The sequence below is a fragment of the Myotis nattereri genome (genome assembly GCF_964212035.1).
Source record: "Myotis nattereri genome assembly, chromosome: 9".
Classification (NCBI taxonomy): Eukaryota; Metazoa; Chordata; class Mammalia; order Chiroptera; family Vespertilionidae; genus Myotis; species Myotis nattereri.
In genome coordinates this window covers 77,373,947-77,446,035 of record NC_138084.1, presented here as the reverse complement: position 1 = coordinate 77,446,035, position 72,089 = coordinate 77,373,947, and the positions used below count along the sequence as shown (strand labels likewise).

Below are 72,089 nucleotides of genomic sequence, written 5' to 3'. Positions count from 1 at the left end.
GCTTCCTGGAATGACCTGGAATGGATCATTATCCAGAGTAGTGGTTCTCAAAGTGGGTCTCCTGGACTACAGCAGCATCACCTGGGTGGCCTCAGGGGTTAGAAATGCAAATTCTCAGGCCCCACCCAGACATACTGAATGAGGAACGCAGGGCCAGGGCTCAGCACTGTGTTCCAGTAGCTCTCCAGGTGACCACGATGTGCACTAACATTTGAGAAGCACCAGGTCACAAACTTGAGAAATTAAACGTGGGAGGAATATGCTGGTGGGACATCTCATAGCAACCCACTGCCCCCAGGTGGCGTGCAGAGCTGTGAGGATGATTTCCCCTTTAAGTCCAGAAGAGAGAAGCCGAGTTTTAAGTTAACAAGGTGATTAATAACAGCTGAAGATTAGTGCAATGGCATCTAACTATATCATTGTATTTTAACTTATTTTACTATAATGACAATTATAGGTATTATAGATTAGTTTTTATTATGTTTACTAGTATAAACAAAGACAATATTTTATTAGGGACATAATCTACACTAATAAAAGAGAAAGGTGCAAATTGACTGTACCTTTGTAATGCCCACCAGCCAATCAGGAGTGAGTATGCAAATTAACACAACAAAGATGGCAGGTTAATTTGCATACACAGGCGCTGAACTGCCGGGGGCGAGGCAGGATGCTTGTGTTGTCACCATGGTGATGATGCAGGCATTCTGCATTGCCCCAGCCATTCTGGGTCACTGGGCAGCATGGGAAGGTGGAAAGGCGGCTCCAGGCTGGAGTGAAGGTGGTGCCAGCAGCCAGGGGAAGGAAGGCCCATTTTTGCATGAATCTTTGTGCATCAGGCCTCTAGTATTTTATAATTGGGACAGGCATTCCTTTAGATAAGCACAGGTGGCACATTTCAGGACTGAAAGAATATGTTAGGACTTAAAATCTCAAAAATAATGAACTAATCCTTAATATGCAAATGAACCCTGGCACTTTCAGTTAGTTACTCCATCTGTCAGATGAACACATCTCACTGGCTTCCCTAGAGGGAAAGGGAAATTTCACAAGGCCAGGGTTTAGCAGTGGAGCCCTCATCCATGTAGTCCCATCACTGTGTTGCTATGTACTGCAGTTTACATGTGCCCGCATAAGTGGAATTTTGGACCTTATCTAGTTTTACCTAAAGTCACCACACCCTAAATAGACAGGCAACTTTCAAATATCCTTGAAAATAAAGTGTAGACTGAAGTTTAATTCTCATAGTGAAAAAATAAGAACAGCAAAAAAATGGGAGAGGCAGCTTAGTTCAGTAGATAAGAACAAGAATTTTGGAGCTAGCAGCTGTGTGGCTTTGGGCCAGTTACCTAACCTCTCTGCTATAGGTTTCAAATGTTTAAAGAGGGGATAATCACAGTACCCATCCCACAGGGCTTTTATAAAAATTAAGTAAGTTAATCCTTTTGAAATACTTAGGACAGTGCCTAGAACAGAGCAAACAATGAGTTTGTTAAAATAAAAAATATTTTGAGCCCTAGCTGGTTTGGTCAGTAGATAGAGTATCAGCCTGCGGACTAAAAGGTCCCAAGTTCGATTCCAGGCAAGGGCACAAGCCCAAATTCCCCAGTAGTGTGTCCAGGAGGCAGCTGATCAATGATTTTCTCTCATCATTGATGTTTCTCTCTCTCTCTCCCTCTCCCTTTCTCTCTGAAATCAATACAAATATATTTTTAAAAAATATTTGAATTCTTTGCCAGCAATATTACAAAATAAAAACAAAGATCTATTTATGGTTAATCTTTGTCCGAGGATATTTTTCTGTTTATTTTTTAGAGAAAGTGGGAGAGGGAAAGGCAGAGAGAAACATCGAGGTGAGAGAAACACATCCATTGGTTGCCTCCTGCACGAGCCCCAACCAGGCCTGGGCTGGGAAGGAGCCGGCAACCAAGGTACATGCCCTTGACGAGAATCGAATTCAGGACCCTTCAGTTCAAAGGCCGATGCTCTATCCACTGAGCAAAACCGGCTAGGGCAACAAAGGTTTATTTACGTTATAATAAAAGTTAGTCAGAAAATTGTTTAATTATCAAGACTATTTGAATAATGGATTTAAATCCACTGTCACTAAATGTGAGCCTATTCCCTCAGTATATTTTGTACTTTAGACCTTGGGTAATGACAGTATGAAGGCATCACAATTAAAATTATACTTGAAAGCATTATTGAATCCATATCTCATTTAAAAGTATATTTTTATTGATTTCAGAGAGGAAGGGAGAGGGAGAGAGAAAGATATGTATCAGTGATGAGAGAGAATCATTGATCAGCTGCCTCCTGTACACCCCACACTGGGGATCAAGCCCAAAACCTGGGCATGTGCCCTGACAGGGAATCAAACCAGCGACCTCCTGGTGCTCCAGAGGATGCTCCAACCAACTGAGCCACACTGTCCAGTGCTGTGCTTTGTTTTGTTTAAACTGACAGCATACACAATAAAAAAAGTTAGAGACAACTCCTGTGGATCAGATGTTGGCAAACTATGTCTCATGGGTCAAATCCAGCCCACAGCTTATTTTTGTAAGTAAAATTAATTGTGACACAACTACACGCATGCGTAGTCTATAGCCATTTTTGCACTCCACTGACAGAATTAGAGGTTGTGACAGAGACAGTAGGTCCCACAAAACTGAAAAATTTGCCAACTCCTGGTTTAGGCCGCTCCTTGCTTGCCGGCAGCTTAGGTGAATTATGGACATAAAAATCTGGCTCGAATCAGATAACCTCCAAAAATCAAGCCTCGTAAGGACAAACCTGCAGACTTGTGGTAGACCTCACACCCACCAAAGGTCAAGGCTGTGACATGGTGGCAGAGAGTGCAGACATCCCTTGTCCCCAACCACCAGCTTCTCCACGGGGAGGAGAGCTCTCCGGAAATTGCAGACAGCGGTCTGCAGGCCCCGGGCTTCTCCCTGGGATGGGAAGGCTCTCCCTGGAGACTGCTTTCATATTGGCCCGCAGGCTGTCAGCCCCAGTGCAGGCTGTCAGCCCCAGTGCAGGCTGTCAGTCCAGTGCAGGCTGTCAGCCCCAGTGCAGGCTCTCAGTCCAGTGCAGGCTCTCAGTCCAGGGCAGGCTGTCAGCCCCAGTGCAGGCTCTCAGTCCAGTGCAGGCTCTCAGTCCAGGGCAGGCTCTCAGCCCCAGTGCAGTGGTCTGCTTGGCCACACCAGCAGATGTGGGCTGTTGGCAGAAAGAGATTTGTCCCTGTCATTGTCATGGCGCCTGAGGCACTAGCTAGAAAAACATGTCTAATCCTTTGGATCACTTATTTATAGGACAGTTCAGATCACAGATAAAGTGTTCTTCCATCGTTTACAGATGATCACAGATAAACTGGAATGATAAGAAGTGAGATTTTTGGCCATGTCTGTGTGTTTCAGGGAATCTACTGTTTTCGAGTCATTATTGTTTTATCAGTGGCCAGAGAAATCAATCAAACACAAAGCAAATATGAGTTAGTTGGTAAAAGGGATTGACAATTCAGTTAATCGATGGATTGCTAGGCAAGGTGACTTTGGTGTGTCTGGGAAAGTGAATCAGCCGAAGGACTTGATCCACGGAAGCCACATCCACTCTCCATCATTTCTCAGAAGTTGGCCTTTCAGCATCAGATAAATAAAACCACAGGAAATTCTTTTGAGAAAGTAACTGCTATTGAAAATATTCTTAATCTCATCCCTCAAATGTTAGCAATAGAGGGGTTTGATCTTTAATGTCAAAACCCATCACTAGAGAGCAGAGCTACAACAGATCATTTTGAATGTATATGTCCTTTTAAAAAATGTCTTTTTTGTTGTTGTTTAGCTGTGTAAATGGAAATGTTGAGAACCAAGACTTAAATTCGTCTCAGGATGCTGCAGACAAGATTGTCCGTGACATAAACGACAACTCAATACAGCCACCAAGCATGGAAAATGAACGCTCTGGGACTGCCTGGTCCCGGCAGTGACAGGATGCTGTTTGAGAATCTTATAAACAACAAGGGCGCCTTCTCCACGGCAAGGGTGGTGTCTAAGCTCAGGAGCACCCGCCTTAGCGACAGGGAAGCGTAAGCAGCGGGCTTTCCCGGCCCTGGAAGGAGCCCCATTTCTTAGGCTCTATCAGTGTAGGGAATGAGGCTTGCTCCTGAGGAAAGCTGTTCGCTGTTTGTTCCTAACAATGGTTAATGTATGAACAAGCCACACTCCCAGAGCGATGACTGACATCATCTTTGTTGCTGGTGCCCAAACAAAGACACTAATGAAGCGGAGTGTGGCTCACGCCTTGAAACTGCCTTTGGCGGAGGCGGAGGGAGAGTTGGGCTGAGTGAAGTCATTTGAGCAGCAGTAGGTAAAAGGGCTAGAACAAAGCAAATGCTGCAAACAGTGACATTCAATTCCCTTCCACGTGTGTGGCAGGAAAATTTTACTTAACCCCTTTCTGCTCTGACATGTCAAGACATAAGCTTCGGAGTCCTCAGGGCCTCAGTCCCCTGGTGAAAAATAAGAGGCCAGATGTCCACGGGGCATGTGGCACCAGGTGATGGGCAGGTAGGACATCAGCAAGCCGCTTTGTCACTCATCTCTCTGCCGCAGAGCTGATTGCTTGTCGTCTGTGCCTGTCTCTCCTCTCGGCTTCCCGGATGTTTAGGATGCTGCAGCCTCAATGGCTCACTCTGCCCAAAGACCATCCATGCTCTGAGGGCTTCAGAACTGGAGCTATTCTATCCTGGGTAGGGGTGGGGCGTGGGGAGCCCGAACGGCCTCATGTTCTGCCACCCTTGGGAAAATGCTGTCCCGATTACACAAAATGATAGAGCGCTTGGCTGCAACCACGGAAAATGACAGTTATTTCTCTGAAAAGCCTATAAGAATGGGTCACTCTGGCTAATACACTAACCGCATACTCTTCTGTGTGGGCAGTCTCCATCCCATCCTCTGAGGGCCAGGAAGCTGCCTGACACCTGCATGGAGCAGGGAAGACAGCTCTTTGAGTGTGTTTCTATGAAAGCAAAGCATTCATACATGAGCTCCACGACTTGTTCCCCGAGTAAGTCATGCATGGATGGTAGGAAGAAGGAAGACAGCTTTGAGTTAGAATATGAGGGATTTATGGGCCAAACCGCTGTATCCACTTAACAGAGCCTACAGAGCTAAGAAGGGGAGGCATGCTCCTCCTCTCTCTGTGTGCTCCACGTACAGGGCAGTCTGGACCTGTCAACAAATGTGGGCTCCACTCTGTCCCCAGGTGTCCCAGCTCCCCTCTTTTCATCTACTGGACAAGCAAGCAAGGGTTGTAGGGAAAAGCAGGTCATTGGCTGGTTTCGTTATCATCTGAACTATGGATGCCTCCTTGGGCCAAGCTTCTACACCTAGACCAGAACCCGGCTAGAATGAACAAAACCCATTCCTGTCTGTCATGGAAAACGCAGCTAGCTGGAGGTCCGGGAACCTCAGTGCTTGCCCTCTCTAGGTCAGTGGCTGTTCCCAGGAGCCACCGTGGAGTCAGGCTGTGGGTGGACAGCCTCACGTAGCTGCCTCTGTCCCTGGAGGCACAGGGCCTCTGTGAGGGAGCGTTGTGCCGGCTGCAGAATCCGATCGATGAGTACACCTGCTGCTCCTCAGGGTTATACAACAGATCTTTGAAGTAATGTTTATTATAGGCCAACCAGCTCAACAAGCATGTGTGGGGATCTGTTATGGACTAGGGATGGAAAGGGATTAAAACAATAGATGTATTCTTCTATGGTGTTTCTCAGGGTTTGGAAGGACACCTGTCCTTGAGCAAGTGACATCTGTGCCCACGTCCAGGGTATTAGAGACAGCCAGAGCACAGCTGTTCTGAGTTGCTCTGAGCCCCTATATTCTTCTAAATTCTCCTCGACTAGCCAAGTAGCAGGGCAGGTTCCTTCTCAAACCCTGCCCATTGCACTAACTGTCAGGGCCTAGCCCCTCTGCCAGGGGACTGGACATTCTTGGACGCCAGGTGGTAGACGGAGAAGTTATGAGAAGTTGTGGGTATATAAGAATGAGTCTTTATTGCAGAAGCCAGTGGCCATATAGCCATCAGACAAAGAAGCCCTTTAAGCAGTTCATAAAACAGCCAGCTGTACGCCGCTGACGAACAGATACGTCTTTCCCAAAAAGCAGCATTGCTCTGTACCCAGAGCTGTTATCTGAGCAGCCACACGCTGCCTCTAGACCTATAGCTTTACACAGCAATAGTCCCTGCGCTCTCCCTTAGCGCTACAGCCTCAGTAGCCTCTCCAGCCTCTCTGGCTCAGCAGCTTCCTGTCTCCCCGGCTCAGCACACTGGCTGGTCCCTGTATCCTCACAGAGTAACTACCTCTGGGCTTCACTCTCAGCACACTGGCTGGTTAACTTGGCAGCTCTGTCTGAGCTCTCTAGACTTAGTAATATACTTTTAATATTACTTAGACAAAAGAGGCTGGTTGCCAACAATGACATCAATCATTTGGCTATAGAAGGGCACAGTGTACCGCGAGATCGCTGTGGCCTGGCGGCTGTGTTCAGAGCGGCCTTGGCCGTTCCGGCATACTAACAACAAGGCCTTTCTCACTCTGAGTGGCCTTGGCTGTCGGGTGACTCTGGTATGGTTCCCACAGTGTCCCCCTGTGTGGAGGCAGCAAAGCACTTACAATGCCTGCCACTAGGAGTAGCAATCCCAGATGTCAATCCACTACAGGTTCACAGGTGTCGGAGTTGCCAAGAAAGACACAACTCGGGCACTGGATGGAGCAACACTTGACTTGAATGGAGAAGAGGGAGAGAAGATCAGGTTCAATAACATTGGTCTCCCAGGGCCAGAGGATCTCCTCCCACGGCCAGTGCAGGGCGATGGTCTGTAGCATCCCTCTTGTGCTTCAGGCAGAGACCCTGTGTTCTCCCACCAGGACCACGCATAGCAGGTTGGCTATACAATGCGCACACATTAAGCAGAATGAAGGAGTGCACACCAGGAAGGAGGCCAGGATGGGGAAAGATTCTCCCAAACCAGACGCTAAGCCCAGCACAGGCTCTGAGCCTCTCCGTCTCCACAGGATATGTCAGGCCCAAGGCACGCTCTGCCGCAGCCACGCAGGGGTTGAGCAAGTGTGCAGGGCTGCCTTTCCGACCTCCCCCACGCATGAGGGCAGTAGGCTGGTGGGGCAGGATGAATGTGAAAAAACACCCATTGTTTTTGTAATGTAGGCAACACAGAGAGAAGTTCAATGTAAGCTTCTTAGCTGGTGAGGACATAAACAAGATGCAGTGATTCTCAAGGGCAGTAGCATATCTGGAGCGGAGGAATTTAAAAATAAACTACTGGAAGGTGGACTGGGAGCAGCGTGAGAAGTTGCCTCAGGAAAATTATACAATTAAGTGTCAAGAAGTTGCTTTTTACAATGGCTTGCAATAGTGAATTTTCCAACAATAATACTCATTAGGAAAAAAATAAACAAAACTGTGCACTGCAATATAAATATAAGTAACTCTAATTAGCTTATTAGAATAACTGAATCCTCTCTTGTTTTTTGTTTGGTGTGTGTGTGTGTGTGTGTGTGTGTGTGTGAATTCTCTCTAATTTAGTTTTAAGACACATCAGCAATCTCTAGGACTTTAACATTAGTATACATTTCTGGGGAACTATCACTGAAAGAAAAGGAAACAAAAATTAAAGAAGAAACATAACCTGCCAAAGGAGTTTGAGTCCACAATTCTAGTTTCTGCGCTATCCGGTACCTTCGTTGAGTCCAGAGGTGTTTTTCCTTTGATTCTGTAAACTACCTCAGCATCCTTCCAATAATTCCATTTGGAGCTTAAACTAGTTTGCACTGAATTTCTTTCTTTAAAACAAAACATCCTTCATCACAGCACATGTTTATAGATAAGCCTTTTAATTCTGGACGCAGACTCAAGGCGCCCAAGTTCCAGTCCCTCTGCCTAGTTCCCCTGTGCTGCTTCTCACTGTAGACCCTTCGACCACCCGGCCTCTGACAGGGTTGGCTGCGCGAGGAGGAGTCCTCTCAGCGTCCCACAGAGCTGCGATTCCACCAGCAGGAAAGTCCTGAATGTCTAGGATGGACCTTTTGGAGGCCCGTTTTGCATAGGACCGAAGGTGGGCTCTGGGAGACAGATGGTTCGACCTTAGGACACTTAGATTGAAACTCTAAACCGAAAGGTAGCCCTGGACCAAAACGATTTTTTTTTAAAAATATATTTTTATTGATTTCAGAGAGGAAGGAAGAAGGAGAGAGAGATAGAAACATCAATGATGAGAGAGAATCATTGATTGGCTGCCTCCTGCACGCCCCCCACTGGGGATCAAGCCTGCAACCCTGCATGTGCCCTTGGCCGGAATGGAACCTGGGACCCTTCAGTCCTCAGGCTGACGCTCTATCCACCAAGCCAAACCAGCTAGGGCAAAACAATTTTTATTGTTGTAATCAATCCTCACCCAAAGATATTCTTTCCACTGATATTTTTTCAGAGAGAGAACGAGAGAGAGATGAGAGAGACACATCGCTTGGTTGCATATCACATGCACCCCATCTAGGGACAGGGATCGTTGAAACTGCAACCAGTTATGTTCCCTTGACGGGGAATCAAACCCAGGACCCTTTGGCACAGGTCGATGCTCTAACCACTGAGCACCAGCCAGGTCCCAAACCTATTTTTATAATTCAATCTCCTTGGCTATCATCCTTGGATTACTATAGTCTGAGAACACAAGGGTTATAACTTTTAATTTTGTAATTACAGAAAGTATAAAACATGTACATAGTAAACCGTATAATGAACCCTCATGTAACCACCATGAAGCTCCAGCAATTACCATTTTGCCATTCTTATTTTATCTATATTGCCAAACGCTCCCCATTGCCAGTGAAATAATATAATTTTACAGTTCTTTTAAAAGTAAAATTCACATGCATTGAAATGCACACATCTTAGATGTCCATTTGACAAAAGGATGCACTTGTGTCGCCCCACATGTCTGTCACAGTTTCAGCCTCCCAGAAGTTCCGCTTGTGTCCTCAGTCACCAACCTCCTACAATCCTCAAGCGTGGTGTTTCCCCCTAGGATGAGTTTACTTTTCCGTTCTAGAATGTTACGTACATGGGGTCACACAGTCTGCACTCTTTTATGACTGGCTTCTTTCATTCAACGTTAAGGTCTAAGAGACCCAGTCACGCTGTGGTGCTTACCGGCAGTTCCCTTCCTTTCACTGCTGACTAGGACTCCCTTCTAGACTACAGCCCAGTTTGTTGATCCTTTCACTGTTAGTGTGCATTCCGGTCGTTTCCAATTGCTGCCTACTGTGAATTAAGTTGCTATGAACAGGTCATTTCGAACACAGATATTTCATTTCTCTTGGGTGAATAGGAGTAGAATTGCTAGCTTAAGAGGTGCTTGCATATGTCAAAACTTTTCCAATGTGGTTGCACCATTGTCCGTTCCCGCTAGCAATGTCTAAGAGTTCTGCTTACTGCATTTCATGCCCACGTTTGGTATTGCCACTCTCTTTCATTCTAGCCACTCTAGTATGTACTATTATCTAACTGTGGTTTTAATTTGCTATTGATTCTCTGATGGCCAATGATATTGGGCACTTTTTGTGTTTATTGGCCCATATGTTTTTCTTTGCAAAGTGTCTGCCTTCGTCTTTTGCCCATTTAAAAACTGAGCTGTTTTATACTTTTCTCCCAGTTTTATTGAGATATAATTGACATACAGCACTATGGAAGGTTAAGATGTTAGCATAATGACTTACACATATTTCAAAATGATCACCACAATGAGTTCAGTTAACATCGGTCATCTCATCTATACAATAAAAACCCAGTGGTCATAACGCTGTAACGACCAAAGACCGGTCACCAGGAGGCTGCGTGTGTGTCGAGGCACGCGTGGGTGGGTGGGGACTTGACTCTGGGTCCCACGGCATGCCGGGACTCGGGGGAGTCCTGCAGTGCCGGCAGAACTCGGGGGTCCCGGGTCTCGCGCAATTTCGCACTCTGGGTCAATAGTATAGAATAGATATAAAAAAAAGAATAGTTTTTTTCTTGTGATGAGAACTCTTGGGCTCTAACAACATTCAATTAAACCATGCAACAGTGTTAACTACAGTCATCATGTTGTACATGACATCCCTACGACTTCTTTATCTCACAACTGGAAGTTTATACCTTTTGACCACCTTCCTGCAATTTCCCCACTCCCTATCCTCAGCCTCTGGTAACCACAAATCTGATTTCTATCTCTTTTTCTAAGTTTGTGTTTTGTTCTGTTTTAGCTTCCACATATAAGTAAAATCATCCAGTATTTGTCTTTCTCTTGCTTGACACTTTTTATTCTATTGTAGTTATTTTAGATGTAAGCCTTTGTAAATATATTCCCCAGTAAGTAAATATATTCCCCTTTTCATTTTCCTAACAATGTTTTTGATGAGCATAACTGCTCCAATTGGGTGGGCTTAGTTGCCAATCTTTTTCTTTAATGGCTATTTCTTTCTGTGTCTTGTCTACCTGCTTACTGTAGATCATGAAGATATTATCTTGTGCTTTCTACTACAAATGTCATTGTCTTAGCTCTTGTATTTATAAGATACATCAAATTAATTTTGTGTATGATATAAAATATAATTCAAAGTTTCTTTTTTTTCTATATGTGAATATTTAGTTGTTCCAGCACCATTTGGTGAACAAACTTGTCTTTTGACTGACTATATAAGTATAGGTCTATTTTGGGCTCTGTTCCATTGGTCTAGTCCTTTGGTTGGCAAACTCATTAGTCAACAGAGCCAAATATCAACAGTACAACGATTGAAATTTCTTTTGAGAGCCAAATTTTTTAAACTTAAACTATATAGGTAAGTACATTGTTATTAACTTAATTAGGGGACTCCTAAGCTGGCCTTTGCTAAAAACGTCCTCAATCTGATTGAGGTACTTTCGCTGAGGTAGACCCCTTGCAATTCTCCCATCCACACTCATCTTGTATACTTGTTTTGTCTATCTTTTGTCACCTGTGCGTGATTTGCGGATGCGACTAGCACTAACCACTGCACAGAGACTGCTGACTGACTGGCTCACTCAACTGGTGCATGAATCGAGTGGGCCTCCCCCGCGCTGTGTATCCTGCGGCCGCCTGCGCTGTGTCTCCCATCACCCAACAGACCGACACCCCCCACTTCTTCTAACGCCACTTCTTCAAAATAGACTCACCCAGGCCGAAAACCGACTTCTGTTCAGGGGCCACGAAGTTTCAAACACACTGTACGTGTGCGCCCGCACGTTGTTTTTTGTGGAAGAGCCACACTCAAGGGGCCAAAGAGCCGCATGTGGCTCGAGAGCTGTGGTTTGCCGACCATTGGTCCAGTCCATTGATCTCTTTGTCTATCCTTGGATGTGATCACTGTACCTTTTTAAGTCTTGAAGTAAGTAGTGTAAGCATTCTAGATTTGCTCTTCTTTTCTAAGATTGTTTAGGCATTCTAGAAGCCTAGCATTTCCATATCAATTTTAGAGTGAAGTTGTTAATTTTTATTTTTAAAGAACAGCCTGCTGGTATTGTCATTGATGTTATATTGGCTCTACAAATCAATATGGGAAGAAGTGACATCTTAACACTACAGAGTTTCTGCTTCATGAACCTGATATATCTCTCCATTTGTTTAGGTCTTTAATTTCTCTCAGTCATCTTTATAGTTTTCAACATATACATTTTTTTTATTGTTGACACTATTACAGATGTCCCCCATTCCCCTCCCCCTAACCCACCTCAACTCAGTCCTTGCCCCTCCTTCTCCTGACTATTACCACAACCAACATAGATATACATGATTGTCTTTTTTATTTTACTTGAAAGACCCATTTTATTTTTTTATATTATTGATTTATTTTATTTTTTATTTTTATTAAATTTTTTGGGATGATACTGGCTAACAAACTTATACAGGTTTCAGGTGCACAAGTCTATAACACATCATCTATACTCTGTGTTGTGTGTTCACCACCTCAGGTTAAGTCTTTGCATGTCTTTTATTAAATGATTCATGAGTGTCTTACTAATTTTTGACACTTGTAAATGAATTAAAATTTTCTCTAAGCTGCTAGCTTATGGAAATACAGTTGGTTTTTATATGTTGACCTTGTAGCTGAGACCTTCTGTTTTAGTTCTAGTAGTTCTTTGTTCATTTGTTTAGATCTTTAGGACTTTCTACGTAAACAATCATGTCTGCAAATAGAGAATGTTTCACTTCTTTGCCAACGCAATTTCTTTCCTTTCTTCTTGCCCATTTGCACTGGGTCGGAGGGCAGACATCCCTACCTAGTTCCCAGTGTTAGTGGGAAAGGGTTCAGAGTTCAGATACTCTGATGCCAGTTGTAGGATCTGCTTTTCATAGATACCTTTCAGTAGGTTGCTGAAGCTTCCTTCTATTCTCAGTTTTCTGGGAATTTTTATCATAAATTGATGTTGAATTTTGTTAATTGCTTTTTCTTCATCTACTAAGATGCTCATATTGTCTTTCATTTTTATTTTGTTAAAATGATAAATTACATTGATCAATTTTAAATGTTAAACTAACTTTGTATTCTTAGAATGAAACCCACTTTGTCACTACCTGCTATCTTTTATGCATTTTGCTGAATTTGATTTGTTAATATTCTGTTGAGGATATTTTGCATTTATCCAGGAGAAATTTTAGCCTGTAGTTGTTGTTATTTTCTTGTAATAAGTGTTGGGGTTTGGCTGGTGACACGGGCTATGAAAGAATTCACAACTGAGGAAAGAGATAGATGCAGGGAGAAAATTTATTTTACTTTCCAAGGGAGGAAAAGGCTAGCGTATTGCTAGTCAATGCAGGGCAGGGAAGAAAGAGTGGCTTGCACTTTTAAAAAGCAAGCAGTTGCTGTTGCTAAGCAATAAGGAAGGGATAGGGGGATAGTGTTGAAGTTGACCAATTTGTCTTGAAAAATTACCAGAAGTCAGGCAGATGTCCTAATGATGTCTTAGTATTTTTCCCAAACCTGTAAAACAAGCTTAGAACACAAGGTATGAAGAATTCAAAAGAGATTTGTCTGAAGGGGAGAGGGGTAGGGAAAGGGAAGATGAGGAGGAGCAAATTATCCTGAAGCTGTTAAAACAGCAAGGAGGAGGGGATGAAAGAATGCAACCTTGAGAATAGTCTTACCTTGTCCTGAAGTTTGAACAGAGAAGGCGTTTGAATCAGAGGAGCCACCAATCTTGGGGTTTAATTACCAGGTGCTTCTCATAAATTGTGAAAGGCCACAGCAAAGAAAAAGAGAGGCCTTTTTCTGTCCTTATAATAAGGACTACATTTTTTAAACCCTCACCTGAGGACATGCTTACAGAGAGGAAGAGAGATAGAGAGTGAGAACCATCTAGCAGGTGCCTTCCATACGTACTCCGACCGGGGATCAAACCTGCAACCCAGGTATGTGCTCTGACCAGGAATCGACCCGGCAACCTTTCGGTGCACAGGATGATACTCAAACAACTGAGCCACTTGGCCAGGCAGGACTATATTTTCATGAATAACTAATATAGAAGTGACTGGGGCTATGGGTGAGTATATTGAGGGTTGTAGGCTTTTTGGTGACTCTCAAATTATATCAGTAGACAATCAATGCCCACAGTACTTTAAGATACATGTTATATATATGGTTTGTTTAAACATTGCTATACAAATATAGTTGGTATAGTATCTTAGGTGATTTCAATGACTCAATCCAATTGACTGCACAGCTGATTTGATAAGCTGGACAAAAAAGGCAAAATAAAGGATTCAGCTATATATACACACACACACACACACACACACACACACACACAGGTAGATAGATATAGATGGAGAGATAGAGAGAAAGAGAGCCAGAGGTTTTTTTTTTTTTCATTTCATTATAATTTTCTTGCATTTATATTTATAAATTTCAAAGTGAGGAACTTCAACTTACTGGGATCGGAAGGGAAGGTTTTCGGGTCACCTGGGTCGTCCTTATGCAGAGAAGCATCTGCAAAATCAGCACTGCCGCGGGCAGGTCCTTGTGAACGACAGGGTGGGAGGGGCGTTCTGACAGGTCTTTGGCCTGGTTTCCATTTGAGGGCCTCTTTTTACTGCCTCTGTCCCACATCACTATCTTAGCTGGCGGTGGGGGGGTAGTTATATCTGGCTAAGAACCAGAGGATAAAAATGAACAAATTGATGGAAAAGAGACAAGATAAGTGTTTCACATTGTTTTCAGATGTGAAGACAGAAGGAAGACTATGACACTAATGTGTTAAAAACACATGTTTTGACCAAACTGACACAAGATCTGAGCCTGCCTGACACTGAGACAAACAGTGCCCTTGTCCTTATGTAGGAAGGACAATTCTGAAGTCAGAGACATAGATGAAGACATATGTACAAGACTGGGGTTGGAAGAGAAGGTTTTTGGGTCATCTGGTCATCCTTATGATGAGTCATAATTTTCTAGGAGTAATGGGACTGTTAAAAAGATCATAGAATATACATAATGCAACCCGAAAGTTATATTCATGAAGCATATGCAATGTTATAGGAAATGCTGTGATAAATGTAACAAAAAGTCCATACACACATACCCAAATATTGTGGGCCAAAGGAAAATAATTAATTAAAAATACCAACCCTCAGACCCTAGGTATACATGCATAGAATAAGTGCTGGAAAAATCACTAAACTGGTAATGGAGGTTATCTCTGTGTGACAAGAATATATGTAATTTTTTTTCTTCTTAGAATTTTTTGTACTTTTCAATTACTTTTTAAAACCTGTATTGTTTTTCTAATAAGAAAAATAGATTTTTTAAAGACTTGGCCTGGGAAGTGTGTCACATGAGAGAAGAGAATCATTTTCCACTCGGCTTTAAAGATGTGCTTGTGGAATAGCCGGGACTCAGACCAAGGGCTCTCTGTGCGTCCGTTCAGACAACCGAAGTACTTGGCCTCTTCGTGTTTTGGTGAAAGTTCCCATGAGCCACGTTTGGCTGTTAAAGAAAGGCTCAGGCAGCCACGTCCTAACAGCGTGACCACGCTCCTTTCTGACATGGAGGGTGCCAACCTCCCCGCTGCCACGAACTGTGGGCTTCCCCGTCACTGGGCGCTGTGGGTGGCTTTGTAAGCAGGCTGCTGTGCAGTAGGCCTGTGGCCCTGATAGGAACTGGGGACTGCTCTGCACACAGGCCACGTATGCACGACAATCAACTCACTTTGAAGCCGGCATATACACATTTGGTCCTGCTATTTAGACCTAAGTGGAAAGGCAACACTGGGGACCTGGCTGTGGGAGACCTGCCATCTGAGCCCTGCCTGGCACTGGGAAAATCCTCACAGCTCCCTTAGGAGTGGGTACATTGAGTAACCGTTTCCAACCTCTGTGTCAATTGTTGTAAATTTCCAAAATTGTAAATTTCAGAAAAATGTGTGCTACCAACAAACCCATTCTACATTTTATACAGAAAGGCATAAAACTCAGGATAGCCAACACAATATTGAAGGAGAAGAACAAAGTCAGAGTACTGAACTCTGCAATTTCAAGACTTACGATGAAACTAAGTAATCAAGACAGTGTGATATTGGTAAAATAACAGACAAATAAATCAATGGAACAGGATAGAGAGCCCAGAAATACACCCACACAAATATAGTCAACAGATTTTTAAGAATTGATATTAGAGAGACAGAGGAAGGGGGAGAGAGAAAGAAAGAAACATTGATTGTTATTCCACTTATTTGTACATTCACTAGTTGATTCTTGGATGTGCCCTGAGTGGGGAATGAACCCACAACCTTGTTGTGTCAGATGACAATCTAACCAACTGATTTGTGACAAAGGAGCAAAGGCAATACAATAGATCAGTGATAGTCTTTGTAACAAACAATGCCAGAACAACTGGACATCCACAAACAACAACAACAAAAGAATCCTAACATTAACCTTATACCCTTCACAAAAATTAACTTTAAAAGAATCATAGACCTAAATGTAAAATACAAAACCATTAAATTCTTAGAAGATACCATAGGAAAAAAACCTAGGTGAACTTGGGTTTGGCAATTTTATTTTATTTTATATTTATTTATTTATTTTTTAATCCTCACCTGAGGATATGCTAATGGATTTTAGAGAGAGGGACAAAAAGGGGCAGGGGGAGAGAGAGAGAGAAACATAGATGGGAGAGAGAACATTGATTGGCCACCTTCCAAAGGTGCCCAGGGATTGAACCTACAACATTCCGGTATACAGGATGACACGCCAGCTAGCTGAGCCACACCAGCCAGGTAGCAATAACTTTTTAGATATATTAGTAACAAAAAAAAACACACAATCTATCAAAGAAAAAATGGATAAATTGAACTTCATAAAGATTAAAAACATCCTCCCTGGCCAGTATGGCTTACTTGGTTGGGCATTGTCCTGTGCACTGAAAGGTTGCCAGTTTGATTCCCAGCCAGGGCACATGCCTCTGTTCCATGCTCTATCCCTAGTAGGGAGCATGCAGGAGGGAGCTGATTGATGTTTCACTCTAACATCCATGTTTCTCTCTCTTTCTCCCTCTCCCTTCCTCTTTTAAAATCAATAAAAAATTCTAAATAAAAACACTTCTGCTTTGTAAAACACACTAAAGAAAGTAAAAAAGACAAGCCACAGCCTGGGAGAAAGCATTTGCAAAACACATCTATACTAATAAAAGGGTAATATGCTAATTAGACCAGGTGACCGGACATCTTCCGGATATCCAACTTCCTTCTGGACAGTTAGGGGACGACCAGACCAGCAGGGAGATAGTTGGGGGGGCAGCCAGACCAGCAGGGGGCAGTTGGGGGGTGACCAGGCAGGCAGGCAGACGAGTGGTTAGGAGCCAGCAATCTCGGATTGCGAGAGGGATGTTTGACTGCTGGTTTAGGCCGGATCCCTGCAGGATACAGCCTAAACCAGCAGTCGGACATCCGCCAAGGGGTCCCTGATTGGAGAGGGTGCAGGGTGTAGGGTGCAGGCTGGGCTGAGGGGACCCTCCCCTATGCACGGATTTCATGCACTGGGCCTCTAGTATCTGATAAAGGACTGTTATCCAAAATATACAAATAATTATTAAAATTAAATAATAAGAAAACAAACAATCCAATTTAAAAATGGGCAAAAGATCTGAACAGACACCTCACCAAAGAAGTTATACAAATGGCAAACAGGATATGAAAAAATGTTTAATAAAATATGTCATTAGAAAACTGCAAATTAAAACTAGAGTGAGTTACTGCACATTTGTTAGAATATCTGACATGCAAAACACTGAAAACATCAAAGGTTGGAGAGAATGAGCAGCAGGAACCCACATTCATCGCTGGCAGGAATGCAAGATGATACAGCTACTTTGAAAGACAATTTGGAAGTTTCTTACAAAACTAAATATACTTTTACCATATTATCCAGCAATCCTGCTCCTTGGTATTTATCCAAAGGAGTTGAAAACATGCCCACACAAAAACCTGCACACACATTTATAGCAGCTTTATTTATAACTACAGGCCCAATGCACAAAATTCATGCAAGAGTAGGCCTTCCTTCCCTCAGCTGCTAGCACAGGCTTCCCTCCAGCACCCAGGACCTCGGCTTCCCTTGCAGCCCTGGCTTCTTCCGGAAGGATGTCTGGAAGGATGTCTGGTCTAATTAGCATATTACGCTTTTATTATTATAGATTGCCAGAACATAGAAGCAACCAAGAGGTCTTCCAATAGGAGGATAGATAAGCAAAACAGTGGGTCCAGACAATGGAATATTATTCAGTGATGAAAAGAAATGAGCAAAAAATAAATGATCTATGAAGATACAAAAAGACATGGAGAGCCTTAAATGCATATTTACTAAGGAAGCCAATTTAAAAAGGCTACATACTTTATGATTTCAACTATATGACATTCTTTTTCTTTATTTTTTAAAATAATTCTTTATTGTTGAAAGTATTACATATCTCTCCTTTTTTACCTTCATTAACCCCCTCCAGCCCGCCCCTGCCCCCCACCCCAGGCCTTCACCACCCCACTGTCTGTGTCCATGGGTTATGCATATATGCATGCAAGGTCTTTGATTAATTACCTCCCGTCCACCCAACTTCTCCCGCCTTCCCTCCAAGACTCCGCACTCTGTTCCATGCTTCCATGTCTCTGGATCCACTCCGTTCATCAGTGGTCGCCAACCTTTCGGACCTCGACCACGAGTGGTCCACAGACACCTGGTTGGCGATCACTGCTCCAAAGGTTTCCTTAAACCAGTGGCCACCAACCTTTCAAACTTCACGGACCACCAGTGGTCCACAGACCACCGGTTGGCAACTGCTGACTTAGATTCTACATATGAGTGAGATCATGTGATACTTGTCTGTCTCTGACTGACTTATTTCACTTAGCATGGTACTCTCCAGGTCCCTCCATGCTGTCTCAAAGGGCAAAAGATCCTTCTTTTTTACTGCTGCATAGTATTCCATGGTATAAAATGTACAGAGCTTTTTTATCCACTCATCTACTGGTGGGCACTTGGACTGTTTCCAGATCTTAGCTACTGTAAATGAACATAGGGGTGCATACATTCTATCTGATTGGTATTTCAGGTTTCTTACAATATATTCCTAGAAGTGAGATCACTGGGTCAAATGGCAGTTCCATATCTAATTTTTTGAGGAAACTCCATACTGTTTTCCATAATGGCTGCACAGTCTGTTCCCACCAGCAGTGCACTAGGGCTCCCTCTTCTCCACATCCTCACCAGCACTTGTCATTTGTTGAGTTGTTGCTGGTAGCCATTCTGACAGGTGTGAGGTGATACCTCATTGTTGTTTTCATTTACATCTCTCTGATGATCAGTGACTTTGAGCATTTTTTCATATGTCCCTTGGCCATCTGTATGTCCACTTCGGAGACCCATTTTTAATTGGGTTGTTTGTCTTCCTTTTGTTAGTTGTGTGAGTTCCTTATATATTTTGGATATTAACCCTTTATTAGATGTATCATTGCCAAATATGTTCTCCAATGCAGTGGGCTCTCTTTTCATTTTGTTGATGGTGTCTTTTGCTGTGCAGAAGCTTTTTATTTTGATGTGGTCCCATTTTTTTATCTCCTTAGTTTGCTTTCCCTAGGAGATGTAGCCATAAACATACAGCTATGAGACATGTCTGAGATTTGGTTGTCCATGGTTTCTTCTAGGATTTTTATGGTTTCACGACTTACATTTAAGTCTTTTATCCATTTTGAGTTTATTCTTGCGGATGGTGTAAGTTGGTGTCTAGTTTCATTTTTTGCATGTATTGGTTTAGTTTTTCCCAATACCATTTATTGAAGGGACTGTCTTGACTCCATTGTATGGTCTTGCCTCCTTTGTCAACTATTAATTGAGCATGATGGTTTGGTTCAATTTATGGGGTCTCTGTTCTGTTCTATTGATCTATCTGCCTGTTCTTGTGCCAATACCAGGCTGTTTTGAGTGCAGTGACTTTGTACTATAACTTGATATATGGTATTGTGATTCCTCCAACTTTGTTCTTCTTTCTCAAGATTGCTACAGATATTCAGGGTCTTTTTTGGTTCCATATAAATTTTTGGAGTATTTGTTTTAGATCTGTGAAGTATGCTGTTGGGATTTTAATAGGGATTGATTTGAATCTGTAGGTGGCCTTGGGTGGTATGGACATTTTAATGATGTTCATTCTACTAACCCATGAACACAGAATATTCTTCCACTTGTTTATATCTTCTTCTTTCTCTTTTTTCAACAGCCTGTAGTTTTCCAAATACAGATCTTTTGCCTCCTTGATTAAGTTTATTCCTAAGTATCTTTATTTATTTATTTGTTTGTTTGTTTATTTATTTATTTATTTTGTGGCGGGAATACTATGCTGCTATAAAAAAGAAGGAACTTTTACCATTTGCAACAGCATGGATAGAACTGTAGAGCATTATGCTAAGCGAAATAAGCCTTGGAGAAAGATAAATATGGCATGATCTCACTCATATGTGAGATATAATGATCAACATAATTTGATGAACAAGAATAGATCCAGAGACAAATGGTAGGGGAGGGGGGGTTAGAGAGCAACCAAAGGACTTGTATGCATGCATATTAGCATAACCAATGGACACAGACACTGGGGTAGGGGTTTGCCTGGGGTGGGAAAGGCTTGGGGGTGAGGGGGTCAATTGGGGAAAAAGGAGATGTAAAACTTTAGAGAATAAAAAAAGGATATGTAAAACTTTAGAGAATAAAACATTTTTTAAAAATACTAAAATTATAACTTAAGAGTGTTACCTTTTGCCAATTTATATGTATTATTGAAGGGTACTTGGAAACTGACCTTGGGAGAAGAAAAAGGCCAGCAGTGAAGCCACTAGGAATAGACCCAGGAGAGCAGGAAATAAGCAGAAAGCATTGCTGAGAAGTTCTCCATAAGCAAAGACAAAAATACACATCATAGCTCAAAGCTAATAGCCCTGGAGGGTAACTGGGAGAATAGCTTCGCGCAAACCTTAAAGAGTATAAAGTACTAAGGGGGGTGTTGAGTGGAGGATAGTTATGAGCAAAACTAGGAATTGTAGGCATAGAACATAATTGGCTACGCTAATAAAGGGTGGGGGTAGAGGGACATTGTATTTCAACATTCTGATGAACAGAATAAATGATTCTCTGTAGGCTCCAAGGGAATTGCCTAGTAAAGGCAGATGATTTCCACTATCCATTAATTAAAAGTTAGAAGCAAGTATAATTGTGGCTGAGTTTGTACCCAAATAAAAACGCCTTAGGATTGATCTAGAGTAGTGGTTCTCAAACTCGAGTGTGTATCAGAATCACCTAGAGGGCTTATTAAAACATAGATTAAGGGGGCCCCACCCCCAAGCTTCTGATTCAGTAGGTGTGGAATGAGGCTTGCGAATATACATTTCTAACAAGTTCCTAGGTGATGCGATGCTGTTGGTCTGAGAACAACCAATTTAGAAGAGCAAAAGGGTTGATAACTGTTCTTTTTATTCCTTTTTTAAAAAAACCAACTCTGTTCTTCACATTCCACAAAAGGAAGGGGTTCTTTATTTTGTGCATGTTTATCAGAATTAAAAGTCATATTACAGAAAAAGAGAAAAATAATGCTTTTTCTAACAACTAGGAGATTATTTCTTTATATGATTTAAAACATGGAAGAAGCCGTGGCTGGTGTGACTCAGTTGGTTGAGTATTGTCTGGTGTACCAAAAGGTTGCCGGTTCAGTTCCTGGTCTGGGTACAGGCCCAGGTTCTGGGCTCAGTACACATACTGATCTCTCTCTCTCTCTCTCTCTCTCTCTCTCTCTCTCTCTCGCCCTTTCCCTTCCTCTCTCTCTAAAATCAATAAAAACATATTTTTTTAAAAAGGGAAGAAATTCAAAGTAAGAATAATGATGTATAGAATTATATAAAAATATAAAACCATAAAATTCCACAAAACCAAAACAAAAAGAAATAGAGTAAGAAAAATGTTTGTTATAAATATGGCTTCTTACTTAAAGTTTAATGGCTAAAATATGTCGAATCATTCAAACCAGGTTCCCAGTAGAGACATAGTCCAGGACACACATAGGCAGTTCATTCACTGCAACAGCCATCATCAACCAACGTTTGAAACATTAAACCTCAAAAGTAATTTAAAAAATTCAAATGAAAACAATTATAAGGGTCCATTTAACACATATCCAATAAGCAAGGATAAGGATAAATGATGAAATTCAGTATCAGTGAGACTAGGGGGAAATCATTGCTGGTGGAAGTGTAAATTGGTTGTGTGTGTTTTTTCGTAAGAGTCATAAAAATGATCATACCAGAAAACATATCCCATCTAATTAACTCAAAAAAGAACAAACCTATAATTTTAAAAATACTTATAGCAGAATTATTTATAATAGCTAAAAATGAAATACTCAAGTTGGGAAGCAGTAACGTTGTGTTAATCTAATATTCATCAGCAGAAACGGAAGCCGATGAGGACTCCGCACACAGAGGGCTTCCCTGAGTGGGTTGGTGGTGGAGAGGCCTAAACTCAAATGACCTTACACTAAGGATTCAAGCTTCCTCAGCTGTGTTAGCCTTCTAACAATGCAGTTCTTTTTACAACCTAGCAGCTTTCAAATGTTTTGACCACTATAAAAATTAAGAAATATGCCCCGCCAGCGTGGCTCTGCAGTTGAGCGTCAACCTATGAGCCAGGAAGTCACAGGTTCGATTCCTGGTCAGGGCACATGCCCAGGTTGCAGAGGTTGCAGGCTCGATCCCCAGTAGGGGGCATGCAGGAGGCAGCTGATTGATGACATTTCTCTCTCATCGATGTTCTATCTCTCACCCTTCTCCCTTCCTTTCTCTCTAAAAAAAAAAACAATAAAAATATTTTTTTAAAAATTAAGAAAATGTACATTCTGATCCACTATGAACACACACACACACACCCTTACTAAGGTCTATTTTATTCTCCATTTCATTCCTTTCTACTCCATTTAAAAACAATAGTCACTAAAATAAAATGATTTCAAACCCACTAATATATCACAACCATCAGTTCATAAAACACCAGTCTCATTTATAGGAGTGCTCAAAGTTTATTGCCAACACTTCTCTCACCTCTCTCTAACATCCATACCCTCCCCAAATCACACACACACACACACACACACACACACACACACGCACAATACACCCAAAGAAAGCTCTAATAAAGATCATGGCCAAAATAGAGCCATAGATGGCAGTAATTGTAGTAGTCATGCAACCTTTATACCCAACTAAGTATAGGATATTTACGTCAGAAGGAATAATGATTTCTTTTGTTGCTTTTAATCCTCACCTGAGGATACTTTTTTTTCCATTGCTTTTTCAGAGAGAGTAGAAAGGAGGGAGGAAGGAAGGGGGCAGAAAGAGACACATCAACTGGTTGCCTCCCACACACACCCTGACTGAGGGTGGGGAACAAACCTGCAACTGAGGTACGTGGCCTTGACAGGAATCAAACCTGAGACCCTTCAGTGCCCAGGCCAATGCTCTAAGCATTGAGCACACCAGCCAGGGCGGGAATAATGATTTTTATTATAACTGCACTGGGTTAACTTGTTTCTTAGATGGTGTTAATAGCTAGCTCACAACTCTCTTGGGCTATTTCTTCCTTCCTTCCCTCTTTTATCCCATAGCTCAAAACCTAGAAACCATATGGCTTCTTATAAAAGTCACATGACCTGGTAAGTGTGACTCAGTTGGTTGAGTCTTGTCCTGTGCAATGAGGATCACAGGTTTGATTCAGGTCAGGGCACGTACAGGTTGCAGGTTTGATCCTCTATCCGTTGGCCTTCCTCATTTCTACTTTTGTATAATGTGTCTATAAATAATACTAAGTGAAAGAACAAATAATTCTTTGAACATCATTTCCAACTCTATAAAAACTATAAATATGGCTAAAGACTAGGAGTATATATATATATATATATATATATATATATATATATATATATATATGGCTGCATTATGGTAAAATTGTGGATGTGCTTTAGAGAATAAGCTACTAAAATATTAAATAATTTTGGAAGAAATGGTGAACAACAATAACAGGGGCATCAAGGAGGGTGAGAACTAAGACGACGTTTGAGTTTGAATGTGATGATATGACATCATTGGTGACATTAGAGAGAGCACCTTAGAACAGCCATGGGCATGACAATCATTCTGTGGCCAAGAAACACGGGGTGGATAGTAAAGGGAAGTGAGAAGAAGAGGGAGCAGTAGCTCAAGAGAAAGGCAGGGTTAAAACAGGTATCTTTCAAAATAGTAGAGTCCTTGTGGTGAGACCGAAGACACAGGAGACTCTGAAATTCGAGGCACGTTGTAAGGAAATCGACTTAGAAAGAGGAAGAGAGGATCTAATGGGCAGGTTAGTAAGAAACTAGGAAAACTCCTTGGCGAGTGGAATGAGGAAACGGACAAGTGCTGAGCAATTAACAGCCAGCTGATAAATCACCAGTCTCTGTCCTTCCTAACCAAAGGCACCTAAGAGTAGGTGGTTGAAACCTATTCCCCCTAAACAAAGATGCCTAAGAGAAGATGGTTTAAAATCAATTTAAGGACATAGATAATAAAAAAAGCCAGGGAGAGCCAGACTTATCAAAGATAGAGGTGAAACCAACCAGTCTACACTCATTTGGATACACCAGCATACTAAACGACACACCTGGAGGTGTGATGAGTATTCTGCTGAGGCCCTCCCCTGGGAGCACCCCTGAAGTTCCCGCCCACAGAAGACAGAGAAAACTCTGAGGACAAAGGATGCAGCAAAAGCTCTTCCCTGAGCGTACCCATGGCCCCCTTTCCTCAGGCGCATTCTCTGCTGCTTCTACTCTAAGCTCTCATGGTCCCAATGAGATTATGGGCAGTGGCTGCTGGTCCCAGGCTTACCCCCAATCCTGTCCCCAGTGGCCCTTCCTTTGTCTGACTATCCCAAGCTTTAGTAAACTTACTCTCACTGTCACCGGGACTCGTGTCTTGAAATTTTTCCTGCACGAGTCGAGGACCTGGAGGTTGCCTGACATGCAAAAGGTCCCAGGCCGTGCTGCGGCAGGGCCAGCCCCTGGGGCAGAAGCAGTCCAGTAACAACACTAATTGTTCCCCCAAGTTGAACATCAGTCCGACCTTCTGAGCAGTGCCTCTATCTTATGCCATTATACACTTTCATTCGAGCCACAGCTGGGAGGAGAAAAGCTCCAGCTAACAGTCACCGTTCCTGTGTCTGGAGTCGGAACGCTCCTTCACAGAACCGATATCTGTACCAGGCAGTTCCCAGGAGAGAGCATCACTCCTACATTATTTATGAAGAGGTAAGTGCCACCTTACATCTGTGTCCAGTTTTCAGTTTCATGTATATAATTTCATCCACCTCTGCAACTCTGGGCTAGGGTAGACCTCGGTGTCGATTCCTACCTTTTTACCTCCCTCCCCATCATCCCCAGGTCCTCACCTGGCCTCCTGCCAAAGGAGTTCGCACACAAAGAACAGCCAAACGGGAAAGAGTACCATGCTACTAGTATTAAAGCTGCCAGGACAAGAACCCTCTATCCCAATGCGAAGGTCTGGCCAAGGCTGAGTTGGGAGTGGTGAGCCCATGTCAAAGTGAGGGCTCCTCTCCCCAAACTCATATGCAAATTTAAGAGCGGCACTCTTGGGGGACCCGTAGGTGGAAAATTGACCAGATCCCACAAGGGTTGACCAATTTCACCACAAGAGTGATGGGAAAGGATGTTTGGGTGTGCGGAGATAGGTCCTGCCTTGTCTACTTACCCACAGCAAAGGGGAAGGAAAGAAGAAAGGGGCCGTGCCATGTTTGAGGACTGACCTTCATTCAGCACTTTTATACATAACTCCACCTTCTAGTGTAACTAGATGAATGACAGCTAGCTGACCAATCAAATCTGGAGTTTCTCCTTCCTTTGGGCGGAGCTAGTGAAGAGGAAGAGAGGGAGGCATATGGGTCGGGGTGGCAATCATAGTTCCCACTTTTATGGGCCAAGACTAAACATGGAACTAAGAACAGAATAATTCCCTCTTTCTTCCACACAAAATGGGCAAGGAGGCTATGATGATCCGATTATCCCCATTTTACAGATGAAGAAATGAAGAAACAAAAATTAAACGACTGAGTTATTATACAGCTGGTGAGTATTAGTATTGGTCTGATGATGCCTCTTTCATAGTTAGTGGCGCTAAAGGTAAGAAGGTGGCCAACATTCTGAATCTCTGATTCCTGTGCCGACACCCGCTCATCAGCTCCCTGCTGCTGCCCCACGTGACTCCGAGCCCACTGCCACTCGGGAGAGCCTTGCTCTCAAACCTGGCCTTCTCGCCAGGTGAGCTGGGAGGACACAGGTGAGCCTTTTTGCCTCTTCAGCTCCAGCTGGACGAGAGGCTGGTCTGCTCCCTGTGTCCTTCCTCGGGGCCTCATCCCGGGGCTGACCGAGCCCCCAGTCTTTCCCCTGCAGGACTAGACAAGACAAAGCCAGGCGCTTCTCTCCTGAGGAAATACGCCTCTTGGGAGCGCTTGCCACCGGTGCCCTCCGACCCAGGGACCTGGTTTCCATTTAGGTGTCCATCCCTCCCTCACACAGTTGGTGCCGGGGAGACGGACTTTAACCCAAGGTGGGTCCCCCCTCTTCCCATCGACACAGGTAGGATTGAACACATAACCTAATTAGGGTGAATCAAAGACACGTTTTCTGGAGAATTCTGGGGAAAACGGCTTCACCCTTCCTTAGAAACTACTTGAGGAACTTTCTCCTTTATTTTTTGTTTGTTTGTTTTTGTTTGTTTTTTTCTTTCTGAACTTTCTTGGATGTGAAAAGGGACATACTCAGCCCTCACAGCTACCTGCAGCCATCTAGTGGCCACCAGTGGAAATGCATGCCGTGGATGCAGGAGAAAAGGGCTCGATCTGCCTGTCAATCCTGTTGCTAGAGGCCTCGGCTGAAGCCTGGTATTACTAGTCTGGTCGGGCTTATGAGCCAATACATTTCCTTTATGTTCAAGCCAAATGGGGTTGCATTTTCAGTAATTGCGTATTTAAAATTAACATGTACTATGACACATAAGCATATGAGTTTAGGAGGCCTAGTTCATGGTTTCCCTAATCCTACTAGAGTTTTCAAAGAAGAGGTGATCCCCAGCCCTAGCCAGTTTGGTTCCGTGGATAGAGCGTCGGCCTGTGGACTGAAGGATCTCGGATTCGGTCAAGGGCACATGCCCGGGTTGCGGGCTTGATCCCCAGTAGGGGCGTGCAGGAGGCAGCCGATCAATGGTTCTCTCTCATCATTAATGTTTCTATATCTCTCCCTCTCCCTTCCTCTCTGAAATCAACAAAAATATATTTAAAAATAAAAGAGGTGATCCCCAGAATAGGAAGTCAGATTTACCTACATCATCCAGATGGGAGAGTAGAGAGAGCCAAGCTCAGGTAAGCTGAAAGATCTCTAATAACATTCCTCCAACATACATATACCCAAAGGAAATAAGATAAGCAGAGGGCCTGGTATATAAAGTCACAATCAAAACCAAATACTAATGTTATTATTACTACTACTTTTGTAACATCTCTCACTGAATGTTGCTTGTCTTTGCAAATTCCTTTTTTTTTTTTTTCAATCCTCACCAGAATATATTTTCCCATTGATTTTTAAAGAGATGGAAGGGAGGGAGAGGGAAGAGAGAGAAACATTAATGTGAAAGAGACACACATCGATTGGTTGCCTCCTGCATATACTCCCACCAGGGCTGGTGATGGAGCCTGCAACCAAAGTATGTGCCCTTGATTGGAACTGAATCTGGGACCCTTCAGTCCAAGGGTGGACGCTCTAACCATCGAGCCAAACTGGCCAAGGCTGCAGATTCTATTTTAACTCAGCTATGGTGCTTGGGAAGGAAAGGACAAACCTTCAGCCACCCTTATGACCTTGAGAACATGACCAATGGACTCCAATGATATGAATTTCTTCAAGAACAAGGAAAGTTGCGAAAGACACAGAGCTCAGACATACAGGAACTTGTGTCATCCAAGGAACTGGCATTTTCTGCGTCTTCGAAAATGAAGCCAGTGAGGGAAGCCTTATCCTGGGAATCTCCAAATTCCCAAACCAATGAGGGTGGCTCTTCAACTTGTTCCGAAACAGAGGTGGCTGCCATAGCTGTCCAGGTTTGGCCAGGAGACCGTAGGAGTCGATGAACATCCCAGTGATCCGTTATAAAGGAAGTCTCAGGCTTCTCACCTTATAATCAGTGATTTTTCCGACTCTAATGAAACCCAGATGCTTCCGATAAAAAAAAAAAAAAAAAAAAAAAGGCTGGTGTTCAAGCCGTTTGCTAATTCTGCCTAGAGGTAGAGGGAAAGCAAAAAAAGCAGTGCCCCACATCATTAATTTTAAATATCCTATTTTGTTTTATTTTCAGAATGAAATGGTATGGAACAGTGTAATGAGCAATAGAAATATAGAACCAAGAAGCAATTATATCTTCAAAGGAGCAAAATGAGAGCAAATAAAAGGCCCTGCACAAGTTAGCACCCCAACAAACAGACCAGGACATCACTTTCAGAGTCCAAATGCATGCCTGCGGTCATGTCTGAAATTATCTCCCACAAACATCAGGTCATATCACTGAAGAATCATTTCTGGGTTACAATAAAAATTAGATTTCTCAAGAGTCCCTAAAACATCTCCAATTCAAGTTCACCAGTGTGGAGTATCTCTAAGCTGCTGCCATAGTGCTAGGCACTGGTAAGTGCCCTTGATTGAAATGAAATCTGGGACCCTTCAGCCCGTGGGTGGACGCTCTAATCATTGATAAACCGGGCTTACTCCCCACCCTCAGAGGGCTTACAGTCCAGTTAAGAAGACAGAGCTACACACAAATAATGTGTTGGGTAACACAGAAAAGGGTACCTTTAATTGTTTGAAAGACAGGAGAGGGCTTGACAAAAGGGAACTGAAGCCATGCGTACAAGCAAAGCTGGTTCAGCAAGGTGTGGAGGCCGGCCTGTAATCTTTCAGTGAGGAACACGTCTAAGGGCATTACATGGAAATTGGAATCCGGCTTCCTGTATGAACCCTGGGGCCAAGCCAAAAGTATCTCCCAGTGAACAGGGACTAAGAAACTCCAACTAAATTTTTAGAACCTTTCTGTTTGACAGGAAGCCGTGATTCTTGTATAAAAACAGGAATTGGGCCTGTGTATGGCATCCAAAAATGGTACTATATACAATCAACCATCGGATCAAGTGGATATCCTATCTAATAAAAGAAAAAAAGGTAATTGACTGTGCCTTCGCTACGCTTCCCACTGACTAATCAGGGCGATATGCAAATTAACTGTCAACCAAGATGGCGGCCGGCAGCCATGCAGCTGAAGCAAGCAGGAGGCTTGTTTGCTCCAGTGATGGAGGAAGCCAAGGTTCCCCACCTGCCACGGCCCAGCTCTGAGCTCCGGAAGCAACAAAGTTTCAATTATAGAGGCTAAACAAACCCCAGATACCTGCTTTCAGCAGGCCGTGGCCTCAGAGCTAGAGCGAGCAGGACGGCAACAAAGTTTCAATTATAGAAGGTAAATAAATCCCAGAATTAAAAAAAAAAAAAGAAAAAAGGGGAGGCTGGGAGCTTTAGTCGCCAGTCAGCCTGAAAACGGCCCTCAGCCCCTCACCCAGACTGGCCAGGCACCCCAGTGGGGACCCCCACCCTGTAGGGGGTGTGACCAGCTGCAAACAGCCATCAGCCCCTCACCCAGGCTGGCCAGGCACCCAAGCGGGACCCCCACCCTGATCCGGAACACACTTCAGGGCAAACCAGCAGGCCCCCACCCATGCACCAGGCCTCTATCCTATATAGTAAAAGGGTAATATGCAAACTGACCCTAACAGCAGAAAGACTGGGAATGACTGGTCACTATGACACACACTGACAACCAGGGGGCAGACGCTCAATGAAGGAGCTGCCCTCTGCTGGTCAGTGCGCTGCCACATGGGGGAGCTCTGCTCAGCCACAAGCCAGGCTGATGGCTGCCAGTACAGCGGTGGTGGTGGGAGCCTCTCCTGCCTCCTCAGCCACGCTAAGGATGTCTGACTGCAGCTTGGGTCTGCTCCCCGCTGGCAAGTGGACATCCCCCGAGGGCTGCCGAGCTACCAGGGGGATGTCTGATTGCCAGCTTAGGCCCAATACCCTGGGGAGCAGGCCTAAACCAGCAGGTGGTCATCCCCCGAAGGGTCCCAGACTGCGAGAGGGCACAGGCTGGGCTGAGGGTCCCCCCCCCCCCCAAGTGCACAAATTTTTGTGCACTGGGCCTCTAGTACTATATATAATTGATCCAAATGCCCAGATTCTTATACAAAGATTTAGTTTAGAGCTGTGTATCTCAGAGGACCAGGCTGACACAATGATGAAATCATTCTATAGGGAGGAGCAAGCAGGGGAAAGAATTTCTATCATGATCAGCTTTAATACAAAAATTACAAAGCACTTAGTGATATCCATAATAACGGAAGCTGGTTGGCAGACCCAGGAAATAGGAAAAATCACACCTACAGAAACAGAAATAACGGTGCAACTAGTTAAGGTGTTTAAAACAGGTTTGTTTGGAATCTTCAGAGATAAGTGATGAAATAGCATACTCAAAATGGCAACTGGTTATTGAATTAGAAAAGGCATATGTAAAAAAATAGCCAAAAATGATTGAAAATAGATGAGTAAAAACTTAGTAGATGCGATCAATAGTAGAGTAGATAAGGTAAAAGATAATCGGTTTATTGAAAAAAAGAATTAAATAAATGTGGTAGAGATTTGCTACATATTCACCAATTCCATTTCTTCTTCCCGGGTACATAAGAAAACCTCCTTTCCTGACTGCAAGCAAATAAGATAAATGCATAGAAAAGTGAAAATAAAATCATAGAAGTTCTTTGGTTGCCAAAGACCTTGTCTACATGTATGCATAACCTATGGACACAGACAATAGGGTGCTGAAGGCCTGGGGCGGAGGGCAGGGGGGCTGGGATGGGCTAAAAGAGGTCAATGGGTCAAAAAGGAGGACATATGTAATACTTTCAACAATAAAAATTTTTTTTTAAAATCACAGAGGCTGGACTGAGAAGCTCCAACATGTGCAGAATTGGTGTTCCAAGTGTTGAGAATAGTTAAAATGAGGGAGAGGAAATATACAAGAGATAATAAACTGAGAATTTTCCAGAATTAAAGAAAAACTATAAATCCTTAGACTGAAAAAAAAAAACAAAAGTAATTCAGTGTACGGTTTACCTGCAGTAATAATTTTCACAATAATGATTTGAAAAAGTTTTGACCAAAGCTTAGAAATACACTGTAATCGTTTTCTAACTCTTCATTCATTCACACATTATTTTATTCATCCATACAGGAAATGTTTTTAAGAACCCCCTCATCTGTCAGATTCCTTGTTAGGCCTTCGGGGTTTACAGTCTAGTGGCAATCATTATAGAGAGCACAGTCTGGAGAAGGGAGGGATCGAGGGCAGGCTGACATAAAATGGCACGATGCATCAAAAAAGATGCTAGCCCTAGCCGGTTTGACTCAGTGGTTAGAGCATCAGCTCGTGGGCTGAAGGGCACAGGTTTGATTCCCCTCAAGGGCATGTATCTCAGTTGCGGGCTCGATTCCCGGCCCTGGTTGGACCGGGTATGTGTGGGAAGCAACCAACTGATATGTCACTCGCGCATCCATGTTTCTCTCTGTGTGTCTTTCCCCTCTCTCTTCCCCTCTCTAAAAATCAATGGGAAAAAAAATATTCTCGGGTGAGGATTAACAAAAAAGAATAAAAACAAAAAAGATGCTAGTGATCAGAGTGGAGGAAACATCTAGGCAAGTAGCTGGTGCTAATACAGTGGTCAGGGGTCAGATTCTGAACTTTGCAAACAGCTTGAAGCCTTAGAAGCAATGTGCTCACTGGATGATTTTAAGGTAATAAAATATTTTCCTGAAAAGAAATCTCTGTTCCCCTTGCCTATTTGAAACACCAGCACAGCTCCAAGGAGCCATAGATTCTGAGTGGGAACAAAGCATGTTGCTTATGTCTCACCAACACACACAAGAGAGGAGCATCTCAGCTGGGGACACCATTCCCGGGAGCCATTCCCTGATCACCTGAGAACTTTGCAAGCGGGAAAACTGGGGAAAGTGCAAAACTGAAGAAACCTTAGGAAATGGGCTGCAGAGGGAAGACTATTCAGGAGGCAGGCGAAGGGATGAGAGCTGGGTGGCTGCCCCATGAGACATGAGTGACAGCCAGGGGCTGGGGGCAGAAAAGTTTTGGGGGAGAAAAAGAAAGAGAAAGGAGAAACATTTGCTGTTGTGAGGGATGGGGCTGAAGAAGGAGATTCAAAAGGAGGGATTTTAGGAAGTCTTGCTTTGTGTTGTACAAGCCACGCCCCACTGCCTTGGGACACCTCAGATACGACCCTTGCTGCTTTCAATGCTTTTAAAGTCAGATTTTTAAAATTTTCATTACAGGGTAGTATCAGTGGAGGCGGGCCACGGATTTTATTTGGGTTGCACATTCATCCACTGTTTCTTAACAGTGAGAGTTGCAGGGGCGAAACACCCGCACCAGTGAGAGGAACCCTGTGAGAGGGAGCGAAGGCGCAGGCTGCGGCCGCCCAGCAGCAGGAAGGATCTGGAGGAGGAGAGAACTGGCTGGTGCGGGGTTAATGGAGACAGATTTCATTCACTTCATCATTTTGACCAGATCCATTCTCGTTGTACAAATGGTCACAAGTCCATAGGCCAAGGCCTAGGAGAAATTAGATCAGACCTGAAGAATATAAATGACGGTCAAGGAGAATTTGTTAAAGGTGAAAACATATCCGCAGCGCAGGGCTGTGCTAAGGCTGTCACTGTCCTGAGGCTCCTCAGAGAGGCCGGCTGCCTTAGGAACGCTGGCCGGGGAGGCTGGTCTTCCCTGAGATGAAATCATCTGAGCAGTGGCAGGCAGGGGCGCTGGGAGGGAGACACTGGTGGGGGGGGGGGGGGCTCTTTCTTTATCTTCCCTGGGGGTGGGGGTGGGAGACAGATCCAAGCTCCGCCTCTGGCAGCAGGAGAACTTGTGCACAGGCCGTGGTGGTCTGTTCTCTAGAGACCTTGGCCTTTGTTCCTGGAAGCGGCTGACAGCTTGCTCTGAGGTATGGGCACTGGGGACATGCCAGGGGCTCCGCCAGCCTCAGACCTCCCCGCTGGCGCCCCTAGGCTCCCGTGGCCACTGGCGGACCTCCAGTGAGGGCTGTGAGCGGCTCCTGGTGTGAATGGGGACCGTGTTTTTGAACAAAGTGCAGTTATGTTCAGAATCGGAATCTCCAGGCCGCAAACGGGCTGTGAGTCTCAGTTCCCCCAGCGGGAAAGGAGCTCCTCTCCGGCCGAGGACTGTGGATGCCTCTGTACCGAGGTGGCGGTTCTCTACACTCCTTCAGCCCTGAGCCGTTTCCTCAGGCCCAGCAGCCTGGGCTCAGCCAGCAGATGACGGCAGATGACCCGACGCAGAGCCTGGCCTGGTGGAGTATCCCACTCTGACCCGAGCCCCTGAGGGATGAGCGCTGAGGCGTCTTCCCTCCATGGGCTTCTCTCATGCTAACATGCGTGCCTTCTAGATCCTGGGTGGCGGCAGCATGATCTTATCGCTTCGGACATAACCCGGTTCCTGGCTGCTACCTGAGGGACCTTCGTACCCCAGGTCATATCCTCTCTGGGCCCCAACTTTGCTGTTTGGTACCAGCCTACCACCCGGTGTTGTCAAGAACCCCACCCCCCACCCCCCACCCCCCCAGGCCCCTGGTGCCTGTACCACTGCCTTCAAGCACATAGGTCCCACCGCCAAGCGGAGACCTTCTTGTTTCGCCCATAAGCAGAAAACCTTCCCGGACACTAATAGCCCTGACCATTTGCCTTCTCAAGCCAATGAGTGGCCATCCAATTATGCTGAAGATCTTGTATTTCCTTTCCAAAGGTCTCTCCACAAGAGCTTAAATTCACAGGCGGGTCCAGCAATTAGCATGCGGGCTTCTGACTCGGCCTGTGTGCAAATCCTGCCTCCATTACTTCATAAGCAAGTACTATTATAATCACTAAGCCTCGGTTTCCCCATCTCTAAAGTGGGAATAATAGTATATAATTCAGAGAATTCTTGTGAGAACTGAATGAGAAAATACATATGGGAGGTCTCATAGCAATATCTCCGTTAGTTGTTGCTGTTATTTCTTACTGTATTATAACTCTTCACAAAGCTTACAGCGTAGTAGTCTCTAGCTCTTGTGGAAGAAAGAGACACATAAATTACTGTGATACTGTGATCTATAAGAAATATGTATTTGGTCATTCAGCTAGTTGGCGTAGGTAGTTAGACATTAGTAAAGGAAGAGAGCCAAAGAAACCAGACGTTATGCAGCATAATCGACTAGGGAGCATAGGCTTGCTTCCTCAGGAAGTTACAGCTTCACACATTCCAGGGGACAAACAGCTTCACCGGTTTGTTTCAGGAAGATCACTAGGGGGAGGATAGAACAATAAAGAGGGAGCCACATGCAGAGTAGGAGCCAAATGTCGACCCTACAAGCCTGTCAGTCTAGCCTGGGAGAGGGATTGGATTGGATAGGGGACCTGAAGCCCCAAAGATCTGAAGAACGGATTGGTTAGGGGGTGGACCCATCAGAAGCCCTCAAAACCTTGGGAAGTTGATTGGTTAGTTTGAAGCATTACCTGGTCCTTCCCGAGGTAATATAACCTGAGCTGAACAAAGACAAAGCCTCTCTTCCTTCTCTCTCTCTCTCTCTCTCTCTCTCTCTCTCTCTCTCTCTCTTCCCTCGGTCTTGGCTGCATTTTACCTGGAATATGGGTCCCCTTCCCCCACCCACCGCCAACAACATATGCTTGGCCTACTCTGTTCATCCTTTAGATCTCAGGTTCAAAGTCACTTTCTCCCAGTCAGACCAGTGAGTTCAGTGGTTGAGCGTCAACCTATGAACCAGGAGGTCGTGGTTCAATTCTGGGTCAGGGCACATGCCTGGGTCGCAGGCTCGATCCCCAGTGGAGGGTGTGCATGAGTGATGAGAGGTGAAGGTTTTTTGGCCCAGGTCCATTTCGAAGCCTTCATCTATAAAATAGGAGATTTTGACTTTCAATTTTGTAAATTTTAACTCACAAGTAAGATATACATCCTATAGGACCAGGATCACATCGAGTGACTGGGGTTTCCACAGCCTTTACCGAACGTTAGAGGGTGATGAGGAGGGGCAGAAACGGGCCCTCGAGGAGAAGGGGGCAGCAAACGGTTTACCCGCCTTCCAGAAACATCTTCCTCCCCCTGTTGCACAGGGAGAGCGATGGCCAGGCTCAGAGAAGACCGGTCCGGGGTGGTGGGCTTCCAGGTGAGTGGGTCCTGTTGCTACCGATCTTTGTGAGAGAGCCGAACTACGTCCCCAGTTTTGTATTTTATCCTCTTCTGTTTAAAGGTGCGCGGCTTTCCCGTGAGCGGAGAGAGACAGGAGGCTGCCGGGGAGGAAATCCTGCCCTGGTCTCCACCAGGCAGCACAGAAGCGATCTTCATTCCCGGGGATTTCTTGAGGGTTTGCAGTGCAACCCCAGCTCTTCCCCTGAACTCATCAGACGCTATGGAAGTAAAATGTAAAGCTTTAAACATCACGGTTTGGCCCCAAACCATAGAAAGACTATTTTTTTTTAAATAATAAAAAACGGAGTTTTGAAAAAGCACAAAAACTTGTAGTTTCTTCTTTGAATAAACAGGAAATAGGAGATGATGGTGAGTTAACTGCATAATCTAATATTTAACATTTCTTATGCTTAGCTGGCCCAGAGCCTCTGAATGGTTTATTAAAATTTGCATTTTGGGTATAGACGGCAAAGGGGAAATGTTTAAATGTATGCATCTGTAAAAATAATTATACGTTTTTTTGTTAAGGGAAAACAGGCTGGATTCCCTCGCCTTTCCCTAGCAGCCGGGAGCAGAGAGCACACAGGATATGCTGTGGCCGGGCTCTGGCTGTGAAAGGCTTTGCTCAATTTAAATTCCTCGCTGCAGCGAAGGGCAAATTCAGGAAGGAAGGCTCCAGTGGCAGCCTCGCTCGCCCTCTTCTGGTTGTCGAGGGCCAAGCAAAGCATTTTGCCCAAAACTTGCCAGCTACGGGGGAGGGCGAGTGGTGGGCGGGGAGGAGAGAGTCCCTGCTCCACTGGGAATACGTGGACAGCCTCTTATTCCACTCACCCCCGTTTGTCTTTGTGATCGTCTTTCTTTAAATGTTTTCTTTCTCTTTAAAAAAATACTTTTATTGATTTCAGAGAGGAAGGGAGAAGGAGAGATAGAAACATCAATGATGAGAGAGAATCATTGACTGGCTGCCTCCTGGGGATCGAGCCCACAACCCTGGCATGTGCCCTTGACTGGGCTTGAACCCGGGACCCTTCAGTTGCAGGCTGATGCGCTATCCACTGAGCCAACCGGCCAGGGCTGTGGTCATCTTTCTTAAACACCTGAGCCATAGTGGGGGTTCTGTTTGTTTTTGTTTTCTCATTTTGTTTTTGCCCTCTCTCAGAAAGGGCAACCTGACTTGAGAAACAAAAACATCTAGTATTTCTTTTCTCTTCTTTTTTTTCTTTCCTTTCCTTTCCTTTCCTTTCCTTTCCTTTCCTTTCCTTTCCTTTCCTTTCCTTTCCTTTCCCTTCCGTTCCTTTCCCTTCCTTTCCTTTCCCTTCCTTTCCCTTCCTTCCCTTTCCTTTCCTTTCCTTCCCTTTCCTTTCCTCCTCTTTAGTACTTATCTGAAGGCTCTGTAAGAGCGCATCACCTTCTGGCCTCCTTCACAGCGACATAATCCCCTGAGGCTGCGTCACCTTCAGTCTTGCATCCTCCACCCTCAAGGCCAATGCCTGGCACCCGGCAGGCACAGCAAACACCTCCTGACTGACCGAGGAGCTCTAAAGGTGCGTGGTGCTGACTTAGACATGAAGCGTGTGCAGGGTGGGTTTCCCTCAGCGTGCTGGAGCCTCTCCATGACGCGATCAGCTTTACAAGAGCTTTTGAAGTCCACCCCCACTCAGGTCATGAAAGGAATCTTAATGAATGTAGCAACACGGGGCACAGCGGCTGCCTAGACTGGGTTAATAACACCGAAGCGATCTCATAGCTATGCATAACTTACCAGGTCCCAAGATGGCCGCACAGGCATCTCATCTGACTTCAGTCGTCCTGAGCAGTGGCTGTTGGAGACAGGTGGAAGGATGCTTTCATAGCAAGGAAGCGATATGGCGAAGATTCGCACACAGTTTCTGTCCCGCAATCTTTTTTTTTTTTTTAATATGGAATGTTTCATGAATTTGTGTGTCATCCTTAAGCAGGGCCACACCAATCTTCTCTGTATCATTCCAATTTTAGTATATGTGCTGCTGAAGCGAGCACCTGTCCTGCAATCTTTTAAAAAATATATATTTTTATTGATTTCAGAGTGGAAGGGAGAGGGAAGGAGAATTAGAAACATCAATGATGAGAGAGAATCATTGATTGGCTGCCTCCTGCACACCCCCTACTGGGGAGCGAGCCCGAAACCCAGGCACGTGCCTGACCAGGAATCCAACCGTGACCTCCTCCTAGTTCATAGGTCGACGCTCAACCACTGAGCCACGCTGGCTGGGCCTATCCTGCAATCCTGAGCTTTTCCCACCTTTTTGTAGCCTCCATAAGACTTAGTGGTCATGTCGCACTCTCCAGTTGGCTGAGGTTAAAATGAGAGGGGGCAGTCCCGGCTTCTAAAGATCTGCCTGGTAAGTCCCGCCATGGATGTGTCCTTATTCCTCTTGACAGCCAGCTGATGGGTCTGACAGAGGCCGAGCTGGTTGGGCTGCGCAGCACCCAGCAGTGAACAGCCTTGTTAACAGCGCTCCCTTCCCGGTCCTCGCCCAGGAGATTACAGGACCCGCATCTTCCCACATCCTAACAGTTTACTCAGGGTGAGGCTGCTGAACATCTTCCTGGAAAGTGGACCAAAAAAAACTCTGTGCTGGGTCAGTGGTCAAAGGTATTTATAAGTAAGTACCAGAGTGACCCCTAGCCAGTGTTTGCTAGTGCCTGGGTCGGTCTGTTTGACTTCAGGAAAACAAACACAAGACCAGCAGCCAAATATCTGCTTAGGTCCCAGCTTCAGTCGGACAACAGACCTATGAGAAGGGCGATTGCCCGCCTCCCATCTGCTAAACACCCCTGGTCAGCTCACAAGACCCAGAGCAAACAGCACCTTTCCTGACCAGCCCTCCGGCACTGTGTGCTGACTCATCCCGAGCCCTAGCCGTGCCCATGCTGACGGAGTGCCTGTCCGTGTCCCCGTGGCTCGGGGTTATTTAAGAACAGGGCCACGCCTTTCATCTCTGTTTGAAAGGAAAATGTTGGCTACTGGGAATGAGTCCCAGAACCCGGAGTACAGCCTAGTCCAGGGGTGGGCAAACTTTTTGACTCGAGGGCCACAATGGGTTCTTAAACTGGACCGGGGGGGCGGAACCAAAGCATGGATGGAGTGTTTGTGTGAACTAATACATGTTAACACTGCTGCTGGTGAAGGAGCGGAGGGGAGAGCAAGAGAACCCTCCGCTCTTTCGGCTCTGCAGGCCGGATAGAACAGCCGAACGGGCCAGATCCGGCCCGCGGGCCGTAGTTTGCCCACGGCTGGCCTAGTGACTTTCAAACATTTTTTATCACAAGCTGAAGTAATATATATATTATATATCATGATGTAGTAACAAATATATATATATATGTAATTATACAAAACTTCACAAAATAATACCATACGAAATGCTACAACGGGAATTTTGTCTTCTAGTTTACTCACTATTGTTTTTTCCAAATGATTGTGGTGGCGCACTGAGTTGATTTTATGATACGCTATTGAAGGCCGACTTGCAGTTTGAAAACTGTTAGTGTAGTTGGCTTTATCTGCTTCTCCCCCGCCCCCTGCCCCCCATTTTCTGTCTGTAACTATCGAATGCTTCACACTGGGGAGGAGGGAGGAGTTCTGATTGGGGGAGGCAGCAGGGGAGAGTGATGGAGCATGGCTACAGCGTGGAGAAACAATGTTCTGCTAGTCCCCTTCCAGCCTGGACTGGGTTCGAGCTCCTGTAGGCAGGACTGACGTTTGAAACTAACCAGAATGTCCATGAGAAACCTTGTAAAACCTTGGGCACAAGCAAGGCTGCTTCAGGGACAAGATCAGGCATCAGTAAACGACAATCCTTGTACCAAATGCCAAATCCATTCATCGACCTCTTTTTGTAAATAAAGTTTTATTGAAACACAGCCCTGCCCTTTCATTTTCATATTGTTAGGTCTGCTTTCATTGTAATTATAGACTTGAGTAGTTTCCATCAAGACCATAAGACTTGCAAAGCCTAAAATATCTACTATATGGCCCTTTGCAGAAAAAGCGTACTAACGCTCAGAATAGAAGCAGCATCCTCTACCTCGCTGGGAGGAAACCAGCACTCTCTGAGGCAGCCAAACAGAACTGGCATGAGCAGAGCCTTTCTCAAGACAGGCCAAACCGACCCATGCCCATCAGAGCACAGCCTGAGCAGAGCTGGCACCGCGGGCTCTGGGTGGGACTGGGCTGCAGCCTGCAGCGCGCCTGGGAAGTGCCTGGAAACAGGGGATGCTGCCGTGACTGCAAGCCCAGGACCGTGAGCGGGCTGACACGGGGGCTTTATTTGCCTTCCCAGTTCCTCGGGTAGGAAAGGGGCGTGGGTACTACATACATGTTTGCTGAATATGTCTTAAACGAGAAGGAATTGGTGGCCTGTGGTGTAGAAGCTGAGTTTTAGCAGAGCCCCTCTGGAAGGCATTGCCAGGAAAAGGCCTGGACACCTGCAGCCCAGAACTGAAATCTCTCCTTCTTGGAAACAATACATCTCTTCTCAGTTGCTTTGGCAACTAACACCACAAGTGGAGATGATGAAATAAGGATTATAACGTACATTAGAGAAGTATGTGCATATCAAGTGCTAAATATTGTTCTAGGTCAGTGGTCGGCAAATTGCGGCTCACAAGCCACATGCGGCTCTTTGGCCCCCTGTGTGTGGCTCTTCCTAAGCCTTAGGAGTACCCTAATTAAGTTAATAACAATGTACCTACATATCTAGTTTAAGTTTAAAAAATTCGGCTCTCAAAAAAAATTTCAATCGTTGTACTGTTGATATTTGGCTCTGTCGACTAATGAGTTTGCCGACCACTGTTAGGTCCTTTATAGGTAGCCATTTATTTTCGTTCTCTTGACAAGAAGTTCTAGTTTAATTTCATTTTACAGATGGGGTGCAGAGGAACTAGATAACTTGCCCCAGGAAAAACAGCTAGGAAGTGGCCGAGTCAGAATTTGAAAATAGGATGGTCTGCGTAGCTGAGGGGGTGGGGGTGGAGGTGGGGGAATGGATTGCTAGGATGACAGAGCTGCTGGCTCATTCATGGAATCCATGAGCTTTATTTTTCTTTTTGTTGTTATCTAAGAATTTGTTCATTCTTTTAACACATCTTAAGGAATATGCCTGTGCCTTTCTGTTTTCTCTGTAACTGGTCTAGAGGCGGGCATTTTACTCAGTCCTGGGCAACAAGACATGAGACACCTGCGGGGGCATCTGAAAGAGATTTCCTACCATGAATGACCCACCCAAGGACAGGAAGAAGCCACCTGGGCCCAGCGCTGGCGGACACTGAGCCACCATCCCTCCCTCAGTGCTGGGCCACCATCCCTCCCTCAGTGCTGGGCCACCATCCCTCCCTCAGTGCTGGGCCACCATCCCTCCCTCAGTGCTGGGCCACCATCCCTCCCTCAGTGCTGGGCCACCATCCTTCCCTTAGTGCTGGGCCACCATCCCTCCCACAGTGCTGAGCCACCATCCCTTCCACAGTGCTGGGCCACCATCCCTCCCACAGTGCTGAGCCACCATCCCTCCCTCAGTGCTGGGCCACCATCCCTCCCGGAGTGCTGAGCCACCATCCCTCCCACAGTGCTGGGCCACCATCCTTCCCTTAGTGCTGGGCCACCATCCCTCCCACAGTGCTGGGCCACCATCCCTCCCGGAGTGCTGAGCCACCATCCCTCCCACAGTGCTGAGCCACCATCCCTCCCACAGTGCTGGGCCACCATCCCTCCCACAGTGCTGGGCCACCATCCCTCCCGGAGTGCTGAGCCACCATCCCTCCCGGAGTGCTGAGCCACCATCCCTCCCGGAGTGCTGAGCCACCATCCCTCCCGGAGTACTGAGCCACCATCCCTCCCACAGTGCTGGGCCACCATCCCTCCCACAGTGCTGGGCCACCATCCCTCCCGGAGTGCTGGGCCACCATCCCTCCCACAGTGCTGAGCCACCATCCCTCCCACAGTGCTGAGCCACCATCCCTCCCACAGTGCTGGGCCACCATCCCTCCCACAGTGCTGGGCCACCATCCCTCCCACAGTGCTGGGCCACCATCCCTCCCGGAGTGCTGGGCCACCATCCCTCCCACAGTGCTGGGCCACCATCCCTCCCACAGTGCTGAGCCACCATCCCTCCCACAGTGCTGGGCCACCATCCCTCCCACAGTGCTGAGCCACCATACCTCCCGGAGTGCTGAGCCACCATCCCTCCCACAGTGCTGGGCCACCATCCCTCCCGGAGTGCTGGGCCACCATCCCTCCCACAGTGCTGGGCCACCATCCCTCCCACAGTGCTGAGCCACCATCCCTCCCACAGTGCTGAGCCACCATCCCTCCCGGAGTGCTGGGCCACCATCCCTCCCACAGTGCTGGGCCACCATCCCTCCCACAGTGCTGAGCCACCATCCCTCCCACAGTGCTGAGCCACCATCCCCCCCGGAGTGCTGAGCCACCATCCCTCCCACAGTGCTGAGCCACCATCCCCCCCGGAGTGCTGAGCCACCATCCCTCCCACAGTGCTGGGCCACCATCCCTCCCACAGTGCTGGGCCACCATCCCTCCCACAGTGCTGAGCCACCATCCCTCTCACAATGCTGAGCCACCATCCCTCCCGGAGTGCTGAGCCACCATCCCTCCCACAGTGCTGAGCCACCATCCCTCCCTCAGTGCTGAGCCACCATCCCTCCCGGAGTACTGAGCCACCATCCCTCCCACAGTGCTGAGCCACCATCCCTCCCACAGTGCTGGGCCACCATCCCTCCCACAGTGCTGAGCCACCATCCCTCCCACAGTGCTGAGCCACCATCCCTCCCGGAGTGCTGAGCCACCATCCCTCCCTCAGTGCTGAGCCACCATCCCTCCCACAGTGCTGAGCCACCATCCCTCCCACAGTGCTGAGCCACCATCCCTCTCACAATGCTGAGCCACCATCCCTCCCGGAGTGCTGAGCCACCATCCCTCCCACAGTGCTGAGCCACCATCCCTCCCTCAGTGCTGAGCCACCATCCCTCCCACAGTGCTGAGCCACCATCCCTCTCACAATGCTGAGCCACCATCCCTCCCAGAGTGCTGAGCCACCATCCCTCCCACAGTGCTGGGCCACCATCCCTCCCACAGTGCTGAGCCACCATCCCTCCCACAGTGCTGAGTCACCATCCCTCTCACAATGCTGAGCCACCATCCCTCCTGGAGTGCTGAGCCACCATCCCTCCCACAGTGCTGGGCCACCATCCCTCCCACAGTGCTGGGCCACCATCCCTCCCACAGTGCTGAGCCACCATCCCTCCCACAGTGCTGGGCCACCATCCCTCCCACAGTGCTGAGCCACCATACCTCCCGGAGTGCTGAGCCACCATCCCTCCCGGAGTGCTGAGCCACCATCCCTCCCGGAGTGCTGGGCCACCATCCCTCCCACAGTGCTTGGCCACCATCCCTCCCGGAGTGCTGAGCCACCATCCCTCCCTCAGTGCTGAGCCACCATCCCTCCCGGAGTGCTGAGCCACCATCCCTCCCACAGTGCTGGGCCACCATCCCTCCCTCAGTGCTGGGCCACCATCCCTCCCACAGTGCTGAGCCACCATCCCTCCCACAGTGCTGGGCCACCGTCCCTCCCACAGTGCTGAGCCACCATCCCTCCCACAGTGCTGGGCCACCATCCCTCCCACAGTGCTGGGCCACCGTCCCTCCCACAGTGCTGAGCCACCATCCCTCCCACAGTGCTGAGCCACCATCCCTCCCACAGTGCTGGGCCACCATCCCTCCCACAGTGCTGGGCCACCGTCCCTCCCACAGTGCTGAGCCACCATCCCTCCCACAGTGCTGAGCCACCATCCCTCCCACAGTGCTGGGCCACCATCCCTCCCACAGTGCTGGGCCACCATCCCTCCCGGAGTGCTGAGCCACCATCCCTCCCTCAGTGCTGAGCCACCATCCCTCCCGGAGTGCTGAGCCACCATCCCTCCCACAGTGCTGGGCCACCATCCCTCCCGGAGTGCTGAGCCACCATCCCTCCCACAGTGCTGAGCCACCATCCCTCCCTCAGTGCTGGGCCACCATCCCTCCCACAGTGCTGGGCCACCGTCCCTCCCACAGTGCTGGGCCACCGTCCCTCCCACAGTGCTGGGCCACCGTCCCTCCCTCAGTGCTGGGCCACCGTCCCTCCCACAGTGCTGAGCCACCATCCCTCCCACAGTGCTGGGCCACCATCCCTCCCACAGTGCTGAGCCACCATCCCTCCCACAGTGCTGAGCCACCATCCCTCCCGGAGTACTGAGCCACCATCCCTCCCACAGTGCTGAGCCACCATCCCTCCCACAGTGCTGGGCCACCATCCCTCCCACAGTGCTGAGCCACCATCCCTCCCACAGTGCTGAGCCACCATCCCTCCCACAGTGCTGAGCCACCATCCCTCCCTCAGTGCTGAGCCAGCATCCCTCCCACAGTGCTGAGCCACCATCCCTCCCGGAGTACTGAGCCACCATCCCTCTCACAATGCTGAGCCACCATCCCTCCCGGAGTACTGGCCTAGGATCCTCTTAGTGAGATTGATGAACCCTCTTGTTGAAACAGTGTTTAGTCAGATACTCATTGTCACACAGGCATTCTCCTCTCCATTACGCAGTTGTATTTCCTTAGTGGATCTTGTCACTATCAGAGAGTCTCCTATTTACCAGTTAGCTTCCTTGTCTGCCTCCCCCACTCCCTCTTTGGGAACATAAGCACCGGACACCAGGGCTCTCACCTCCACGATGCACTGCTCTGTCTCCAGCACCCAGACCATGTCTGGCCAAAGTGTCAGGGAGTCTACGTATAAACCAGAGGCTCACAGTTCAGTGGGGAAACAGAAAAATAAAGTTATAACACTACATAGCAAAGGAAAGAGTAAAAACCTATCATTCTGAAGCTTCTCTTAAAAAGAGATCACTTGGGGATTTTCTTGTTTGTTTGTTTTCTTGTCTATGCTACGGTATTTAATTAGTCTTATGTCTCTTTCTTATAAATCTGTCTTCAGTGTAGCTGGTTTTCACAGACAGTCTGCTCCGAGTTCACTGGCCCGAAACGTAGGCAGGGCTGTATTTCAGTTTCCCTACATCCTTTATGTCAGAGCACAGCAAGCTGTTGTTTGTTCTTAATTTTCAAGGGCGCTACATTTTTTTTTCAGAGAGGAAGGGAGAGGGAGAGATAGAATCATCAATAATGAGAGAGAATCATTGATTGGCTGCCTCCTGCACACCCCACACTGGGGTTCGAGCCCACAACTCGGGCAATGTGCCCTGACCGGGAATCTAACAGTAACCGCCTGGTTCATAGGATGACACTCAACCACTGAGCCACACCGGCCAGGCAAGGGTGCTATATTTAATTTAAAATGTTTTGAAGGCAATATTCAATCTAAGGACCTGTATTTTCAATAATGGAAATAATGGTGAAGAGTGCTTATTTTTAAGAGTTTTAAACCAGAAAATCCTTTTTAAAATGAAAACGTGTTTTTGTTTACAGTTATGCAAAAATAAATAAGCAAGAGCTGTTGTTTTGGGAGGTAACCAAATACAGATGGTTTGGGCGAAGCTGTGGCCTTCCCTCTGGGCGGGGAGATGTGGCACATGCTGGAGAGAACCCCGTTTCTAAAGACATGGGCACTTCCTGGCAGCCTGGTGCTTTGTGCTGGCTCCTGTGAGTTAAGTGCGCTCTTCTGGGGGCTGCTGCTTGCAGACCGGATGTGCAGGCCCAGTCATCAGCACCTGCTCAAGGAACAGAGCTGGGCGTGGCTTTCTCCATCCAGGACTCGCCCGTTTGTGTCCTTCAGGATGGAATCTCTAGAATTGTAATCAGATTAGAATATTGTGGGGGTTTTAAGAAAATATATTTTATTAATTTTTTACAGAGAGGAAGGGAGAGGGTTAGAAAGTCAGAAACATCGATCAGCTGCCTCCTGCACACTCCCCACTGGGGACATGCCTGCAACCAAGGTACATGTCTTTGACCGGAATCGAACCTGGGACCCTTCAGTCCACAGGCCTACGCTCTATCCACCGAGCCAAACCAGTTAGGGCAGAATATTGTGTTTGAATGTAAATGCCCTATGAGCTTGAGTAATTGAAATATCCTGGAAATGGACCATATTGTGTTATGACACCATTGTCCTAAACAACCATGTAAATAAAAATGTACTGATGTTGGACTCTTGTGCTATGATGTGATTGTCCGTGAATGTTGGGGGAGTGGGAGGAAGGACTCTCCCTTGTGGAAAGCAGAAAGGTCTCCTGTCAGTAAACCTAGGAAAAGGGAAATCTTGGGATGAGAAAGCGTGGGAAGGGACACTCCTCTCTCCTTTATGTTGGGATCGGCAAACTTTTTCTGTAATGGTCCAGATAATAGCTAGTTTGGACTTTGCTAAATGTCAACTGAGCTCAGTAGAGTCTGGAGCTATGGCTAGAAATAAGTGACAAAGATTTATTCAATGGTCTTAAGGGTTTGCAAACCAGAAACACAACGAGGCAATATCTAGAGCAGGGGTGGGCAAACTTTTTGACTTGAGGGCCACAATGGGTTCTTAAACTGGACTAGAGGGCCGGAACAAAAGCATGGATGGAGTGTTTGTGTGACCTAATATAAATTCAAAGTAAACATCATTACATAAAAGGGTACGGTCTTTTTTTTTTAGTTTTATTCATTTCAAACAGGCCGGATCCGGCCCGCGGGCCATAGTTTGCCCACAGCTGATCTAGAGTGTTCTGAAAGGGAAAGAATAGCTGAGGGTTCTTACATAAAAAGTATATTCTTGAGGAAAATCAGTTCTACATTCCTAGCCCCGAATTGGTTCAAGATGGTCACTGTCATGTGTGTGCTGGTAATCATCAGCTGTCCAGTGGTCTAGACATCGCAACACTTTCTTGTTGACGTCACTCAGCTGGTTCCCTGGAGGTTTGGTGCATGTCCAGCATTAACACACGATGTACTGATGTGCTTCCAGGTATTGACACAGAATGGAAAGTTCAAAAGTTTAAGTCCCCAGAGTCATTTAAAACAAAAATAATCATTTCCCTATGACTCAGCCCACTTGAAGTTAATCATTTAGCAGCTTGACTCCATCTTAAGTCTTTACTCTGTTCCTCACAGGTCATGCATACAGTTGCTGTCACACTATTCAACTCTGGCTTTATAGCACGAAAACAGCCACAGACAATATGTAAATGCATGGTCATGTCTCAGTAAGATTTTACAACACAGGCAGCAGGCTGGCTCTGGCTCATGGGCCATGGTTTGTCAACCTCTGTTTTAGAGCATCGTGGGCGATGGTGCCTAGGAGGAGAGCATAGGCATGCCATCAGGATATAAGCTAACTCTAAGGAGATACTTGGCCGAGGGCTATGCCAACAGGACCCTCTCAGGAGGTGGGCTCTGAAGACTATTTCTAACAGCAGCTGTAATGAGCACCTGCTATCGCACTTGCTAACTCCTGAGCTTCTCTCCAGGTAGGTGTGTTGAGGGAAGTAAGAGAAGGGCCTGACTCATCCCTGGGACCCAGGAGCAAAGCAACAGCTCTTCTCTGACCCCAGAGGCAGTGGTGGTACCAGGGGACCACAGCTGAAGATGGGGTCTCTAGGGAAGGCAAGAGTTGAAGAGAAGTCTGTTTGTGGGAGAGAAGGAGGAAGCAGGCCCCAAGGAAATGAATGCTGAGTAACTTCAGACATTGCTCTGCAGGCAGGCGTGGGCTTGAGCCTTCATAAGCAAGATGCTTAAGGAACGTTATATTTTCTTTTATAATCACAGGTAGTGAAGTCTAGACACAGGGTAGGTGGTCAACCAACCGCCTCCAGGTTTACTGACGGCTATAACCTTGTCCTAGACAAACCCTCAGCGCCCCAGCCATTAGCCTCTACTCAGCACAGTGACCTCAGCAATTAGAACCAAGGACTGAAGTCAACTGGGTAAGCCAAGGAAGTGCCTTCATTGTGGCCACAAGGTGTCATGCAGATCTGCTCAGCTTCTGCCCCACCAGGAAGAAAAGGCCTTCGTTGTTGGCCACGGTGGAAGAATAACTTTGTGAGATCACATCAAACTGCTCGATGGCATAGCCGGCCTCTCGCACAGCAGCCTCGACGGCCTCCTGGTCCAGGGAGAGGCTGGAGAACCTCTGCTCCCCAATCATGTAGTAGCTGCTCTTCAGGGCATCCACGAGCACCAGGCGGCCCCCCGGCTTGAGCAGGCTGCTGAGGTTCCTGAGGGCGGTGCGGTAGGTGGGGAGGTCTGGGCAGGCGGCGTCCAGGCACAGCGTGCTGAGCAGGCAGTCGGCCAGGGGCAGGGAGGCGGCCCCCAGCGGCCGGCTCTGGGTCACGTCACACTTCAGGACCTGCTTGACTGCCCGCCTCAATTTCTCCTCCTTCTCTTGCCCCTTCACTCTGAAACGCAAAGACCAACAAACATTGTGCTACCTCACTCGTGGGGACCACAGATCTCTTTGCTCGGGGCTGAAAATCTCAGCGTTGCCGTGGCCGGTTTGGCTCAGTGGATAGAGCATCGGCCTGCGGACTGAGGGGTCCCGGGTTCGATTCTGGTCAAGGGCATGTGCCTTGGTTGCGGGCACATCCCCAGTGGGAAGTGTGCAGGAGGCGGCTGATCGATGTTTCTCTCTCATCGATGTTTCTAACTTTCTATCTCTCTCCCTTCCTCTCTGTAAAAAATCAATAAAATATACTTAAAAAAAAAAAGCTCAGCGTTGTCCCAAGTGTTGTATCTTTAAGGGAGGAGAAATGAGAAACCTTTTTATATTTTATTTTGTTTTGTTTACAGGAGAGAGCGCGAATGCAGTCCCCCACGACCACAAATATGCAGTTGAGTTTCCCACATGTGGGGAAACCACAGGGGTCAGTGCATCCAGAGTGCAATGGATAAGCCTCTCCCTAGGAAAACACCTTCGTGATCATGGTACCCGCTCCCATCCCCCCACCCCCCGCCAGGTAAGTATGATGAGAAACCATTTTTGTATCTGAATTGTGGACACGTTACCCTGTGCTGGCTGAATCTCTTTATGTGGAAGTGATAATGAAAATACCTGGCTGCCCACTTCTCCACTGGCCTGTCCCCATGAAATTACTCTTTCTCTACTGCTTAGATAGCACCTGGCTCATTGATTATTAATTATTAATTATTATTACCTTGTCCCCTCTACCAAACTGCGAGGTAATGCCATTTGACCGACACATATCAGGCAATAATGGGTTTAAAATGCTGAAATGGTGTTTTGTAGTAGCGGCTGCTTAATGAGGGGAGTGGGGTCATCCATAGACATTTTTAGAAACTCTTAATCACTATCGCACAACTGTGGCCAGGGCCTCTCTAGAGAGAAGAGAACTACTAATTACCCTTCTCAGGCTCCAGAACAGATTGCAGTAGAGAGTGTGTTTTCTAAAGCAGACCGTGTTCTCTGTGGCCTTGCTAGGAGTCCTGTCCTCTTCTGCCAAGTCATTGGGGTTTCTTGAGAGAAAATCAGTCAATGACAGGAGCAGAGGAGGCAAGGGCCGGCGATGGAAGGGAGCGCCTGGATCTTCTCATAAATTGTTAAGGCAGGAAGGAAGGGACAAGCTGGTACATTAAAAAACATACAGAATGCACAAGAGAAACCGGAGGAGAAGACGAAGGAGAAAGAAGCAGCGGTGAGAGAAGGGAAGGAATGAGGGCACAGAGGAGCCCGGATAACAGGAGCACTGACTGGGTGCCCAGCCGCTGAGGAAGTTAATCGGTGAAGCACCGGGTTGCAAGTCCAGGCTTATGTGCAGAGAACACACAGCCCTCGGCTGCAGGAGGGAGCAGTCACTCGGCGGAGAGGGCGGAGGATGGCCCGACATCAGAGCAGGTGAGAGAGAGTGAGGAAGAGGCAGTGGTTTAAATGAAACGTGGAGGTTTACCTCCAGGTGGAATGATCTGAGATAATAGATAATAATGTGGACATCCTATATAAATATTTAATTTAAATCTTAAGCCGACAGCATATAATCAGTTTTTGCAACATCCTTTATATTTATTATAACTTTCCATTTAGAGAGAACCAAGATGGCGGCATAGGTTAACGCCGGAGTTTGCTGCTTTGAACAACTACTTCAAAAGTGAAACTAAAAGACGGAACAGACATCACCCAGAACCACTGGAACGCTGGCTGAGTGGAAGTCCTACAACTAGGAGGAAAGAGAAACGCATACGGACACTCAGAGGAGGCGCAGTGCTGAAGTCAAATTCTGAGGTGCGGAGTGCACGGAGCGGGCTGGCGGCGGAGGGCGCGGTTGGCGTTTTCAATCGGGAGGGAGTCGCAGACTCTGAGCTCCAGATACAGGCGAGTCTTTAGGGACCCAGACTCAAACGGGAGAAGCGGGACTGTCTGGCTTTGGTCAGAGCGAGTGCAGCTTTCTCTCCGAGCTTTGCAGCCATTGCTGGGACTCAGAGAGGCAGAGCCCCTGGGGACAGGACTGAGAGCGGCCATAACTGCTCTCGCCAGCCCACCCTGTTGATCCTGTGCGACCCGCCCCGCCCAAGCCCTGCACACAGGCATTTGCCGGATAGCCTCAGGCAAAGGCTAGATTAGCACCTCCCTAGAGGACAGAAGTTCTCTCACTGCAGACACAGCTGATGCTCATAGCCACGTGGCCTGGAGGTCAAACCCTCCCTGGAATTAGCTACAACAATCAAGATTTAACTATAAGACTGCGCACAAAGACCACTAGGGGGTGCACCAAGGAAGCATAACAAAATGCGGAGACAAAGAAACAGGACAAAATTGTCAATGGAAGATATAGAGTTCAGAACCACACTTTTAAGGTCTCTCAAGAACTGTTTAGAAGCCGCCGATAAACTTAATGAGATCTACAAGAAAACTAATGAGACCCTCAACGTTATATTGGGGAACCAACTAGAAATTAAGCATACACGGACTGAAATAACGAATATTATACAGACTCCCGACAGCAGACCAGAGGAGCGCAAGAATCAAGTCAATGATTTGAAATGCGAGGAAGCAAAAAACACCCAAACGGAAAAGCAAAATGAAAAAAGAATCCAAAAATGCGAGAATAGTGTAAGGAGCCTCTGGGACAGCTTCAAGCATACAAACATCCGAATTATAGGGGTGCCAGAAGATGAGAGAGAGCAAGATATTGAAAACCTATTTGAAGAAATAATGACAGAAAACTTCCCCCACCTGGTGAAAGAAATGGACTTACAGGTCCAAGAAGCGTGGAGAACCCCAAACAAAAGGAATCCAAAGAGGACCACACCAAGACACATCATAATTAAAATGCCAAGAGCAAAAGATAAAGAGAGAATCTTAAAAACAGCAAGAGAAAGAAACTCAGTTACCTACAAGGGAATACCCATACGACTGTCAGCTGATTTCTCAACAGAAACTTTGCAGGCCAGAAGGGAGTGGCAAGAAATATTCAAAGTGATGAATACCAAGAACCTACAACCAAGATTACTTTACCCAGCAAAGCTATCATTCAGAATTGAAGGTCAGATAAAGAGCTTCACAGATAAGGAAAAGCTAAAGGAGTTCATCACCACCAAACCAGCATTATATGAAATGCTGAAAGGTATCCTTTAAGAAGAGGAAGAGGAAGAAAAAGGTAAAGATACAAATTATGAACAACAAATATGCATCTATCAACAAGTGAATCTAAGAATCAAGTGAATAAATAATCCGATGAACAGAATGAACTGGTGATTATAATAGAATCAGGGACATAGAAAGGGAATGGACTGACTATTCTTGGGGGGGAAAGGGGTGTGGGAGATGCGGGCAGAGACTGGACAAAAATCGTGCACCTATGGATGAGGACAGTGAGTGGGGAGTGAGGGCGGAGGGTGGGGTGGGAACTGGGAGGAGGGGAGTTATGGGGGGAAAAAAGAGGAACAAATGTAATAATCTGAACAATAAAGATTTAATTAAAAAAAATAACTTTTTATTTAAGAAGCTTAGCAATAAACATATGAAAAGATGTTTAACATCCTTGGCCATCAAGGAAATGCAGATCACACTCTGAGCTACCATGTCACACCCACTAGGATGCCTGTAATAAAAAAGACAGGTGACAACAAGTGTTGACGAGGAACGGGGGAAACTAGGACCTACACACACTGCTGGTGAGAAGCAAAGGGTTCAGCCACTCTGGAAAACAGTCTGGCAGTTCCTCAAAGATTAAACCTAGAGTCGCCACATGACCCAGGAATTCCACTCGCAGGTTTTTACTCAAGAGAAATGAAAAATATGGTCACACAAAAACTTGTACATAAGTATTTATAGCAGGACTATTCATAATAGCTCAAAGATAGAAACAACTCAAGTGTCCATCAACTTGTGGACTAGATAAATAAAATGTGGTCTATCTATACACTGGACTATTGTTCAGTGATAAAAAAGGAATAAGCAATGGATATGTGCTATGATATGGAAGAACCTCAAACACATCATGCTAAGTGAAAGAAAGCCAGGCACAAAAGGCCACCTATTATATGATTCCAGTCACAGGAAAAGGCAAAGCCGACCAGTGGTTGGCAGGCACTGAGGATGGGGAAGTGGGCGTGACTGCTAATGCACAGGGTATTTGTGGGAGGTATGAAAATGTGCTAAGATTGTGTTGAGGATCGCACAACTCTGTGAATATACTAATAACTACAGAATGGCACACTTTAAATGGGTGAATGGCATGTTATGTGAATTTTATCTCAGTAAAGCTGTTATATGTGAGAGAGAGAGAGAGAGATTGACAGACTCGGAGAGAGAAAGCTTAGCAAGTTATTGGTTTCAGGGAATTCCTACCACCAAGAAACGCACACACAGGGAGGAATTACCTTTGATTGGGGAAAAGTGGGAGGAGGGTGACCAATCTGTCCTGATTGGTCTGGACTTTCTGGTTTTCTCACTGAAAACCCAGGCCGTGGGAGCCCCTCTCAGCCTGGGCCACAGCAGGACCGGTAGTCATTCTAAAAGTGGGCAAACCAGTGACAAAGCTGCCAGCCACCCTGATAGAACATGGAGAAGTTCTTCGACAGGACATTTTAAGAATAAAAAAAAAAACCCAATAATTCAACATAAAGGAAGTCTTGTGTGAAACACGGATTTGAACTGGTAAATTAATATAGTATAAAAAATTTCAAGTACCCTATGGTTAACGTCAGTGTACACAAAAGCTTAAGACGTGGCGACAGTGATGTTTTAACGTGTTAAAAGGTGACCTTTTATCCTGGGGACGTTTGGGGGCGTGTATCTAAGTGACTGCGGCAGAGCAGGCTGGACCTCCAGTACTTGCCGCTCAGGTGAGGATGGCAATTGTTCCCAAACTGTGAGGCACGCTGTGAAGTCTGGAAAGCTCGCAGAGAATGTGCCAATTTGAGAGGGAAATTCGTTCGAAACAGCCACTCTTGTGGATGTTTGCTTGTCCTTGGACGGATAGCAAACACCGGTGAACTCCGTTGCCAAGGCAGCTGCGTAAAGATTACACCTCGGGGCTCCTCAGGGCGGCCAGCTCGCCTGCAGGGAAATGGACTCGCCATTACCGCTCAGCCTCACATTTAGCTCAAGGGGCGCGTAATAAACACACACAGAAGAGCCGTGTGCAGCTTTACAGAAAGCTAACAGCAGTGCGGCCAGCCGAGTCTCTTGTTCTGAAGAAGTACTCTCAAATGAATCAATATGCAAAAAGGGCAGCGATTTCCTCTGTAAATATGCCACCTCTGAAAGCCCGAGGAGCAGGGAGGGGGAGCGGATAGGGTAGCACTCCTGGGAAGAAGGCTTTGGAGCAGGTCTTCCCACACCGAGTATGCACCCCAGATCTGGAGGAGGCCCCTCCTGCCCCATCTCTGCCAGGCAGGTGGCCGATCAGAATCACCACCACCACCACCACCACCACCACACACACACACACACACACACACACACACACACACACACACACACAGGCTTTTATTCCATTACACTCACCTCCCCCAAGCCCAACCCCAGAGGTTCCACCTGGGCCTCCTGAGGGAGAGCCATCAGACGTGTAAAGGGAATAAAAAGCTAAATACGCTTGGATGTCAATGTAAGGATTGTAAGAACAGGCATAATCGTTGGTAAACGTCGGTGCGGCCAGCTGGATCAGCTGAAGGCAGTTCTAGGAGAGAGCGTCTGAGGGGGGTGCACGCACAGTCAGCATTTTACAGGGATCTTTTGAACCTCTATTAGGTGCCAGGAAGAGCTCATGCAGTGATTGTCCACAAAAATGAAAGATGAAAGCTGTGATAAGTGCTAGGAAGGGGAGGGGCCTGGCACGAATGGGGGCCTGTTGGGACTTGACTTGGTCAGAGTGTCCGCAGAGCTCCTCTGCGAAGGGGCCGGGTAAGCCGAGACAGAGAGGCTGCAGCAGTAGCACTGACCAGGCCAAGAGAGCACGGGGTGGGGGTGGGGGTGGAGGGGGGTGGAATATTCCAGTTAGAGGACCGAGCAAGTGCAAAGGCTCGCACTGGCAAAGCCTGCGTGCAAAGGCCGAGGGACCCGGAGAGGACAATGCACTGAGGCTGGGTCTCCGAAGGCCAAGCAGAGCCCGGAGTAAAGGCAGGCAACCGGGGTCACAGGTTGGGGGCAGGCAGGGCTTTACGGACCGCGCTAAGAATTTTGCTTTCTGTCCTGAAAGCCATGGGAAGTCGTTAAGGGATGTTAAAGAAGGGAGGGGTGCAAACAGATTCACATCTTGAGTTAATTATGTTAGGAGGCGAGTGGAGGTGGGAGGCCAGTTGGGAGGGCGAGGATAAGAGCTTACTTAGACCAGGGCAATGGAAAATATGGGAAGAAAGATACTGGTTCAAGAGAGACTCAGGCAGTAAGACAGAACTTTGTGCTGGGCCCGGAACATGACTGCGAGGGAGGTGGCAAGGTTGGCTTCCAGGCCGTGCTTTGTCCAACTGCATGATGGTGCCCCTGGAGGAGATGGGAACACCAGCAACGCAGCAGACCTGCGGAGGATCCTAGCTCGACTGCAGCACACTGGGCTTGAAGCGCTCTGAGACACGAGTAGGATGTTTACAAGTGGAAGGAAATGGCCAGTTGCAGGCTCCCACCTGCCCTGCTCATGTTCCCCAAGAGGCACTGCACGGGAGCACTATGAGGGAAGGGCACTCTCACGCAACGCAGGAATTTTCCCAGGTGCCCCTGAAACAACCCTCCCGACCCTCAGCATCCGGATGCTGAGAAAGAATGTCAGCCTTTACACCACATGGGAGCAGAGGTGCTTGGGAACCGAGGCATTCCACTAGTTCAGGGACCAGATTTGGCACAACTGTGTCCATCTGGGACGATAGACAAACATCATCTCAAACAGATGGGAAATCTGCGTCTAGAGAATATTCACTTCAGAGAAACGCCCCTCGAGTACAGAGGTATGTGGGGAGCTGCTCTGGGGGGGGGCGACTGGGCAGGGCTCGGCCTCCCCGGCCACTGGCTGCCCCAAGGCCGGCCGAGGCGGAGAAGGCCGCTGGCAGAGCACACCTGTTTCTCATCCCCACCTGCCAGCTGCCCTGGCGCACCTGCTGGGACGCTCTGCTCCAGACACCCGTGCTTCCCAAACGGTAAGACGCTGGCCGTTCCCTGCAGACCTTGCATACACCACGATCCTGATTTTGTAGACAGGGAGTGGGGACCAAGAATCTAGTTTCTCATAAGCTCCCAGGTGATGTGGAAGCTGATTGGCTGGGGCCACAAGGCAATGTGCTCCAAGCTCCAGGAGCCAGCGGTTAATTAATGCTCTTTCTAGGAGTTCGTAAGGTAAAACCTCATTTTTTCTCGGTTCATGCTTGAGTAATTAGTTCTATGTTAGTATCTGACATTCTCACTTGATAAATGAATAGTGTGAAAAAAGAATGGGGTGCCAGTGTCTTATAACTTTTAGGCTAGTTATAAAAATGAGTGGTATTGAAATGTATGAGTCACACTCCAAAGGCAGGGGAACGGGAGACAGCTCAAATTGTCTTCGGCAGCAGTCAGGAGAAGAAATAGCTTCAGATAAAAAGGAAATGCTCTCAGGAGAAATAGGTTGTGGGTTGATAGAGGCACTTGAAGATTCAAGAAAGACATCAGTTGAATGGGATCACTATCATTCTCAAAATAGTTGAAGCCACGGGATCTAGCACAAGGATAAGGGTGAGAATGCAGAATTTTCCTGCCAGAAATATAGTTCTTCAGTCTAACAGAGCAATTGGGCAGGGACAGTGTCTTAAGAGCCCGTTGTTGTAAGCTGCTGGTTCTGCATGAGATAAGTGATGCTTTCAGTACCCTGCCAGATTTTCAGGGCTCATTTCTGAATGAAAAGGAAAGGGTTGTGATGGCTAGAGAAATTAAGAAAGTTATAGAAGCCTTCTTGATAAATGATTTGGACCTCAGAAAGCTGTATTGTCTGACAATGACCGAGAACTTTTTTTTTTTTTTACAAACTTTCTGGGAAATTCCTTGTTTATTTAGTAGTAATTTTAGATATTATCCAAATCCTTATAGCTACAGTTGTTTTTCTAGTTAATACTAATTTAATTCTTGGGAACACATAGATAATACAACAGTTTTAAATTACTTTTATTTTGAAGAAGATATCTTCCATTTGAAGGCTATAGCTAGCATAAAATTCTAAGGGGTTTTACAAGTTAAAAATGGCATATGAAAATAGCCTCTTATTTAGAGAGAGAGAGGAAGAGAGAAGGAGAGAGAGAGAAAAAATCCACGGAAGAGTGAAACATCCATCAGCTGCCTCCTGCATGACCCCTGCCAGGGATCAAGCCCGAAACCCTGGCACGTGCCCTGACCAGGAATCGAACTGGCAACATTTCAGTGCACAGGATGACACTGCGCCTCACTGACCAGGACCTTTTCAACTTTCTACTAAATGCCAGGAAAAAATGGAGCAATATTTAAGCAGTATTAAACAATTTTACTTTGTTACTCATGTGAAGGGCAGCAAAAATTCATCCCTATACTGTATATGCATGAGCTTAGAAAATATGTCACTATGTGTATTTCTTTTTTAAATTATTGTTATTATTTTTAGTCCTCACCCAAGGATATTTTTTCTGTTGATTTTTTTAGAGAGAGTCAAGGAGAGGGAGAATTGGGGGGGGGGGAGGGGCACGCACACACATTGGCTGTCTCCCGTTTGTACCCCACCTGAGGATCTAGCCTGCAACTGAGGTACGTGCCCTTGACTGGGAATTGATCCCAAGACCCTTCAGTCCCAGGGCCAACCACTGAGCCAAACTGCAGGGGACTATGTGTACTTTTGGAAAAAATTATTTGAAGACTAGTTGACTAAGAGATGAATCAGAATAAATAATTCAAATAACTAGAAAAATCATATAAAGTGAGCATAAAATAGGTCTGCATAATTGCAAATATAATTACAAAGCAAATGCCCAAATTGATCTTGAAAGGAAACATAAAAATAATACTTTGAATAATAATATTTCAATTTAAAATCCTCAATTTTAGCAATAAAACATTGGGAAAAGATTTGCCAGAAGAACTTTGGGATTCAAAATTTGTTAAAGTCCTCATAATACAGGAAGGAAAAATGATTGGTTCTTACCTGATACTAATAAACTGAGAGAATTTGTCTTCAGCAGAACTGCATTGTAAGAAATACTAAAAGAAGTCCTTCGGGTGAAAGGGAATGATACCAGATAGAAGCCTAGATCTGCAGAAAAGAATGAAGAATACTAGACTGGATAGATATATATACTGTCTTATTTGGATATACTTAAAACTGCTGAACTTAAAGATAGTTAGAATGATAAATAAAGTAATAAAAAACCAAATGCACTACTGACTGCTTAAAGCAAAAATAACTTTTATCTAACAGTTTCTCTGTGTCAGATAATCTGGGCACAGATTAGCTGAGTGCCTGTGGTGCAAGGTATTGTAGTGTTATAGTATAGTATATTCAGTAAAATATATGACAACATGTGCATATGGGGTGGTAGAGTGGGTTAAAGGAATTATACTGTTTTAATATATTACTTTGTTCATGAGATAATAGATATGTTAAATGTATATCATGTAATTTCTAGAAAAATCACATTTACACGCACACAAAACACAAAGTGGTCAAAAGAGGCGCTAAAAGTCAATAGAAAAGATAAAAAGACATACTAAAAATATGTAGACTTATATTAAATAGAACACTAAAAATTATCCCATTCACCAACGAGAAGCAGGAACAAAGGCATAAATGAATGACAAAAGATGGGACAAATAGAAAATGTGTGCCAGGATAGTAGACTTAGATTCAACCTACATTATCAGTAATTGTATTAAACGTAAATCAGCTAAACAATGCAGTTAAAGGCAGAAATTGTCAGATTGGTTCGAAAAGCAAGACCTACAACATTGTTATTTGCAAGAAAAACACTTTAAGTATACAGACAGACATGTTGAAAACAAAAGGGTGGGAAAAAACGTACCATGTAAATTAGTTATCTGTTCTGTATACTAGTAGACTACCCCAAAACCTAGCAATTTAAAATGACAAACATTTATCTGCCAGTTCCTCTGTGTTAGATACCTGGGCACAGATTAGCTGAGTGCCTCTGGTGCAAGTTCTCTCATGAGGCTGCAGAGCGTTGGCCATATCTTCAGACTCATCTAAAAGCCCAGCGGGGAGGAAATTTGCTTCCAAGCTCACTCCTCAGCACAGGTGAGTGAGAGTAAGAGAGAGCACCCCATAAGAGAAGCTGTGGTCTTTTATGACCTAACCTCAGAATTGCTCGCCCATCCTTCTGCTGCATTGTATTTGTTAGAATCAATCACTAAATCCAACAGACAGCCAAGTGGAGAGAGCTCAACAAGAGTTTGAAAACTTGAGGTGAGGATTATTGGAAGCTACCTACTAGCCACACAGACACCAAGCATGAGATGGCTGTTGTGGCCACATTTCAAGACAAAGTATATTGCTGGATGAAGATGGAGATATTTCATAATGACAAATAGTCAATTCATCAAGAAGATATAATAATACTAAAAATGTATGCAGTTATTACAAAGCTTCAATGTACAGGAAGGAAATGTTGACTCATCTTGCGGAGCAAGAGATAAATTCACAATCATAGTTTGAAATTTTAACACCTCTCAGCAATTGATTAAAAAATCATGCAGAAAATTTGAACAATCCTATTATTCTACTGGACTTAATAGATATTTATAGAAACTAAACTGAAACCTGGACAATATGCAATGTCAAAAGCACATAGATTGTTCACCAATGTACACTATATGCTGATCATAAAATAAATCTCTGACTACAAATATTTTAAAAAACATATTTTCATTGATTACAGAGAGGAAGGGAGATGGAGAGCAAGATAGAAACTTCATTGATGAGAGAGAATCATCATGCCCCACACTGGGGACTGAGCCTGCAATTCGGGCATATGCCCTGACCGGGAAACAAACTGTGATCTCCTGGTTCATAGATCAACGCTCAACCACTGAGCTACCTTGGCCAGGCTGACTACAACAAAATTTAATTAGAAACTAATAATAATAAGATATCTAGAAAAAATAGAAATTTTGGAAATTAAGCGACACAATAATAAATAATTTATTGTCAAAGAAGAAATCACAAAGAAAGTTAGAAAATATGATGAATTGAATAATAAAAACATGACCTATCGAAAATCGTGGGATGCAACTAAAACAATGCTAAAGGAAAATTATAGCTTTACACACCTACATTAGAAGAAAGAAATATGTGAAATCAGTGATCTAAGATTCTATTTAAGAAGCTAGGGGAAAAGGGCACATTAAAACCAAAGTAAATGAAAGGAAGAAAATAAGAACAGAAATCAATACAATATAATATGGACAATCAAGAAAATCAACAAAGCCAAGCCCAGCTGGAGTGGCTCAGTGGCTGAACACTGACCTATGAATCAGGAGGTCACAGTTTGATTCCTTGTCAGGGCACATGCCAGGCTGTGGGCTTGATCTTCAGTGTGGGACGTGCAGGAGGCAGCCGACCAATGATTCTCTCTCATCTTTAATGTTTCTATCTCTCCCTCTCCCTTCCTCTCTGAAATCAATAAAAATATATATGTATTTTAAAAAGAAAATCACAGAGGCAAAAGTTGGACCTTTGAAAAGATTAATAAATTTACCAATCTACAGCAAGATTTACCCAGATTTAAAAAAACACAAATTGCCAATTTCAAGAATGAAAGAGGGAAGATTACTACAGAAGCTACAGATATTAAAAGGTTAGTAACGGAATATGTTAAAAACAAACAAACAAACAAAAAAAAACACCTTGTGCCAAAAAGTTGACAAGCAGGATGAAAAGAACAAATTTCTTGAAAAATAGTACTTATCAAAACACAAAAGTAGAAATAGAAAATCCAAATAGCCATTAAAGGAGTCGTATTCTTAATAAAAATCCTTCACGCACATGAAAAAGAACCTCCAAGTTCAGATGGCTGCACCGGTGAATTCTACCAGTCGCTTAAGAAAGAACTACAAACTCTTAAAAAATAGAGGGTGTAGAAACACTCTTAGCTTGGTATATGACTCTAGCATCATGCTGATACCACACCTGCCAAGCATATTTAAATTTAAAGTTCAATATCTCTCATATAGATACAAAAAGAATAACATTTTATGACCAAGGGGTTTAGGTTAATTTGGTTTAAACATTCAAAGTCATCCAATGTAATTCACATTTTCAGAATAAAGGAGAAAAATCACGTGGGACTCTCTCTCAACAAATAAAAGAAAATTTGATAAAATTCAACATTTGGTTAAAAAGTCCCAAGAAACTAGGAATTATAAGGGAACTTAGTCTGATAAATAATATGCATGAAAAAACCCAGAGCTAACATCATCATTTTTAATGATGAATCATTGAACATGTTTTCCTAACATATGGAAAAAGGCACAGATGTCTGCTCTCATAATTTCTACTCAACACTGTTCTGGAAGTCCTTGTCAGTATAATAGGCCAGAAAAATAAATAAAAGGTGGAAAGTTGGAAAGTTGGAATAAAAGTAAAACTTTTTATTTGCAGATGATAAAAGAATGTAAGTAGAGCCCTAGCGGGTTTGGCTCAGTGGATAGAGCATTGGCCTGCGGACTGAAGGGTCCCAGGTTCGATTCTGGTCAAGGGCATATGCCCAGGTTATGGGCTTGATTCCTAGTGGAGGCGTGCAGGAGGCAGCCAATCAATGATTCTCTCTCATCATTGATGTTTCTATCTCTCTCTCCCTCTCCCTTCCTCTCTGAAATTAATAAAAAAAATATATGTTTTAAAAGTTTGTACGCAGAAACCCTATGGACCCAGTTGATCTCAGGCTTTTGGTAGGGGGCGGAAGGGTGGGGTGTGAGGGGCGGGGAGGAGGTTGGGGCCTGGGCACTGTTGGCTGCTCTGCAGGCTCCAGCCTGACCACGCACAAGGAGCCCAGCCCGGTTACTGCTCTCCTGCCCCGGACTCTCTCATTCAGGAGCTCCGGCCTGAGGCAATGGTGTGCGTTCCTGTACATCCTCATTCCAGTTCTGCTCTGGGTCTACAAAAAGTTCCTGGCACCATGCACGCACCCTGTGGTCTCCCCATTTGTCAGTCGTCGGTGGTGTATGGCCTAGAAAAGCTACCCACCAATCCAATGATAAAAGCAAAGGCAAAGCAGACTCTAAAGATGCAGACACAAATGGGTACCAAAAAAAGGACCAACGGAAGTCTCTGAAAAAAAGACTAAAGTGTCCCAGCGGACCTCAGGTTTTCACAATGGACCCGAGAGTCTCTGACCTTTTCCCCTTAGACCAGATATTGGATAGTTTAGATATTTACCTGATACTAATCAGGAAATACATGGTATTTGTATCTACAATGTATTAGTTATATTTAATGATCTCATTCCCAAGTCCCTTTTCCATTAAGTTAGCTTTCATTTCTATTATTGTAGTTTCAGTAATTGAACAAATAGACATTGGTGCCAGTCAACACTTACTAAGTCAGCACCCAAACATCTTCGGGGCCTCTAGCTTTTGAGTGGGCGCTTCAAATCTGAGTAGAGCGTATTTTTACTGTGAAACAGTGCAGTGAGACTGTGTGGTGAAATGAGTTTGGGGAGATGATAATGACTTTAAACATAAAGTTATAATCACTGCCCAACACAATGGAGCAGCTCATCTACAAGAGAGATAGCAAAGACAGGAGCTAGAGGAAATTTCTTTGAAAAATGTAATACCTCTTAACTTACATAAATGTGTAATGTATATTATAAATTCTAAAAAACAAAGAAAACGGCCCCTATGGAATCTACAAAAACACTCATAAATTAATTAATGAAGTCAGCAAGATCACAGGACACAAGGCCAATATACAAAAATCAATTGTATTGCTATATAGTAGCTAATAAAGTAAAAATTAATAAAATAAAATTAAAACATTTTAAAATAAATTTAACAATAGCATTCAAAATGTGACACAAAGGAAAATTTTAGCAAAATAAAACATGAGAACTACAGAATATTGCTGAGAGAAATGAAGTCTTAAATAAGTGAAGAAATAAGCCATGCTCACACACTGAAGAGCCAATATACCCATTCTCCTAAATTGATCTGTAAAGTCAAAGAAATCACAACCAAAGTTATAAAGAATTGTACCACCAATGAGTCACCTTGCTTATTTCCATTTGACAATTCATGTTTGCTAACAATAAGTGTAGCAATGATACGTAAAGAAATGACGATAAAGTGTAGAACACCCTTAATAGCTCACAGTTAGCAAACAGTTGAAAGCATATGGGAGGGTTAAAGAACAGACTTTAGAGTTAGCTTTAGAAGGAAAGGAGCACGCTGGTAACTAGATGGCAGCCAGAGGTAAGTTCAAGGACAGGGAAATGACCATCCTCCAGAGGAAGAGGGTGGAGGTGGCACATTCCTAGGGACATGTAAAGACCACATTTCCTTATATTTTCCCCCGAGATTCAGGACTATTGCCTCAATCCTCCTGTTTTTTGAGTTCAGGAATATGGAAGTCACCATTGATATGTGATACCAACGCTTTTCCATCCTATTTAAAAAATGCATCTTAAAATCATCTACCTCTTTCCATCACCTAGTCCAGACCACCACCATCTCTTACCTGGATTTAAATTGTCTCCTTTCTGCATCTCTCATTCTCCTCTAACCCCCTCTCATCCATTCCCACACAACAGCCAGAGAGATTTTTACAAATGCAAATTGGGTCACAGCACTGTTTTGGTTATTCCTCTATGCATTCCTGTTATATCTGAAGTCAACAATCTTTAACTTGGTCTTGAGGACCCAAGTGATCTGGCACTTGTGTGCCTTCCTGACGTGAGTTCTATGAGACAGGGCCCTCCTCCATCTCATTTACCATTCCATCCCAGTAGCTAGCACTGCAGCACATCATAGGTGGCCAGTACAGGTTTGTGGAAGGAAGGGAGGGAGGGAGGGAGGGAGGGAGGGAGGGAGGGAGGGAGGGAGGGAGGGAGGGAGGGAGGAAGGAAGGGAGGGAGGGAGGGAGGGAGGGAGGGAGGGAGGAAGGAGCTAATTTCTTTAATCATGTGTAAAAGTGTCAGTGCTTGTTTTTTGAGAGGTCTGTCTTGCCAGGAAATTAGAGTTCTTTCTAGACCAAATCTTGAGATATGTGAATTAAAAATATATATATGCTTTCCTGTTGTGAAAGAAAAGGAAAGACAGAGGATGTGGTGCAATACACAAAGTGTGCATTATATGAGCAAAGGGGGGAATACAGGGCAAAATGGACGGGGGAAGGAAGAGAGAGATTTCATGTAAAAATTAAATCCTTGGGGAAAGACAGAAAGAATGCACCAAAAACACACACAAAAAAAATAACCACAAGAGCAGGAAAAAACAGTAAGTAAACTGAGCAAGTAGCAGACAGGGCCAGCAGGATCCTAGGAAAAATACTAAAGTAGTATTTTTTTTAAAAAAAAATATATTTTATTGATTTTTTTACCGAGAGGAAGGGAGAGGGATAGAGAGTTAGAAACATCGATGAGAGAGAAACATCGATCAGCTGCCTCCTGCACACCTCCCACTGGGGATGTGCCCGCAACCAAGGTACATGCCCTTGACCGGAATCGAACCTTGGACCTTTCAGTCCGCAGGCCGACGCTTTATCCACTGAGCCAAACTGGTTAGGGCTAAAGTGGTATTTTTATGCAGTTTGCAAAGGAGTTGTTGGGGTCTCAGCAGTATGCGTAGCAGCAGACATGATGCTCTAGGACTGAAGATGGCTGGCAGCAGAGTGGAGGCACATCAGGACAGGAGCACAAGGCAGTGAAACACAGAACTGCCACCCCTGCCCAGTGGACTACTGCCAGTTTCCCATGGGGGAGAAGGAGCACTTTAAGCTAGATTTGTGGCGTAAGCTCACTTGTCGATAAGGCGGGGTCAGATTTTGGTCATGAGTTGTGAGTATGTAAAGCTCTCACTTTATGGATGGTGAAGTAACAAGTTTCTTTCAAATAACCCCTTTATGCTGCAAATCTCAGTTTAAAAATAGAGTCAGCCAAACCGGTTTGGCTCAGTGGATAGAGCATCGGCCTGGCCTACGGACTGAAAGGTCCCAGGTTCGATTCCGGTCAAGGGCATGTACCTGGGTTGCGGGCACATCCCCAGTGGGAGGTATGCAGGAAGCAGCTGATCGATGTTTCTCTCTCATCGATGTTTCTAACTCTCTATCCCTCTCCCTTCCTCTCTGTAAAAAATCAATAAAAAAAAAATAGAGTCAGCTTTTTGGGGTATCAGCTTAGCCACCCTCACAGCAGAATCCTGTGTGCTTGAGTGGCTAGCAACAGGATGGCACTAGGGGGACAGTTCTGACACCCAAGAGCTTCTGGTGAGGAGCTGGTTTCACCTCTTGAAGTTGTCCTAAAACAAGGCCCTAAGGTACCTGGCCAGGACACTGAGCCCACACAACGGCCTGGAAAGCTCTATTCCTCTTGGCTCGGTGTGCATCTCTTCAGCCCTCTACCTGTGTTCTGGTGTGTGCGCACACCTCCCCCATCTCCACCTCATTCTCTATTTGGATTTCTTTCTCCTTTGCTTTTCAACTTGGACTTTAAGGATAATTCTTGGTTCTGAAAAACAAACTGTCACCCAAGTCCCCTCAGAAAGCCCAGAAGCAGAGCCCAGTTTCTCTACCTGTTCCCTTCGAGCTCACACACATAGGTCACTACTGGGGACCAGTCGAAGGCCCCTGGCTCCTTCTTCAGCCACTTCTCTAGCTCCTGCAGGTTCTGATCAGTGTAGTCAGTAGCAATGATCGTCTTGAAGGATTCACAAGCAGAGAGGAGCTGATAGATGGTGGGGCCAGAGCCAATGTCAATCAGGAGGTCTCCCTTCACGCCAGCTGGTTGAGAGGAAGGAATGAGGAAGGGGAATTAGGCTTTATATGGTGGCGGTAGAGCTGACTTGCATTGCCTTTGCCGGCATTATGATGGAGAGCCCCACGGAGGGCCCCAAAGACAGAGCCCCTCGATCATCTCACCACTTAGATCATCGTGACTATTCTGTCAAAGTCTTTTTTTTTTTTTTTTAAACAGACTTTCATTTTCTGTTCCCTCATCTAGGGTGGAGGCATGCTGCTCAAAACTATTAAGGAATACTTTTGGGGGAAAGTGTTGTTTTTTTAAATTTGAGTTTATATAATGTCTTCATCCAGTTCTTCATATGTTGGGAGGTCTTTATCTCATGCATATTCACAATAGTCCATTGAGTTAGGAACAGAATAAGTATTAGAACCTCCATTTCTTAAGTGATCAATCACAAGAGTTAAATGGCTGGCGCTAGTCACAGAGCAAATCCATTTAGAATCAAGGACAGAACTCCCGTCTTCTGGTTTCCCTCTAGTGTGACCCAACAAGATAATGGATATAAAAGCACTTTGTAAACTGTAAAATATCCACACCAACATTAGTTTTTATCTTAGCTACATAAGAAGGTGATGCCAAAAGGGCTGTTAAAGAGCAATGACTAGACAAAAATTCCAGTCATGCCCTGAGACTCTTATCTATATGACTCACATTTTGGGGGGTGGGGAGGGGAGATAGGAGACACAGACAACAGACAAACTTACCCACACAGAATATATTGAAAAGCTTTTTCAGAAGAAGCCTAAGAATCTGGTTTTCTGCAGACTGTGTGGACCCAAAGCTGTAATATTTTTCTAGGTAATCTCGAGGGTTAAAATGGCTCAGATAGGTGTCCTTGGAGGTGAAGCCAGACTCCATTGTGCCTCTCTCCTATGCCACCTGTCCACTACCCTACCTCCCTCTCCTCCAGAAGCCAGGGAGTCCCTGCAGAAATTGTCCTCCTGAGTCTCATGTTTTTAACATTTCCTCTGTCAGTTCAGCCCACCCCTTAGAGATAGGTGTTTGGTTAAACACTAACTGAGAGAAATGTACCAAAAAAGTTTGGCTGTTCTAGGAAGTGATGAAATTCCCTGGGAAGGCATCCTTACAAAGGGGGGAGTGGCAGGGGCAGAGCCATGAGCTGCATGCAATATTGGTCAAGGGGTAAAGTTCAGCTTGGAGGGATTATAGACAGGAGAGATCAACTGAGCTCATCGGGGAAATGATTTAACTCACAGAAGAACTACTAAGTCCAGCGAGGTGGGTCATCTCCCCACAGGACATCATTCTTCCTTCTTACAGTGATTATCCCAGGAAAGAGAGTCACAAAGAATGGTTTAAATTTAAACAAGTTAAAGAAAAGAGGAGAAGGACGAGGATAGGAAATGCGTTCAGGGCTGAAGAATGTGGACTAAAGAAGGAGTCTCAGATGAGGTCTGGAAAAAGGAAGAGTGAAGGAGCAATTTAAAAATCCTGAATGAGGAGGGATGTGATATGGTGGTAGAATAGGTGGAAGCTACACTCACCTCGTCCCAGGACCAAACTGGAATTACAACTAAATTATAGCATAATCATCCTGAACAACCAAGTGAAGACTAGCTGGAGAGAAGTCTTATAACCAAGGATTACAGAAGTTACATGGCGACTGCCACTCACCGGGGCTCCAGCAGTGGGGGGGGAGTAGCAGACTAGAATCGCATGAGGAGAGACTGGGGTTTGAGGCTCTGGGAGGAGCTGAAGGGATAGCTGCCAGGATCCCCATGCTGGGTCATTCTCCCACACCACAATGCCATCTTTCTCAAGGGGAGCATTCCCCTCTGTGTGGCATCGCCCTGGGGGAAGCAATAGCCCCACCCTCTGGACTCCCTCTCATTCCACATTGTGGAGCTTACAGCCTGCTGAGGAGTACAGCCAGAGGTTCTCTCAGTGACTGAGCCTGACAGGCAGCTAGCAGGTGGAGGTAGGCAGAGGCAGATCTTGGGGTGCCTTAGGACTTTAGCTGACCTGCCCCTGGACCTGGTGCTGCTATAAACCAGCCTTGGTGTGCAGCTTGGTCCTTCCTGTGCACACCCAGCAGAGGTAGCCACAAATTGTGGCTTTCTTGTGCCTCCAACAGGCAGCATCTTATATTGGCCTGCATCAGAGTCTCTCACAAGAGGCTCAGAATCAACACACTCAGTGGCCACCTTCAGAAAACAATCCCATTCACAATTGCTTTAAAAACAATAAAATATCTAGGAATAAATGTAACCAAAGATGTAAAAGACCTGTGCTCACAAGATTATACACTGTAAAAAAAATGGAAGAAGATACAAGTAAGTGGAAGAATATATAGTGTTCATGGATAGGAATAATTAACATCATAAAAATGTCCATGCTAGCCAAAGCAATTTATAAATTCAATGCAATTCCTATCAAGATAGTATTTCACAGAACTAGAACAAACATTCCAAAAATGTATATGGAACCACAAAAGACCCAGAATAGCAACACTAATCATGAGAAAGAAGAACAAAGTTGAAGGAAATATGCTGCCTGATATCACACTATACTAAGCAGCCATAGTAATCAAAACAGCATAAAAATAGACATATAGGTCAATGGAGCAGAATAGAGAACCCAGAAAGAAACCCACCCTTTATAGTTGATTTATATTTGGCAAAGGAGGCAAAAACATACAATGGGGTGAAGCTAGTCTATTCAATAAATGGTGTTGGGAATATTGGACAGATATATGCAAAAAAAATGAAACTAGACCACCTTTTTACACCATGCACAAGAATAAACTCAAAAGAGATTAAAGATTTAAATGTTAGAATCAAAACCATAAAAATCCTAAATGAAACATAGGCATTAAAATCTGCCATTTTTCATAGCAATATTTTTCTTATATTTTTTTAAATTAATTTCAGAGAGGAAGGGAGAGGGAGAGATACCTGCTTTTCCACAAAATACCGACTTCTGCACATGGGCCACGAAGTTTTAATCGCACCTTACGTGCGCGCCTGCACGTGGTATTTTGTGGAAGAGCCACACTCAAGGGGCCAAAGAGCCACATGTGGCTCGCGAGCCGCAGTTTGCCGATCACGGAGTTAGGGCCATACCAATTACCTTTAAAGAGTGGCAAGTACACTGAGAGCTGACTTTTTTTGGATGGGGGTTTGGGAGGGCAGGAAAATAATGTTGTCAATAGCTTAAAACAAGATACCTGTTAACTTAGAATTATATAACCAGAAAAAGTCTTTCAAGATTTGGGACAAAATAAAGACACGTCAGACCAAAAAGGCGAATGTTTGCAACTCTCCAATATACCAATAACCTATTTCAGACAAAAGGAATGTGACCCAAATAGAAGGTCTGAGATGCAAGAAAGAATGAAGAACAAGTAAGTAGGCTAATATGTGGGTGATTCCAATAGACATTTGAAAAATAATGCCATATGTGGTTAAAATAAGCCAGATAGAATTAAAATACACAGTAACAATAGCCTAAGAATTTCAGGGGAGGGTGACTACATGGAGTCGAAGTGTTCTAGACCTGTGTAGGTCCCAGGAAGGGTAAAGTGTTGATTGTCTTTAGACTTTGATAAGTTAGCTATGCTTGATGTCATTCTAAGCAGATGATGGTGCCTGCCCACATTCCGTCGGCACTTACCATGGCCACACATGTCAATGTTTTCCTACAGCAAGCACCTGAGACTCCGCCTGAGGGATTTCTCTGGTTGCAGGAGTATATTCAGCCTCCATGTAGGGCAGGCCACTAAGGATAGGGAGTTAATGGAGCTAATGAAAGCTCAGTTCTGAATAAATGTACCAGCTTCCTTGCTTGTGGGATGGGAATGCTGAAACATGTTCTCCATGCTCTCCCAGAGGTCCCAGCTGCCCATAGCAGTAACTGGTTCATCAATGTAGCCTGCACCGGCTTTTTTTCTTTCTGTCTCACTGTCTCATTCACTCATTTAGTGCTTCATGGGATCCAAAGTAAAATACCTACCAGCAATTTAGGCATCACAAAAATAATATAATCAAATTGCATTAACTTTGGAATTAGTAGAGGAGAGGAAACGGAGTGACCAAAAACTTATCAATTCAGAAGAAGACAAAAACTGAGAGAAAAAGAAACACAGACCTGTCAGAGCAAATACAAAGTATAAATTAAGAAGGTCATTTATTAAAACAGACAAAAACATCAGTAAATATATGTAACAGCAGGATTGTTTAAAATAAAGTATAGTTAGCATACAATATTATATTAGTTCAAGTGTACAACATTTATATTCCTTATGATGTGATCACCACAATAAGTCTAGTAACCACCTGTCACCATGCATAGTTATTATGATAATATGGTACTAGAGGCCCAATGCACGAAATTCGTGCAAGAGTAGGCCTTCCTTCCCCCAGCTGCCAGCACCAGCTTCCCTATGGCACCAAGGACACAGGCTTTCGTCCGGCCATTGTTAGGTACCCGGGACCTGGGCTTCCCTCACAGCCCTGGCTTCGTCCAGAAGGTCTTCTGGAAGGATGTCTGGAAAGACATCCAGTCTAATCAGCATATTATGCTTTTATTATTCTAGATTGACTATTTTCCTTGTGCTTTGAACAGCAGCTTTAATCAACTTACTTAATGGACATACATAAAATATTGCATCCAACACCCACACATTCATGTCAAAAATATAGAGGCCATTAATAATTACTATACTGCTCATAAAGCAGGCCTCAACATATTTCAAAGGAATAAAGTTATATAGAGTATATCCTCTGACCAATGCATTTAAGTTAAAAGTAAAAATTAAAAGATAACCAGAACAATCTTATTTGTTTGGAACTTAAGGAAAGTATTCATAAATAAACCATGGGTCAAAGAAGAAATCATATTGAAAATTATAAACCTTTTTGAACTGAGTGATAATAAAAAATACTACATATCAAAATGTGAAGTGAAGGCAGTATTTAAAGGGAACTCTATTTCTCAAATGTGTATACTACTAAAAAAGAAAGATTGAAAATCTATGAGCTTATGAAGTTATGAAAGAACAGCAAAAAGACATATGTAGAAAGAAAAAATAATACAGAACAGAAATTAATGAAATAAAAAGCTAAGATACAATAGGGAAGATCAGCAAGGCCCAAAAGTTGGCTCCCCGAAAAGACTAATAAAATTCACAAGTTTTTGTTTAGAATGATCACCGAAGAAGAGAGAAGGCACATATACCCAATTTTAGGACTTGAAAAGGGAACCTCATGGCAGACAGTTACAAGATAATAAGGTATTATGAATTACCTTATGCCAATGTATTGAAATTTTAGATTTACCAGGTCCTAAGTAAATATATAACACTTACAAAACCCGAAGAGACCATCAAAGAATTTAAACTGAAAATTGTTCCTACATAAACCTTCAGGGCAGATGGTATAATCTGTTATATATACATATGCAGGCAGCCTGGCATAGAATAGCTTTTATTTAGAATTCATAACTTTGTTTAGATCAGTGGTTCTCAACCTTCCTAATGCCGCGACCCTTTATACAGTTCCTCATGTTGTGGTGACCCCCAATTTCATTGTTACAAATTGAACATAATTAAAACATAGTGATTAATCACAAAAACAATATGTATTTATATATGTGTTTTCCGATGGTCTTAGGCGACCCCTGTGAAAGGGTCGTTCGACCCCCAAAGGGGTCGCGACCCACAGGTTGAGAACCGCTGGTTTAAATTAACCTGTAAACCCCTTTAGTCCACCCTAACCACATCCTGCAATTTGCTCAGAGTTTAACAGAAGGGCTGAGACTTAAACTTTCCTCCCTGACAGATGCCCTCCCTGACATTGACGAAAGCCAGACCTGTTTTTGTTTTGTTTTGTTTTCTCAGGGAGAAGCCAGGAGGATTTGCCGAACCAGGGGGCTAATCTGTCTCAAACCAGCCGTGGCTGCCCACAGCGGCCTGCAGGAGTCTACACTGACCTCTGCATAAACTTTTCTCATTACACCCTCATTACAATACCCAAGTCTCCCCCCAGGCAGAGGTTTTCTGCCATTTCCGACAGGTGATGTCTGCATAGGCATGTTTCTAACTGCGCATGTGATGACGAAGTTCTCCTGGACGTTTAGGCATAGTTTCCTCGACTAGCAACTGCTGAGTAATTGGCCCGGTTCAGTTTGGTAACAATAGCTTCACAAATGAGTTCTGCCATATAGTCAAGGAACCAATAATTCTAATCTTACATAAAATCTTTCAGAGAATAGAAAAAGAGAAAACACCTTTCAACTAATTTTAGAAGTTTAGCGAAACCCTAATTTCAAGTTTATTTATGAGAAAGAAAAACTGTAAGTTGAAATCACTCATGAACACAAGTACTAACTTCCTAAATAAATTATTGTCTAGTCAACAAACTAGCAAACATGCACATGGGGTCTACTTTGTTCTATCTAGGCACTGGTTTAAGCATTTCGGACATATTCCTAGAGCTGATAGCAGTTCTGTGAGTTAGGTCCTATTGCCATCCCTGTTTCAACATACCAGGAGGCCGAGGCACAGAGAGGTTAAGTAACTTGCCCACGTTACCCTGTTAGATGGTGGGACAGCCAGGTTTCTTAGATCTGACTCAAGCGGTCTAACTCAAAGCCTATTCTTTCAGTAACTACACTATGACCACAGTGGGTTTATCCCAGGAATACAAGAAGACTTACCATTTAATAATCATCAATTAATATGTTATCACATTTACATATTAAAAAAGAAATACCTTCTGATTCAATCAATAGATATGTAGAGGAAAAAACTCAAGTTCAACATCCATTCATAATAAAAACAGCTCTTGGCAAACTGAGAATAGGATGGAACTTCCTTAATGTGATAAGGATTATCTACAAAAACTTTAACAAACATCATACCTTATAATGATTCATTGTAAAGCTTTCCCTTAGACTTGAGGACAGAGACAAGAATGCTAATGGTTACCAGTTTTATTCAATATTCTATTATAGTCTGGGACAACACAGTAGATAAGGAAAATAAAAATATAAGGATTGGAAAGAAAAAAGATAAAACTATTATGATAAGCAGATAACAATGATGGTATGTATGGGAAATAAAAAGTAATCTATAAATAAATTACTAGAATTAATATTAGTTTAGCAAAGTTTGTGGATATAAAATCAGCATAAAAATCAAATTCATTTCTAACAGGCAACAGTTATAAAATGAAATTTAAAACAGACTTCACTCAGAATGGCATTAGAAAATATGAAGTATCTACGAATAAATCCAACAAAATATGTACAAGACATTGATGGAGAAAATTGTAAAATTTTATTGAAAGACATTAAAGAAGACCTAAATAAATGGAGAAATATACCACTTCATGGATTAGAGTACTCAACATTGTAAAGATGTCATATCTCTCCAAATTGATTTATAGACTCAGTAAAGTCCCAATTAAAATCCCAATAGGTTTTTGTTGGAACCTGACAAGCTGGCTCTAAAATTTATATGTCAGTGCCAAGGGCCAAGAGTAGCTACTCTTGAAGAAGAAAAATAAGGTAGGAGGACTCGCTCTATCAGAAATAACACTTATTATAAAGCTAACGTAATTAAGACTGTGTGGTATTGGCCCAAGGGCTGACAA

At 44.9% G+C, this 72,089-nt stretch overlaps 1 protein-coding gene across 1 annotated transcript; it reads right to left on the bottom strand.

Annotated features, from left to right (window-relative positions):
* Positions 1–47,029: 47,029 nt before the first annotated feature.
* Positions 47,030–65,334, bottom strand: NNMT (nicotinamide N-methyltransferase; the record flags this gene model as incomplete). Its single annotated transcript, XM_081099643.1, has 3 exons — positions 47,030–47,462; positions 64,247–64,454; positions 65,181–65,334. The coding sequence occupies 3 exons, from the start codon at positions 65,332–65,334 to the stop codon at positions 47,030–47,032; spliced, it is 795 nt and encodes a 264-aa protein (XP_080955769.1).
* Positions 65,335–72,089: the final 6,755 nt, after the last annotated feature.